This window comes from Schistocerca gregaria, chromosome 4 (genome assembly GCF_023897955.1).
Source record: "Schistocerca gregaria isolate iqSchGreg1 chromosome 4, iqSchGreg1.2, whole genome shotgun sequence".
Classification (NCBI taxonomy): domain Eukaryota; kingdom Metazoa; phylum Arthropoda; class Insecta; order Orthoptera; family Acrididae; genus Schistocerca; species Schistocerca gregaria.
Window position 1 is genome coordinate 438,778,716 of NC_064923.1, and position 71,420 is coordinate 438,850,135.

The following is a 71,420-nucleotide window of genomic DNA, read 5'->3' on the forward strand; positions in this document are numbered from 1 at the left end:
CTATCAGAACCTACCCAGAGGTGGCTAAAGTGCAGTCGATGCTAGGCAGGACCAGGTGTCCCCCAGTATCGCATCAATGTGCAGGGTGCAGCCGGCCGGGCCTGCAAAGGGTAGAAGTTGCCGCAAGGATGCAGAGAAGGGCCAAACGTCGGAGTCAAGGCGCAGTTGTCGGCAGCAGACACCCCTTCACTTCCGTACCAGCCGATGGGTCTATCAGCAGACCCAGTCATAAGGAGAATTAGTCCACAACACGTTTTATTGTGACGAACAGAAGACATCTTGTGTTATAAAATCACTGTTTTTAGCTTATCTCCTTGTATGTAAACTGCAGAGAATGATTCAACTACAACCGGTGGTAATTTTTGGCCAACGTTGGTGTCTGAAGTCACTGCTACCAAGAATCGCGGACAATGGAGGGATTTCAAATGACGTAGGAGACGTGGCTCGGCGGTTGAGAGCGGCAGAAGTACAGGGAGTGACGCTCCGTGCTAACGGCAAATAAGCTTTGTTAGAGCACACTCTGTGCCAGTAACTTCATAAAAGATAAAGTTTCAAGTGCATATATTTCCGCTGGTGATTAATTGTGCAGATTTAGACGTGAACAGTTCATGGAGGGAGTTAATAGTGTGGCAATACTCCGGTGTGTGGAGGTAGTAACTGTTAAAACACTACACAGTTCCCTTACTGTTGTTGAAGATGACCCATTAGTCACGACTCGCAATCGGTGAGATTTGTTGACTTGCAAGAAAACAAATTAGGTATTTACAGCTTGCCTGACTATCCTGGCAAGATGTGATAAGTCCCGCGTGGCAAAGAGCATGGACGACATCTTCCCAACCCAAATTAGTTGTGCCGTGACATTAACAAAACATAAAATCTCACGAGAGTGAAGCTTAGCCTGTGTCTTCATAGCATTTGTAACGTCAGACTCGCATTTGAGCAAGCTCTGTGAATTCTGACAGTGCCATCTTTGAATGTGTTTCGATATAAGGACGAGACGACTGTACAACCACTTCATATGAGGACACTAAGCCTCCACAATGAAGTTCAGTTCTACCAGAAATAGATTCCCTTTATTGTTAACATAGTGCCACATACCCATGTAAACTGCCGCTTACTACACTACTGGCCATTAAAATTGCTACACCAAGAAGATGACGTGCTACAGACGCGAAATTTAACAGACAGGAAGAAGATGCTGTGATATGCAAATGATTAGCTTTTCAGAGCATTCACACAAGGTTGGCGTCGGTGGCACCACTTACAACGTGCTGACATGAGGAAAGTTTCCAAACGATTTCTCGTACACCAACAGCAGTTGCCTGGTGAAACGTTGTTGTGATGCCTCGTGAATGAAGGAGAAATGCGTACTATCACGTTTCAGACTTTGATAAAGGTCGGATTGTAGCCTATCGCGGTTGTGGTTTATCGAATCGCGACATTGCTGGTCGCGTTGGTCGAGATCCGATGACTGTTAGCAGAATATGGAATCGGTGGGTTCAGGAGGGTAATACGGAACGCCGTGCAGGATCCCAACGTCCTTGTATCACCAGCTGTCGAGATGATAGACATCTTATCCGCATGGCTGTAACGGATCGTGCAGCCACGTCTAGATCCCTGAGTCAACAGATGGGGACGTTTGCAAGACAACAACCATCTGCACGAACAGTTCGACGACGTTTGCAGCAGCAGGGACTATCAACTCGGAGATCATGGCTGCGGGTACCCTTGACGCTGCATCACAGACAGGAGCGCCTGCGGTGGTGTTCAAAAATGGTTCAAATGGCTCTGAGCACTATGGGACTTAACATCTGTGGTCATCAGTACCCTAGAACTTAGAACTACTTAAACGTAACTAACATAAGAACATCACACACATCCATGCCTGAGGCAGGATTCGAATCTGCAACCGTAGTGGTCTCGCGGTTCCAGACTGTAGCGCCTAGAACCGCTCGGCCACTCCGGCCGGCTCCAATAACGTAAACCATAGATCCAAAGAAAAGCTGCGCGTTTTGTCACAGGGTTATTTGGTAAGCGTGATAGCGTTACGGAGATGTTTAGCAAACTCAAGTGGCAGAGTCTGCAAGAGAGGCGCTCTGCATCGCGGTGTAGCTTGCTGTCCAGGTTTCGAGAGGGTGCGTTTCTGCATGAGTTATCAGATATATTACTTGCTCCTACTTATACCTCCCGAGGAGATCACGAATGTAAAATTAGAGAGATTAGAGCGCGCACGGAGGCTTTCCGGCAGTAGTTCTTCCCGCAAACTATACGCGACTGGTAGAGGAAAGTGGCACGTATAGTGCCCTGCGCACACGCACCGTTGGGTGGCTTGTTGAGTATAAATGTAGATGTACAATACGAAATACAAAAAATCTATGTAATAATACTGTTACAAATAGTTCATCCGCACACAATTCTCAGTGTACACTGACAACAGACGAAGACAAATGTCGGAATGTATCACAGACAGAAACTCGAATCAACACAAGAAAAACGTATCTGATTATGACGATATTGAGGATCACTTACGCATAAATAGATTAGAAAATAGGGAAACTTTCCGGACGACTCTGCGTCTGTTGTACGCCTCAATCACCTGGAAGGGGAAAAAATATGTTTCTCGACAACGGAGCAGACAAGCAGAATGACACTAAAGCATGCACACCAAGAGTTGAAAGTTAAAACATAGATAAAGTTGATAATGATTTCGTGAGGGTGTATGAGCGAGTTTATTCCAATCCTAAACAGACAACACCTAAGTCCTATGCCTTCAATAAATACTCAACACTGTTCAGATCTTAGAAGTAAATTGCAGTAGGAGCACTTTGGATGTAGTAGCAGTAGTACATGGTAGTCTTCTGAACGAAGTACAAGCAAATATAACCTGGCTCCAAGAGCCGTATATGCACGGCGGGAAACTTCTGGGCCTTCCCACACACTTCATAAGAATTACTGAGACCCAAAATGCGAAGGCTGCGATTTCAATAGCGAATTTAAATTACACAGTCACAAAGATAACGTAGCTTTGTTCTGAACATCTAGCCACAGACGAAATTTTGCATAGACGACAGTCTTGAGAAAAATGGCTCTGAGCACTATGAGACTTAAATTCTGAGGTCATCAGTCCCCTAGAACTTAGAACTACTTAAACCTAACCTGAGGACATCACACACATCGATGTCCTAGGCAGAATTCGAACCTGCGGCCGTTGCGGTCGCGTGGTTCCAGACTGTAGCGCCCAGAACCGCTCGGCCACTCCGGCCGGCAGGACAACAGTCTTGAACTATCAGCTTCTCGCATGAACAGCATTCCCATGACACAGATCCTTTAGTTGCTCAAATAAGAGTTATAGCACAATTTTCTAGGGACAATAGACTACTCATATTGCACGGTCGACGGTATTTGATGCAGACAGAATAGACAATACGGAACAAGTAGTATTTGACACAGTAGGTAAATGCACCCTCTTTGTTCGAAACAGAGTAGGACGAACACGTACATACAGTAACAATGTAGGAGGAACCAGCAATATTGACATCTCACTAGCAAATGCGTAGTCCATAATATACGTCAACAGATGTGAAGTAGCAGAAAATGCCTCACATCGTTACCAAATGTCGTACTCTACCATACACATACGTAAACACGGATGTAAGAACTCCACACAAATAAAAATAACGACTTCTTCCAGACAAGGCTGATGGCAAAAATTATGGGACTTGGTTGAAGAATTTGCCCTCCACACAGTGAAAGGCAGCACGGACTACAAAGCACACAATCAGACGAACCTGCTTCAAAAAGCACAACAACTAGTTACCCCAACGACTAACAGTACAACGAAACACAAACTCTCCTGGTCCGCTAACAAAACTAAGGAAGGACGATAGAGACAAAAGAAAGAAAAAACATTACCAAAAATAAAAAAACAGCAAAAAAGAGGGAAGTAAGACTCAAACAATACCGCTCTACAAAGCAAAAGTATAAAAACGAACTACACGAGACCAAATAGGATCACTGGAACCATTTTGTCAAAACACAGCTGCGAAACAACACATGGGGGGGGGGGGGGGGACCAGTCACATGTCAAACAAATAAGGGAAAGACGCCTATAGTAGTGTTAACTCTAGGACACAGGCGGCTCTTGTACCAGGGGCTGGAGATGTTCAGCAGGGAACCTGATGACGAAAAGACGAATGACCAGCAACATTACACAGCCACGAAGACAAATAGATGGCACCTAAATCATTGGCCCGGTTACTGTCCCAGAAATATAACACGTTGGAAAATTTGGAAGTTCGTGGTAAGGTCGTATGGGACCAAACTGCTGAGGTAATCGGTCTCTAAGCTTACACACACTATTTAATCTAACTTAAACTAACTAACACTAAGGACGACACACACACACCCTTGCCCGAGGGAGGACTACCTCCAAAGGGAGGGGGGGGGGGGGGGTGGGGTGAGAGAGCCGCGCGGACCGTGCGAGACGCCTGCGACCGGGCGGCTGCGGCTAATCCGTGCGGCAATATTTCACGTTAATGGCATTAACAGGACAGAGCGCAGTGTCCCTAGTTAGAATTTACTAAAAATCTACAGAACGATTTTTTTATCTGTGTCATAAAATGAAAGTTCTGTAGGAAACAAAACAAGTCATATGAAACGAATGATAAAAGGTAATCAGCGACACTGACTAATAATTGCATATGATTGTGTGATCTCTGATTCAGACTACAAAACTAATTAATAATTATTATTCTTTCCTTATTTTATCCCGTGAGACTGACTCAAGCTCTCTTAAGATTACCGCTGGCTTAGACGGATGTGATTTTAATAGCTTTTGTTAAAATACAGGTCTGTCAACAATACCTGCACAAATTATTTACTTAATACAGTGCTATATTTGTTAATTATGAAAAACTTATTTTACTTGTGATATAGTGCCCTCACCAGAGGTATGTAAGATAGTTTTAAGTAGCTGGAGTCCCCTATTGTTGGCCGCCATTGCTATCGGCCTAATTAATTTTTGTCAATTAAGATTCTGCAAGAGTGCTGAGTTATGAAAAAGGTCATTCGATTTTTATTCAAGGTTAAAGGTAAATGTTTAATAAAAAAGTTTCTTACCTTTTTTTACATAAAAGCAGTGAAATGAAATGATCGTATGGCATTGTTGGCCGGGAGGCCCCATTTGGGGGAGTTCGGCCGCCGTGTTGCAAGTCCTCTTTAGTTGACGCCACTTCGGCGACTTGCGAGTCAATGATGATGAAGGGCACACAACAGCTAGTCCCCTGCCGGGAATCGCACCCGGGCCCTCTGCGTGATTCGCGGTAACGCTACCGCTACGCTACGGAGGCTGACAGTGGTCGTACAGGCCTTATGTTGCCGAGTACGTTCGGCTCACTGTAAACGCCATCACAGCGACCACGGGAAATTAATTAAAAACACAGGCTGGTTGTAAAGTCGGTATTAGCTACAGTGTAATCACCTTTACGTTCAAATGAATCCATTTCCGAGAGAAATCCCAGAAAACTTCGTTAATTCATGCTCTACTGAAACTTATTGCTGTAATGTGTATAGAAGTAATTTACGCAAATCTTTTACGTTTTTGCTCACAAATATTTAAAAATATTGATATAGCATCAGAGTGTTGTTGGCGTCATAATTGAGTTTGAATATTAATCTGGTTTTCTAGAAATAATATCAGTTCTAAAGCAAGGAGTACCGATAATAACTCTATCATTTGTATCTGAAGCATATGTAAAAATAATTGAAGTCACAACACAATACTCTACGCAAACACGATACGACACGAGGTTTGTGTATGAGGTTCAACAGTGCTATTTGTTATTACAATTACTTCTTCCACTTGTCTGTCTGCGCCGTAAGCTGGAGAGGAGAATCAGAATGGTGACCTCGAGCCTCGTCTCCACCAAAGGCACTTGTTATCTATGTTGTGCATTCGTGTTTGTATAGCTACTTCTACTGAATATGTATGTTGGTGTACAATATTACAAAATCCACATATTTTACACTTTGCATCTTAAATAGCTACACAATTACGTATTTGAAAATACCGATCCATAAAACTATTTTGCACAAAGAGGAAAATTCGGTGTTTTATTTCTTATTACTAACTTTTTTCTTAGTTCCATGTGTGTATTACCAGCAGTATTGTTGTAACCGTTAGATCTTCTACTATGCAGTATATGTGTATGCACTTATATGTATTGGTAATACTGGTATGCTCATGTCGTCATCTGTTTCCATAACAGCGTTTGAATATCTGTTGTCCCATGTATCATTTTGTAGTGTAGGATTTGTGTCCAGTCTTGATCTTGTATATGGTCGTTGCCGCCTATAAGTCTTGTGCAGCGACCTTGTTATTTCACCAGCGATGCGATAAGGCATACTCTATTTATCTGGATCTCTTAAGGCGTGCCGTGTGTCTTTGATTTCTGTCATCGGTGTCAGTGCGCCTCATTTTAGTGTTGTGTATTCGGTGGATTCATATTCGTATGTATCACTTTGGCTAAGGCCATTATCAGTCAGGAACTGTTCCATACCGCGACTTGGGCCAACATGTCTGAGCCTCAATCGTCCCTGGATATTCGGGAAGAAGATGAAGAACCAACGACCCTTGTCAGATGTTCCCTGTTCTTTTTGCCACTTCTCAATCTTCCAAGAATTTAGTTGTAATTTTTCTGTAATATGTTCCTTTGTTATGTCATGTACCTTGTCCAGTCTTCCACGTTTGAACCACTATGCAACCGGTCTGTGTCTAAAGGTTATGACAGTGGGGTACGTTGCAACTACAACGCTCTTTCACCCATCTTTATTCCTTTGGAATGACATTATATATACACGGTACATAGGTGAGATGTACTTCGCCAGTACCCCCACCGCAGTGGTAGTTTACATTGGAAGAAGCACCTAACACATACAAGGTTGGTCCATTGATAGTGACCGGGCCAAATATCACACGAAACCAGCATCAAACGAAAAAACTACAAAGAACGAAACTCGTCTAGCTTGAAGAAGGAAACCAGATGGCGCTATGGTTAGCCAGCTAGATGACGCTGCCGTAGGCCAGACCGATATCAACTACGTTTTTTTTAAAAAAATAGGAACCCCCTTTCTTATTACATATTCGTGTAGTACGTAAAGAAATATGTATGTTTTAGTTGGACCACTTTTTTCGCTTTGTGATAGATGGCTCTGTAATAGTCACAAACGTATAAATACGTGGTATCACGTCACATTCCTCCAATGCGGACGGTATTTGCTAAGTGAACAGCACCCGTGTTAAAATGGACCGTTTACCGATTGCGGAAAAGGTGGATATCGTGTTGATGTATGGCTGTTGTGATCAAAGTGCCCAACGGGCGTGTGCTTGGTATGCTGCTCGGTATCCTGGACGACATCATCCAAGTGTACGGACCGTTCGCCGGATAGTTAGGTTATTTACGGAAACAGGAAGTGTTCAGCCTCATGTGAAACGTCAACCACGACCTGCAACAAATGATGATGCCCAAGCTGCTGTCACGGCTAATCCGCACATCAGTAGCAGACAAATTGCGGGAGGATCGGGAATCTCAAAAACGTCCGTGTTAAGAATGTTACATCAACATCGATTGCACCCATACCATATTTCTATGCACCAGGAATTGCATGGTGACGACTTTGAGCGTCGTGTACAATTCTGCCACTGGGCACAAGAGAAATTACGGGACGATGACAGATTTTTTGCACGCTTTCTATTTAGCGTCGAAGCGTCATTCAGCAACAGGGTAATGTAAACCGGCATAATATGCACTATTGGGCAACGGAAGATCCACGATGACTGCGACAAGTGGAACATCAGCGACCTAGGCGGGTTAATGTATGGTGCGGCATTATGGGAGGAAGGATAATTGGCCCCCATTTTATCGATGGCAATCTAAATGGTGCAATGTATGCTGATTTCCTATATAATATTCTACCGATGTTACTACAAGATGTTTCACTGCATGACAGAATGGCGATATACTTCTAACATGATGGATGTCCGGCATATAGCTCGCGTGCAGTTGAAGCGGTATTGAATAGCATAATATTATTTTCATGACAGGTGGATCCGTCGTCGAAGCACGTTCACTGGATCTGACGCCCCCGGATTTCTTTCAGTGGGGAAAGTTAGAGGATATTTGCTATAGTGATCCACCGACAACCCCTGACAACATGCGCCAGCGCATTGTCAACGCGCGTGCGAACATTATGGAAGGCGAAATACTCGTTGTTGAGAGGAATGTCGTTACAAGTACTGTATTGCCAAATGCATTGACATTGACGTACATCATTTTGAGCATTTATTGCTTTAATGTGGTATTTACAGGTAATCACGCTGTAACAGCATGCGTAGTTAGAAATGATAGGTTCACAAAGGTACATGTATCACATTGGAACAACCGAAATAAAATGTTCAAACGTACCTATCTTCTGTATTTTAATTTTAAAAAAACCTACCTGTTACCAACTGTTCGGCTAAAATTGTGCGTCATATGTTTGTGACTATTACAGCGCCATCTACCGCAAAGCGAAAAAAGTGGTCCAACTAAAACAGTCATATTTCTTTACGTACTACACGAATATGTAATAATAAATAGGGGTTCGTATTTTAAAAAACGCAGTTGTTATCCGTTTGACGTATGACAGCGCCATCTAGCGGGCCAACCATAGCGCCATCTGGTTTCCCCTTTAAGCTAGACAAGTTTCGTTCTTTGTAGTTTTTTTCGTTTGACGCTTATTTCGTGAGATATTTGGCCCGGCCATGATCAATGGACCACCATGAATATTAAAGAAAACACAGAAATAAAGATTACAGTAACAATGAAAAAAATTAAAAACAAGAATAAACACGGGCATTGCTCGTGGCCGGCAGGGATTTCCGAGCGGTTCTGGGCGGTACAGTCTGGAACCGCGCGGCCGCTACCGTCGCAGGTTCGAATCCTGCCTCGTGCATGGATACGTGTGATGTCCTTAGGTTAGTTAGGTTTACGTAGTTCTAAGTTCTAGGGGACTGATGACCCCAGATGTTAAGTCGCATAGTGCTCAGAGCCATTTGAGCCATTTGATACGTAGCGTATTCTGTCTTCGATCCTTCTCCGTAGACCAGAGAACAGATTAGACCCTGCATTTGCAGGGTAGTGAAGGAATTAATGAGCTCATAATCTCCCATGGAGGGTCCAATAAGATCTTCTGGGTAGGTAAGTCCATGACGGGGGAGTGGCGGTTTTGGGTGGTTTGGTGGGACAAAAGGATATGGAATTTCGTGGTGATGGTATGTACCGTCGCGAAGCGAACTAGCAATCTCCTTCAGTACAGCACTTGCGCTGTACATGTCCGGAAGCGGGAGGATTGGTACTTCTTCCCACTCTTCTTCTTCTTGTGCAGTTGCTTCTGTGTCTTTTTGCTGTATCGCCTACTCTTAGACAGGCTCGTCGGTTTGCGTGGCCACCGTTGCGAACTCCTTCTCTCGTGCAGGAGTCGTCTGGACGGCGGTGTCTTCTCTGGTGGTGGAGTCTTCTTTGGCCGAGCGAAGTTCCTGCCTCAGCACAGCAATCTGACGCCAAGACTCACCTGATTCCGCCAACATGGCCGCCCTCTCAATATGCGAGCAAAGTTTCTTGGATATTGCCTCAAAACCACTTCTAATCAAACTGGACGAGGATGATAGGATTAAGTGTGTAGTAGCCTATCTGACGGCTTGCGAGTAGTAATAACTGTTAAATGGTTCAAATGGCTCTGAGCACTATGGGACTTAACTGCTGAGGTCATCAGTCCTCCAGAACTTAGAACTACTTAAACCTAACTAACCTAAGGACATCACACACATCCATGCCCGAGGCAGGATTCGAACCTGCGACCGTAGCGGTCTCGCGGTTCCAGACTGTAGCTCCTAGAACCGCTCGGCCACACCGGCCGGCAAGAACTGTTAACTGTTAACTGTTAACTCGGGAGCACAACTCGAAAACAAGGCTACTCCACGTAGAAATAATTAAGTGGTGCAGCCATATCAAGTACACGATTGTGGTAAATAAGACATATATTTACTGGTGGAAAGGGCACTACAGAGAAACTCCACGATTAGATTGAACGGCACTAGTTTACAGAGAAAGATTTGAAGGCGGACATGGCTTCTTGTACAGCGTCCTTTAGACGCCTGGGGACGACGTCTTCTGTACAAGAGACCACCTCTTCATGTGGGTGGCCATTTGCTTCTGATTCGTCTTCTTGTCCGGTTCGTGCCAATTCCTGTTGTACGCGCAGGAACGGTCGTTCGCCGCGTGTGACGCAGGTACAAGGACTATCCTTCTCCTTCTTGCAGTCGCGTGTGTCATGTGCTTGCGCACACTTCGAACACGCGACTGCGCCGCTGCAATGCTTGGCGTCGTGGCCAAGCTCTAGACAGTGAAAGCACTGTGCTACAGACTTCTTCTTCCTGTTGCCGGACGTTCCTGCTAGAGTGAGCAGAAAATCCGCTAGGGCTGCAGCTTTGCGCCCCCTTCCGTGTCACGACATCTCGAGCAGCAACAGCGACAGCAGCAATCCGTACCTACATCTACATCTACATCTACATGGTTACTCTGCAATTCACATTTAAGTGCTTGGCAGAGGGTTCATAGAACCACAATCATACTATCTCTCTACCACTCCACTCCCGAATAGCGCGCGGGAAAAACGAACACCTACACCTTTCTGTTTCGGGTTCTGATTCATCTTATTTTATTTTGATGATCATTCCTACCTATGTAGATTGGGCTCAACAAAATATTTTCGCATTCGGAAGAAAAAGTTGGTGACTGAAATTTCGTAAATAGATCTCGCCGCGACGAAAAACGTCTTTGGTTTATTGACTTCCATCCGAACTCGCGTATCATATCTGCCACACTCTCTCCCCTGTTACGTGGTAATACAAAATGAGCTGCCCTTTTCCCTACCATTTCGATGTCCTCCGTAAATCCCACCTGGTAAGGATCCCACACCGCGCAGCAGTATTCTAACAGAAGACGAACGAGTGTAGTGTAAGCTGTCTCTTTAGTGGACTTGTTGCATCTTCTAAGTGTCCTGCCAATGAAACGCAACCTTTGGCTCGCCTTCCCTACAATATTATCTGTGTGGTCTTTCCAACTAAAGTTGTTCGTAATTTTAACACCAACGTACTTAGTTGAATTGACAGTCTTGAGAATTGTACTATTTTTCGAGTACTCGGATTCCAACGGATTTCTTTTGCAACTCATGTGGATCACCTCACACTTTTCGTTATTTAGCGTCAACTGCCACCTGCCACACCTTACAGCAGTCTTTTCTAAATCGCTATGCAACTGATACTGGTCTTCGGATGACCTTACTAGACGGTAAATTACAGCATCATCTGCGAACAACCTAAGAGAACTGCTCAGATTGTCACTCAGGTCATTTATATAGATCAGGAACAGCAGAGGTCTTAAGACGCTTCCCTGGGGAATACCTAATATCACTTCAGTTTTACTCGATGATTTGCCGTCTATTACTACGAACAGCGGCATTTCTGACAGGAAATCACGAATCCAGTCGCACAACCGAGACGATACCCCATAGGCCCGCAGCTTCATTAGAAGTCGCTTATGAAGAACGGTGTCAAAAGCTTTCCGGAAATCTGTTAGCGTCTCGGCTCTGACTGAGCGCGCTCGTGTGCTGCGCCTTGGAGGGCAAGGCGTTTATGTGGGCGCAGACGGCGTTGATGTTGTCGCACCCAGATAGGAGTTGGCTGGTGCCGGCGATCCACTGGTGCTGCCCTGGACGGTGGCAGTCTCGGAGAGGGCCACACCATCGAGGGTGAGCCGCCCACACGTCCCCAACCAGCGCCGACGTCGTGTACAGCGTATGCTCAGTACATCTGTCCACCACAGTCTTGATAGTCTGTCTAATATATTACATGCCAGAACTGCAAGCAATACGATATACACCTGCCTTATGCAAACCAAGATCATCCTACACGAAACCTAGAAGGATCCTAATCTTAGAAGGTTGACAAAAACCACATTTCAATCATATTTCCGCAAAATACGACGAATTCAGTTCGGAATTTTTCCTGCGTAAGGCTAAAGGCTTTGGAGCCACTTAGGTGGTATCATTACTGCACAGCTGGCCGACAGCGCAACGCATGTCTAATCTGTCTTTCACTATAATGATCCTGACGAAAGGTGACTTAGAGATGGGCTAACTTAGCTGACAAGCTCTAATGGTGCGAGATTTACGAAGTAAGAGTGTTCCTGGAGCCGCTGTGTAGCAATTCTGGACGACTGAGTGTCGCATTGCCCTGTGGAATTGCTCAAGTCCGTCGGAAACACAATGTACACGAATGGATGGAGGGGATCAGGTAGGATGCTTACGCACTTGTTCCCTGACAGAGACGTATCTAGCCGTATCAATAGTCCCATATCACTCCAACAGCACGCGCCCCACATTATTACCAGCCCCCACCAGCTTCAAGAGCCCCCTGCTCACATGCAGGGTCCGTGGATTCATGAGGTTGTCTCCGTCCATCCCCTCGTACAATCTGAATCTGGACTCGTCCGACCAGGCAACATGTTCCCACTCAAGAGCAGTCCAATATCGATGTTGACGGGTCCAGGCTAGGTGTAAGACTTTGTGTAGTGCAGTCAAGCCGGCCGCGGTGGACTCGCGGTTCTAGGCGCGCAGTCCGGAACCGTGCGACTGCTACGGTCGCAGGTTCGAATCCTGCCTCGGGCATGGGTGTAGTTCTAAGTTCTAGGGGACTGATAACCACAGCAGTTGAGTCCCATAGTGCTCAGAGCCATTTTTTTGTAGTGCAGTCATCAGGGATATACGAGAGGGTCTTCGGCTTCGAAAGCCCATATCGATGATGTTTCGTTGTATTGTTTGCAAGATTGCCCTTCTTGATGCCGCAGCACTGAAATCTTCAGCAGTCTGCGGAAGGATTGAACTTTTATCACGTTGAATGATTGTCTTCAGTCGTCGTTGGTCTTGTTCTTGCAGGAGCTTTTTCCGGCCGCTACGATGTCGGAGATTTTCTGTTTTAAGGATGCCTGATATTCAAGGAGCACCCGTGAAATGGTACTTCGGGAAAATATCCACTTCAGCGCTACCTCGGTGATGCTGTGTACCCGTCATGTGCCGACTATATCACCACGTTCAGTTAAAGCTTGATAACCTGCCATCATAGCAGTAGTAACCGATCTAACAACTGCGCCAGACACATGTTGTCTTATATAGGCGTTGAGAACTGCAACGCCATATTCTACCTGCTTATATATCTCTGTATTTGAATATGCACGCCTATACCAGTTTCTTTAGCGCTTCGGTGTATTATAGGTCGGAGTGAGCACTACATTTAGAAGTCGCAGGATTTCTTAGGTCGATTAGAGGAAATGATCCTGATATTTTAATAAGTTTGGATATGGTCTCTCTGTTCACTACTGTTCCTCTGTCTGATACGGTACTGTTGTTTGTGGTTAGGTTTGGTGCTGAATTAACGAACATATTTCGACATTTGTTGACTTCCACTTACTTTTTATTCAATGACTAGTACTGCGAGCAGACAGATGGAGTTGCAATGGAAGCCCATTGTCAACAATTATTGCCAGTTTGTTTATGGAAGATTTCTAGGAATATGTCAGCGGCTTTCAAAACTACGTGTTTTTCCAGATATGTAGACGATACTTTGTTGTTTGGTCTCATGGCAGTGTGAATTTGATCGACGTTTTCGATCCCCTTTATTCAGTCCAACGGAATATTCGTTTCACTATGGAGGTGGAAAAAATGGCTTTCTTCCCTTTCTTTATGACGTGTTGGCCAGGACGAAGTTGGATGGTATGTTGCGACGTGCCGTTTGTAGGAAGCCTATCACACTGGTCGTATGTGCACACAGATAGTTGTCACTATCCGGCTAAACGAGAGAGGGATCCAGAGTTTGTCAGCTGAGTTACCCCATTTACAAGTCACCTTTTGTCAGGATAATTATAGTGGAAGACAGATTAGACATGAGTTGTGCTGTCGACCAACTGTGCACCGAGTGAGAGGTGCCAACACCGAGGTTTCAGGAAAGTCTACGGACATTTGGCCTTAGGCAGGGAGTATATTGCGGAAAAATGATGAGAAGTGTGTTTTTCGAGTACTATCTAAGATCAGAGTCCTTTTAGGTTCCGGTCTCGCGGTTCTAGGCGCGCAATCCGGAACCGTGCGACTGCTACGATCGCAGGTTCGAATCCTGCCTCGGTCATTGATGTGTGTGATGTCCTTAGGTTAGTTAGGTTTAAGTAGTTCTACGTTCTAGGGGACTGATGACCACAGCAGTTGAGTCCCATAGTGCTCAGAGCCATTTGAACCATTTTTTTAGGTTCCGAAAATGATGATCTCGATGTGGGTAGTGCTAGTGTATATCGTATTCGTTGTAGTAATGGCATGTCAGATGTTGTTGAAGTTGCGGTTTTCAGTCCTGAGACTGGTTTGATGCAGCTCTCCATGCTACTCTATCCTGTGCAAGCTTCTTCATCTCCCAGTACCTGCTGCAACCTACAACCTTCTGAATCTGCTTAGTGTATTCATCTCTTGGTCTCCCTCTACGATTTTTACCCTCCACGCTGCCCTCCAATACCAAATTGGTGATCCCTTGATGCCTCAGAACATGTCCTACCAACCGATCTCTTCTTCTGGTCAAGTTATGCCACAAACTTCTCCTCTCCCCAGTCCTATTCGATACTTCCTCATTAGTTATGTGATCTAGCCATCTAATCATCAGCATTCTTCTGTAGCACCACATTTCGAAAGCTTCTATTCTCTTCTTGTCCAAACTATTTATCATCCATGTTTCACTTCCATACATGCCTACACTCAGTGCAAATACTTTCAGAAATGACTTCCTGACACTTAAGTCAATACTCGATGTTAACAAATTTCTCTTCTTCAGAAACGCTTTCCTTGCCATTGCCAGTCTACTTTTTATATCCTCTCTACTTCGACTATCATCAGTTATTTTGCCCCACAAATAGCAAAACTCCTTTACTACTTTAAGTGTCTCATTTCCTAATCTAATTCCCTCAGCATCACCCGACTTAATTCGACTACATTCCATTATCCTCGTTTTGCTTTTGGTGATGTTCATCTTATATCTTCCTTTCAAGACACTGTCCGTTCCATTCAACTGCTCTTCCAAGTGCTTTGCTGTCTCTGACAGAATTACAGTGTCGTTCTAGGGGACTGATGACCACAGCAGTTGAGTTCCATAGTGTTCAGAGCCATTTGAACCATTTTTTTAGGTTCCGAAAATGATGATCTCGATTTGGGTAGTGGGAGTGTATGTCATATTCGTTGTAGTAATGGCATGTCAGATGTTGTTGTTGTTGCGGTCTTCAGTCCTGAGACTGGTTTGATGTAGCTCTCAATGCTACTCTATCCTGTGCTAGCTTCTTCATCTCCCAGTACCTACTGCAACCTACATCCTTTTGAATCTGCTTAGTGTATTCATCTCTTGGTCTCCCTCTACGATATTTACCCTCCACGCTGCCCTCCAATACCAAATTGGTGATCCCTTGATGCCTCAGAATATGTCCTACCAACCGATCTCTTCTTCTGGTCAAGTTGTGCCACAAACTTCTCTTCTCCCCAATCCTATTCGATACTTCCTCATTAGTTATGTGATCTAGCCATCTAATCATCAGCATTCTTCTGTAGCACCACATTTCGAAAGCTTCTATTCTCTTCTTGTCCAAACTATTTATCGTCCATGTTCACTTCCATACATGTCTACACTCCATACAAATACTTTCAGAAATGACTTCCTGACACTTAAGTCAATACTCGATGTTAACAAATATCTCTTCTTCAGAAACGCTTTCCTTGCCATTGCCAGTCTACTTTTATATCCTCTGTACTTCGACCATCATCAGTTATTTTGCTCCCCAAATAGCAAAACTCCTTTACTACTTTAAGTGTCTTATTTCCTAATCTAATTCCCTCAGTATCACCCGACTTAATTCGACTACATTCCATTATCCTCGTTTCGCTTTTTTTATGTTCATATTATATACTCCTCTCAAGACACTGTCCATTCCATTCAACTGCTTTTCCAAGTCCCGTTCTGTCTCTGACAGAATTACGTCATCGGCGAACCTCAAAGTTTTTATTTTTTCTCCGTGGATTTTAAGACTTACTCCGAATTTTTCTCTTTGTCAGATATTGGTCAAATTATGAGGACTGTAGAGGACCGATGCACTGAGCATAAGAGTAGCACACACATACAACAGCCGAGAATATCTGCCATTGCAGTACATTGTCTTGGTGCCGGTCATCGTAAGGAACATAACAACATGAAGATTCTGAGATGCAGTTCCAGCTACTGTCATGGTGGTATTAAGGAAACTCTGCGTGAAATCCTCGTCTGTCACTTGTCAAAAACAGAGGAACGGAGATGATGCTACCCTGCCCATTGATTAGTAATTTCATTGTCGCTAACCTCTGATTTTTGTCTTGTGATGGCGCTTGTGTTTACACGATGTGTGTGTGTGTGTGTGTGTGTTATTTTTACAAAGTTCTCTGACAACTGAGGTTCAAAATTCCCTTTGCCAACTCTTACTTGCTTCAGTTTTGCCTTGAAATTGGCGGTACCTGGTCCCATCAGAATATCAGTGGTTATCGACGTCGTATCTTGGGTGCTTCCCATAAGTTGTTTGAACATTGTATGCGCCAGGAGAAAGTAAGGTCTCACAAGGGAATGCTGTTTCTTTTAGTCGTTTCCACCTACTTTTGGAAATTCACTGTGATATCACATGTCGATACTAACCCACGAGCGTCTTAAAGTTGGTAACAGAGTTAGAAGTTTCCATCATATACCGATTGCAGACGTGGGGTCTGGGGAACAAATTGGTGCAAGCCCACTGAACCACACCTCGAGCAGTTTCGTACAACGAGCGCCCTCTTCAGCCACGATACAGGACGGTAAGTAAACATTCAAGAATGGGAGTTTCACTCTGCAGCGGAGTGTGCGCTGATATGAAACTTCCTAGCACATTAAAACTGTGTGCCGGACCGAGACTCGAACTCGGGACCTTTGTGTTTCGCGGGCAAGTTCTCTACCATCTGAGCTACTCAAGCACGACTCACGCCCTTTCCTCACAACTTTGGAAAGTAGGAGACGTGGTACTGGTGGAAGTAAAGCTGTGAGAACGGGGCCTGAATCGTGCTGGGTAGCTCAGATGGTAGAGCACTTTCCCGCGAAAGGCAAAGGTCCCGGGTTCGAGTCTCGGTCCACCACACAGTTTTAATCTGCCAGGAAGTTTCAAGTAAATATTCTGTTTAATGTGATAACTTGTTCGGTAACCGTTTCTGCTCTTGTCTAAATTTTCTATGACTGCTGTTGCAACATCGATCTGTAGCCCACCTATCCGTACTATCCTTTTTGATTTTTTTCCTTAGTGGAGCGGTTTTCCCTATCTGCCTTGCTTCAACCTAATAAATCCACGAATCGTGTTGGATTTATTGTTGACAATAAATGGGTCAATTCGTACATTAGCATGTTTACCGGACTGTAACATTAATGGTGAAGCCACAAGCCTATACAAGTGACCAAGCCCTTTCACAAAAAGCGGAACAACAATCTGCGTTAAATGTAACTTACAATGTACATAAGTCCTTACCATTTTCAAGGGTCCTAGTTTTCCGCGCACTTCATGCACAGAACGTTAGCTGTGAATTTGGGAATTAATATATACTGCCTCATGAAAAGTATCCGCACATCCCTAAGTAATGTGTAATTGTCTACTAGATGTCACAGGAGGCATACCCGCCGGTATGAAAGGAGGCGAGGAGTATAGCGTTATCAGTAGGGAAGCAGTAACTGCATATATGTCTGTCAGAACTTGGAATGAGGTCTGGTCACTGGACAACACCTGAGTAGCAAATCCATCAGAGACACTTTAACCCTCCTAAAGCTGTCCAATTCGGTTGCCAGTGACGTGTTGTGATGTGGAAACTTGAAGGAATAGCTGCAGTTAAACCAAGACCAGACATAACTCGTACTGACCGACAGAGAGTGTTGCGAGGCGTGGCTATTAAAAATCGCATGAAATCAGTGAAAGGAATGGCTCTTGAGTTCCATAGTGCAACTAGTTGTCCAGATAGCACAATTAATGTACGTCTTAAGTTAAATAGAGCGGTGTACATTAGTCTGGCAGCACCTCATAAGCCACGAATTTCTGTCGTCAATGCTAAGCGATGCTTGAGGTGGCGTAAGGATGTAAGGATGTGGATAAATTGAAATCAGTGATTTGGAGTGACGAATCACGCAATACTCTGTGGCAATCCGACAGGTGGGTTTGGGTATGGCGGATGCCTTGCGAACGTTAGCTGTGTAATGCCAACATTAAAATGCGGAATGTTTTGTTTTGCGGGAGTGTTCTTCTTGATTAGGGAGTGGGCGGGCCCCTTATAGCGTCTGAGCAAAAGCTAAATGAGGAAGGCTATGAAATCGTTTTGCGACATTATGTACTGCGTTGCAGCACACACAGAAAGGTGTAACGTCACCGGTTTTTCTAGTTGGTAGGCGATAGATTAGTACTGATAGGGCCTGCCTAAAAATCGGCGATAGTCGGTAGAGCGATGATACTGTTATTAGGTAAAGTCGACGTTACAAAAAACAGTGCTGAACTGAACTTTCGACTTGTGCGTGATATTTACTTCACCAATTGTGACCAATATTACTCTACCCGTCGTAATGAACTCGTTTATATTAGATGGTTTAACAGTTGCTATTAAAATATTAATAATAAATTAAATTCAGTTCCACCGACATCAACTTCCCCATAGTTTGGTTGTAATGTCAAATCTCTAATAAGTTGTAACATTGCGATTGCTTCCTAACGTCAAAGAGTTTCTATATATGCGCCGAGCGCTTCAGTCAAATATTATCACAGCTATGTCAACACAATTATGTAATTTTGAATCACAAATGCGTAAATTGGCACGAAGGGGTGGTTTATTTCGCAATAACAGTCACAAGGCCGTCAGGAAGAAGCTTTCCCAGGTGGTGGTGGTGGTGGCGGGGGGGGGGGGGGGGGGGGGATTTTATAAATTATCTGCTTTAAAACTATTGCCAAGTTCCAGAGTCCATTTGCAATTACAAATGAAGTTAATAGTCTATCACTGTTCAATGCCTAACTAGAGTTGAGTTCGAGTTATCTAATTAAAAATTCATTTCAGTCTAACATAAGGTAGTCCTCTATCTGAAATCCAAACGATGTTATAGTTGAAGTCAATGTTTCGTTTCACTGCGTCATAGTAGATTACAATTATCAAATGGCTGTTCAAGTGGCTCTGAGCACTATGGGACTTAACATCTATGGTCATCAGTCCGCTAGAACTTAGAAATACTTAAACCTAACTAACCTAAGGACACCGCACAACACTCAGTCATCACGAGGCAGAGAAAATCCCTGACCCAGCCGGGAATCGAACCCGGGAACCCGGGCGCGGGAAGCCAGAACGCTACCGCACGACCACGAGCTGCGGTCTACAATTATCTATCCTCGAAAAACAATCTAACCGCCTCTACATATACAAGAATTCAAACAAGTCTGACCAGCTTCGGCTAGCTCTCGTTACGTAGTGACAATAGATCAAATTTTCCTTAGCCTTTACTGACGATCCTCAAACAGTACTCACACGAAGTATTCTTTGAGATCGTTGGTTCTACTTTGCTAATTTCAATTATATTTATTTTGCGATTTACTATGATTGTGAGTTTGAGTTTACTAGGATTCTATCTTTCTTTTGTTAGTTGATAAGTATAAGGTTCTTGTTTCAGTTACTGGTTATTATCAAAATAATAGACATAAATGGAACTTCGGTTACTTGTTCACTTTTCATGGTATTTGGAACTTATTTTGGGGAAATTTTTGGGCTTATTGGTTCCTATTTTTTTCTCTTTTCAATTTTCGCCCGAGGAAGTGGCATTACAAAGGGGACGATGACTGATGGTATTAGCATGACGGTGCACCCTGTTGTGAAGCAGCATTTGTGAGGTAATGATATATGGACAATGAAATGGACAGGTCTCCGCAGGATCCTAACATGACCTCTATGGAACAGCTTCGCAGTTGATTAGAACGCTGACGTCGCTCCAGGTCCCAGCGACTGGTTTGGGCCCTCGAGGAAGGTTGGTCTGTCATCGCTACACAGAGATTCAGACTTCTCACTGAAAGCGTTACCAACAGAATTCAAGACGACATAAAGGTTAAGGATAGGCACAACACACTTTAACTGCTCTAAATGTTGTCCGATTGCTTTTGATCATATAGTTGTGGGCAAATATAAACTCTTATATCAAGTAGTAATTCAATGTGGGGTACAATGGTAAACCTCCTGAGTCATTTCTTTTCTCCTACATTTAAAGGTGTTTTTCTACCGTGCAAACACTTTTAGAAAAACTGTGTATTCAGAGAGAGAATTGCAGCGCTGTATGAGACCCGCTGAAAGCGTTCCTTTCACGGAAAACCCTTTTTCAATGGACGGTCCACGGTGACTTTATTAAGTAATCTCGGCGCTCAGGACGAGGACATTGTCTCTGCGGCTGCCGTATAACAGCCCTTATTCAGCCAGAGCTAGGGGGCCACCGGGGAGAAATGAGAATCAAACGACCTCTCAGATGCTACCGTGGCTCCATGAATAACAGGGACCCCCGCGTCAGATCACGCAGGGAACCAGCAAGGAGAGGGAGAGGGAGAGAGAGAGAGAGAGAGAGAGAGAGAGAGAGAGAGAGAAGGAGACAGGTCTGTGTGCCCTTATTATTTCTCACAATATTAACTCTGGCAGCCGGCGTGCGGTGCACTTCGCGTGGTCTTCCGAAATTAACTTCTGTATCCGCGACGGCAGAAATAAAATGTTTAATTTTAAACCCTCTTTGCAGAATCGTCTTAAGCTGTTTGCATTTCACATTAGAGCCGAGAGAGTTTCCTTGTAAAAGGGGAACAGATACAAAAGATACGGAATACTCCGTGCTCTCCGGAGCTCACCGCTTCCCGTTTTTGTTTAAAAGCTTCCGCGTATTATTTAAAACGAAGTGGGCTCTCACGCCTGAGAGGATATCTGCAGGCGGAACAATCTAACTGTCGGCTTTCTCGTGTGATTACTGCGCTCTCTAACGGCCGGGATGGTTTTCTCTATTACTTTGTGAAGCTTCGTTGTTTCAGATGTTGATGGAGAGACTTATTCGAAATTTAGTTCGGAATATGAAATGTATGATGTAAATATAAACTTTATTTTCATTCTTCTTCATCTACAGAGCGTTTGCCGGGTTTACGTGTCACTAGCGGAAGCACATATGTTTCCTAGAGTAATGGGTGTTTGTGCACAAATACCATGTAGTACATACATTTTTTTCTTGTAAACGCCTAAAATGAATGTTTTTGTAGATTTGTCTGGTTCTCATGCAGAATACAAAAATGAAGCAACGTTTATTAAGAGAAAGTAGCTACACATTACGATTTTGTCCAGGGAGGGTATTTACGTACTGAAATGTATGAAGTTTCGCAATTCCTTAGCATCTTGTTTAACACTAAAGAAAATAACTCTTCAATGCTACTGAACCAAACAGAAAACCTGAAACAGATATACCAGTGTATACCTATCTCTCTTCTTTGGATAACACAGAAGCAGTTAGCGAAAATAACTGTACCCGTGATATTGTATTTTTTTATATTTTTATCAGGTCTCACGTAAGTGTAACACAGAGGTATGAAAGAGTATACAGCTATCTTTAAAATATGTGGGAGACTAAGGATTCAGACTCAGGTCCTATTCAGCACATCACACTTCAACACTCCTGGCTTCAGCAGTCAAACGACTGGAGCAGACATGACTGCCTTGGGTGAGTATAGAGTTACCTTTTATTTGTGGTGTCATATTGGTTCTGGTCAAGAAACCAGGAAAACTTTCTAGGCTTACTATTCTCCTATGTATGAAGGGGGCAGCGGCTCGAAAAGTTTCTTGCCCGACAAATAAGAAATGACAGAAATTTTATAATACCCTTTTAATACAAGTTTCTTGTGTATACTTACACACTTGCGGATACGCTCAGATAACTTCTGGAAACCATTCGAATAAAGGGTCTTCGATTTCGAGCACAACCAAGCGGTCACAGCATCAATAACTGCATCATCATTGTCAAATCGTCGTCCTTTGAAGTATTTTTTAGTTTTTGGAAAATAAAAACGTCTGATGGGGTCAAATCTGTAGAATATGGTGGATGACGTGACAATTCGAACCTGCAGTCACGCAGAGATTCCATTTTTGAGAGGGCTTTGTGAGCCGGTACGGTGTGCTGATGCCAAAGAACTCCGCTCGCCATTTTTCCGCGCCTTTTTTCTTTATCTCTTCTGTCAAACAGCGCAGGAGGGTTACGCCCTTATGAAAGTAATCCACCATAATTACTCCTTCTGCATCTCGAAAGACCGATGCCACCACCTTACCGACTGATTTTTGCACCTGGATTTTTCTTTGGGCTAGGGGATGAAGGATGCTTCCATTGTCGTTACTGTTGTTTTGTCTCAGGTTCAAAATGGTGATGCAACGTTTAGTCCGTTTTCACATATCTTGCAAGAAAGCCGTCTTCATCGGCTTCAAATTGGCGGACAATTTCTTTACAGCACAGCATACCCTCCCGTCTCTGATCTGCATTGAAGTCTTTCGGGACGCATCGAGGTGAAATTCCTGCATTCCCAAAATATCCACAGCAACGTCGTGAGCACATCCATGGGAGATTCAAAATGTGGTTGCAATGTGCTTCAACGTTGTTGACGGCCCTGCAAAATCGTATTGTGAATTGCAGTCACTGTTTCATCAGTGACAACGGTGATAGGCCTTCTGCTCCTTGACGCATCTTCCACACTTATTCTTCAACGTTTGAAATCGGACACCCAGTTTTTCGCTGTTGCATAATACGGAACACTGTCCTTAAGTGTATTCCGCATGTCCTGCTCCATTTCCTTAGGCGTCATTCCATTCATATTCAGTCGCAGCACGTTTCTCGATTCTCTCGATACTTGCCATTTTTCTTACACTACGGTATACAACGCAACCTAGCGGCAAAACTAACGAGGCCGGAGCCGGGGGATTTGACTAGCATACCCAAAAGGGTCAACATGAAAGTAGGTGGTGTACTTTCTGCAAGACATTACGGTAACTATCTCAACTAGAAATTTTTCGACCTTCCCTTGTACATAACTAACAAGAAGTTTTGTTCAGGAATATCATATACGAAGTGAATCATTACACACCTGGAAAAATGTTTTCATAAATGGAAGTAAGTCCTTCATTGCAGAGAGCTTTGAACAACATTTTTGTGCATGTTTTTGCAAACAACACTAACAATCGCTATTCGTTGGATCATTCATACCATTCAGGAGTCCCACACATTCTCTGGGATGAGCAATCAGATCATGAGGTTCTGGCAGTTCTCTGTTATCTCATTGATCATACTCATTTTACTCTACTTAAGTTATGCAGGTAAGTCACGAGAGTAAGAGAAATAACGACAGTGGAATATATCAATGACAGTTGCGCTACTTGATATTCATTATTGAAAACTGCCTCTTAATTCAATCCTTTGATCGGTAGAGATTTAAATTTTAATTGAACTCTACCACGAAAATTCGCTTAGGCGCTCAACGTCCGGGAATTACCATTGTAGCACGATTTGTTGATGAGGGCCCAATAAAATGCAAGTACACGAGGCCGGAGCAGAGTGTCAGAAAGATTTGCGTTGTCTGGGCAGGAACATAAGATGAGAAAGAGCAATACTTAAGGCCCAGATTTGGGCAACATGAGATTAGACCTGTCTCAACCCCTGAAACCTGGGAGAAGAAAAATTGTCCATCCAGAAAATACCGTTTTAAGAAGTTCACGTGATGGTAAAATTACTTCAACCATTGTTACGAAAATATTGCCGCTGGAGCTACCACTGTAGGAAAAGACATAAAAAATTTAATGACTTGTCTGACGCCATAGTTGGCAGAAAAAGAGAGTAAGTTAAGGTTGACATAGGCAGGAGCTGTCACAGAAGGCACTTCCACGTAGGTGATGACGTAAGCTTTTTAATCCTTCATCTTACGTTGCCATAGTCAAAATATGAACATAGTATTATAGACGGTCACTTTACTTGGCATTGTTAAGTTATAATTCTGATTGTCACAATATCTAGGGATTAAAACGTTGGTAGTGCAAATTAACAGTTTACATTGCATCGTAAGTCATTTAGACGTTATTTATGTAGAGATAACACATATTTCAAATACACCTACACATTTAGTAAAACACTTATCAGAACCAAAATACATTAACAGAGGGGTTCCGCAAGGTAGCATATAGGACCAATACTATTCCTGATGTACATCAATGACTTTCCCAGTAGTGTTACTCATGGTGAAAAAATTCTCTTCACTGATGACAGCAATATTACAGTCACTGCGGAAACAAGAGAACTCCTTGCAGAGAAAGCAACTGAAGCTGTCAAGGAAGTTTACGACTATTCCAGAAGCAATAAAGTGGCATTGAACATAAAGAAAACTAATGCAGTGAATTTCAGTTTGAAGAGGGAAAAATGACAATGTTAAATTAATTGTAGATAGCACCTCTATAGACAGTGTAACAAATGCAAAACTTCTAGGAATAAATATTTCTCAGTGGAAGTGGTGTGAACACTCAAAGGTACTTGCAAACAGAATTTTATCAGCATGTTATGCCCTTAGAATACCACCATCAGTGTGTAACATGCAGTGTCTTTTAGTTACATACTATTCGTATGTACAGTAAATTCTTAGCTAAGCCACTCCATTTTGGGAGAAAAATGCACACAATTTTCAAACTCCAGAGAAGAGCCATTAGAATCATAACCAAAAATGTTAGTCTAGCTCATTGTAAAGATCTGTTTGAAACACTGGGGATTTTAAGTGCTCCGTGTGAATACATTTACCAATCAGTTGTACACATCAATAATAACATTGGTAATTACTGCACAAACATATCTGTCATTGACCATGGAACAAGAGCTAGACTCAACTTACATTTGCCAAGAAGAAATAAACTTAGAACTCAAAACAGAATTTTCCACCAAGGAATAAAACTGTAAAATAAATTACCAAAGGATATTAAAAGAAATTCCTAAAAAAATCACTTACTTAAAAAGGCAGCTAAAAAGTATCGGTTATGGAATACATTTTATGCATTAAAGGATTACTTAGATAAAACAGAGTAGGAGTTTGATAAAAAATATACAAATAAATAATAATACTAATTACAAAACATCTAAGATTACACATCACACCTTCATACTCTGTTTTGTTCTTCATTTTTCCTTTTATAGAAAAAACGTACCCTACAAGCTATGCATTGCACAATACTAACACTTCTTCCTCTTTCTGAGCTCAACATATCAGTTTTTAAGGATAGCAACTGGGACGTTGTGGTACAGAAAATGATCCTGAGATCACCAGTGCGTGTGTGTTTGTATGTGTAGTGAGTGAAGTGTTATGAAACAATATGTGTACAGTGTGTGCAGTGACTGATAGTGAGATACGAGTGAACAGTGTGGCATTACATTATTTAATAAGTTATTTGCAGATAAAGTATTGTATAGCAGGAGTAAATCTAATGATTGTCTCTAACTAGAAATCTGTAAAACTATGTGTATACGAATAACTAGCTTATTTTAAATTGGTCTAAGCTTAGAAAATACTTTGACATGTCGTATTTCCTTGTAAAAAGAGATCTAGAGATGAATAAAGCTGCTACTACTACTACCACTACTACTGCTATCTTGTTGTGAGCTGATCCTGGAGCCCACGAGAAACACGTTGACGGTGGCATGTCATGGTCTGGGGATACGTGATACTCTAAATACGCCATTATAATGCTAATTTTAGTAATCGTGTAACACAGACGAATCGTATTCAGGACGCTGAGCAAACAGCGAGGAAAGTCTCAATGGGTTTGGTGCCGGATCCTAAAATCAACTTGACTCGATATTTCGGCGATCCAACTGTTCGCCATCTTCAGGAAATGTTGCTTCTGGTAATGAGTCCCCCTGCGAACTGACGCCAGGTTGCAAATCGACGTCCTATATAGGCCACCGTTCAGTACACGGCGCATTCGTCGCCCATCACGGTTTCTGCCTTCCAAAATAGGGAGGTGGCGCCGCCCTTAGTGAAACACTGCTGGCAACGATATATCGCAATCAAGGCCGCACCGAAGAACTTTCAGTTTTGATGCGAGATAATACAGGATTCCATGTTTTGCTTAGAGGAAACCCATTGTCTCTGTTGATTAAATTATGAGCCAACCTAATTTCAATCGCCTCTTTATAGACACTGTTTCAAAAACTGGAAATGTTGGCAACCACAACAGTTTCCTCAACTTTCATTTTATGTCCCTCATTTAGGCAGTGTTCTGCTACCGCTGATTTTTCCGGCTCTTGTAGCCTCGTGTGACGGCGATCTTCCACACACCTGTCAGGCACTGTACGAGTAGAACGGCCAATATAAGCTTTCCCACATTGACATGGAATTTTGTACACCCCGGGCTTCCTAAGTCCCATATCATCCTTAACAGAGCCGAGCAGAGCCCTAATCCTAGAAGGTGGACGGAACACACTCTTAATGTTAAAATTCCTTAAAATTCGTCCAGTCTTAAATGATAAGCCTCCAGCACAAGGAAGAAAGGCCACAGATTTATGTTCCTCTTCGTACACCTCCGGAGATGGTCCAAACTCCATAGCCCGACGAATATGTTTCTCGGTGTGTCCATTTTCCTTAAAAACAGTCATCAAATGCTCAAGTTCTTGGGTTAAGCTGTCTGCGTCGTAAATGGCATATGCTCTCCGTACCAAAGTCCTAAGGACACCACTACGTTGGTGTGGTGGATGACAACTCTTAGGGTACAGATAACAATCTGTGTGTTTCGGCTTTCGGCGAACACTGTGTCCCAAAGTTCCATCTGGTTTTTTATAAACCATTACGTCTAAAAATGGAAGCATCCCATCATTTTCAATGTCCATAGTAAATTTGATATGGGGATGAAGGCAGTTCAAGTGGTCCAAAAATCTGTTAAGAGCATCACGTCCAAGCGGCCAGACGAAGAAGGTATCGTCCACGTATCTCCAGAAGCACGTTGGTTGCAAAGCGGAAGTCCTCAGTGCCATGACCTCGAAGCCCTCCATAAATAAATTGGCAACTATGGGTGACAAAGGACTAACAATAGCCACTCCGTCATTCTGTTCAAATATGTTACCGTTAAATAAAAAATGCTTGGAGGTCAGCACATGACGACAAAGCTTCACCAGCTCTTCATCCAGGATTTCACTGATCAAACTAAGGGACTCTTCCAGAAGAACTCGTGTAAATAGGGATACCACATCGAAACTCACTAACAGATCTGAAGGACTCAACTTCAAACATCCCAATCGTCGAATAAAATCTACCGAACTGGATATATGTTGTTCACACCTGCCAACAAACGGCCTGAGAGCAGATGATAAACACTTAGCCAGGTTGTAAGTGGGTGCTCCCAACTTACTAACAAAAGGGCGTAGAAGAACCCCTTCCTTATGCAACTTAGGCAGACCTTACAACCTAGGCGGAACGGCAGCACCAGGATGAAGTTTCTTACGTAAATCATCTGATAACGAACTTTTTTTTCAACAGCGGAAGTGTCTTACGTTTGATCCTTTCCGTGGGGTCATTAAATAGTCTTCCGTACGCCGGGTCGTTGAGAAGTAAATCCATTTTTATACATAATTATCCCGTGTCATTACAACCGTGGTATTCCCCTTGTAAGCTGGTAAAACTACTATTTCGTCATCATTCTTAAGGGAACGAATGGCTGCTCTCTTTGCGGAAGAGATGTTATCCCGCGGTGGTCGATGCCTGACGTAATGTGTTCGACACTTCTTGCCTTATTTCCTCTGCTTGATTCTCGGGTAGGCTATGTACTGCTTGTTCTACAGAGCATATGAACTCAGTGATAGGAAGTCTCTTGGGAGTGGGCGAAAAAATTTAAACCTTTCTCCAATACCGATACTGTGGGCCCATCCAACGCCTTGTTAGAGAGATTAATCACAGTACGCCGACGTTTATCCACTTCTGATGCTGTAGAACGAGAAAGAAGCCGTTCAAATTTCGAGAACTGCCTGGTAACGGCGCTCCTATGTGTCCAATCTGATAGCGCCCACGTGGGATCATCAACCCACTGCCAAACATCTCTAGAAAACAGCGATGACAAGCTCAAATGTAAGTAAAATAAATCTTTGGAAACAATACCCAGCTGTCTACGGGTAAAACGAATGCGTTCTCTTAAAAGTGCTGGGCTTGCACGTTCCTTAATCCTATTAGCTCTCTTACTATTAATAAAATGAATAAATCTGGCTAAATTAGGAATAACACCATCGTCATGGCATCTCAGCAAGAATGGGAGTGTACTCAACAGCTTTCCCTTCTTCCTCCGAAGATTATCTAACTTTACAAGTACAAGTTTCACCATCTCCTCCCCGTAGAGGTACTTGATATGATTACGTAGGCTTCCCTGGCGTAAAAAGTCTTGAAAGTCTCTTCGGGTTTGCTGCCGGATCCTAAAACCAATTTGACTCGATATTTCAGCGATCCATCTATTCGTCATCTTCAGGAAATGCTGCTTCAGCTGATGATTTCCGCTTAGTGTTTCACTAAGGGCGGCGCCCCCTTCCTGTTTTGGAAGGCAGAAACCGTGATGGGCGGCGCATGCGCCGTGTACTGAACGGTGGCCTATATAGGACGTCGATTTGCAACCTGGCGTCAGATCTCAGCGGGACTCATCAGCAGAAGGAGCATTTCCTGAAGATGGCGAACAGTTGGATCGCCTAAATATCGAGTCAAGTTGATTTTAGGATGCGGCAGCAAACGCGAAGAGACTTTCAAGACTTATTACGCCGGGAAAGCCTACGTAATCGAAAGAGCGAGGAAGTCGTTTCAACAAGACCAGCTTGCGCGTAATCTTGTTGTCTACGTCGAATTAGTAAAATATGACTAACGAATGAAGTGTAGTACGGAATTCACCCTTTTCTTCAGCTGATGTGGCCTTCAGTAGACCTCACATATTTAATTTTTTGTTCCTCAAGATAACGTTCCCCAAATTTTTCATATAGAAATTTATGGATACGTTGGTAGTATCTTGGCCATCAAAGGAACAAATTACTGTCATCCTTGGGCATATAAAACAGAAACAGAGCGCAATGTAGGTGACATTTCAAATGGTTCTGATAATCTGAAAGCGTTTTGTGACACAATCCTGAAGGAATATTGGTCTTCAAAAATCCAGAGGCAGTTATTAGTCGATTTCGCGAGTGAACATGGGTACCAACGAGATCGCGCAACAGTGAAGGTTCTTTGAAAGTACTGTCCGACGTGTATTAAATACAGTGTGTTCGAAAATTCGGTGACGAAACTTTAGGAATGGATTCCTCATACAACAAGAAAAAAGGCTATGTCAACATGAGTCCGGAAACGCATAGTTACCAAGTTGTTCGTGCATCTTAGTGTTATGCAGTGCGCAGTGCCTAATTATGTAGATATGCATGATGACGTTACAAGCTTTCAGAGACGATGGAGAAGGGTAAATGTGTAAATCTTAGGCAAGTGACCCTGGTCCTGAAAGCACCGACAAGGAAGCTATAACAAATCATTCTGATACTTCTGACAGAGAACCTTTTCCAAAGCAAGGTCTTCGCTTCGCGTATTTTGAGAGGTACTTCTCTGTACTAAACAAGGAAAAAAACTCGTCCAGGAAACATGGACTGTAAAGTGCATACCTTGTTCGTCTTCTAACAACCCTACCACAACAAAGGTCAAAATTTAATAATGATTGTGGTGTTGCTCACGCTGCTAAATACTGCATTTTTCGGGCAACAACAAAGTTATTATGTGATAGGTGTCATTAGGGCACAATTAATAAAGTCATTTCATGTAATAATCAATAAACTAGGCACTCATATTTTCCTGTTTCCCACGCTGGTCTCGTAAAATCATGGCTCAATCGTCGAAAATCTAGGTGGTGCTGATTCCAAGCTCGGATGCAAAGAGGCCTAGGTTTTATTCTGCGATATTCAAAAGTTTTGTAGATTCGCTTCACAAACCATTCTCGAAGATTACACTTTTGCAGGACAATGGTGATGTAAAAAAGTAATCAGCACTCCTAATTTAAGTTACACTTCTTTTTTATTACTTTTGCTGCAATATCACATAACACACAAAACATCACTTCACAATACAAAACATACTTGAAAACATCTTCCTCACTGTTAAAGTTCACATTTAATAAGCTGACTACAATATGTGTCTTTCCAATATGACGTCCCAGAAACTTCCTGGCAGATTAAAACTGTGTGCCCGACCGAGACTCGAACTCGGGACCTTTGCCTTTCGCGGGCAAGTGCTCTACCAACTGAGCTACCGAAGCACGACTCACGTCCGGTACTCACAGCTTTACTTCTGCCAGTATCCGTCTCCTACCTTCCAAACTTTACAGAAGCTCTTCTGCGAAACTTGCAGAACTAGCACTCCTGAAAGAGTGCTAGTTCTGCAAGTTTCGCAGAAGAGCTTCTGTAAAGTTTGGAAGGTAGGAGACGGATACTGGCAGAAGTAAAGCTGTGAGTACCGGACGTGAGTCGTGCTTCGGTAGCTCAGTTGGTAGAGCACTTGCCCGCGAAAGGCAAAGGTCCCGAGTTCGAGTCTCGGTCGGGCACACAGTTTTAATCTGCCAGGAAGTTTCATATCAGCGCACACTCCGCTGCAGAGTGAAAATCTCATTCTGGAAACATCCCCCAGGCTGTGGCTAAGCCATGTCTCCGCAATATCCTTTCTTTCAGGAGTGCTAGTTCTGCAAGTTTCGCAGAAGAGCTTCTGTAAAGTTTGGAAGGTAGGAGACGGATACTGGCAGAAGTAAAGCTGTGAGTACCGGACGTGAGTCGTGCTTCGGTAGCTCAGTTGGTAGAGCACTTGCCCGCGAAAGGCAAAGGTCCCGAGTTCGAGTCTCGGTCGGGCACACAGTTTTAATCTGCCAGGAAGTTTCATATCAGCGCACACTCCGCTGCAGAGTGAAAATCTCATTCTGGAAACATCCCCCAGGCTGTGGCTAAGCCATGTCTCCGCTATATCCTTTCTTTCAGGAGTGCTAGTTCTGCAAGTTTCGCAGAAGAGCTTCTGTAAAGTTTGGAAGGTAGGAGACGGATACTGGCAGAAGTAAAGCTGTGAGTACCGGACGTGAGTCGTGCTTCGGTAGCTCAGTTGGTAGAGCACTTGCCCGCGAAAGGCAAAGGTCCCGAGTTCGAGTCTCGGTCGGGCACACAGTTTTAATCTGCCAGGAAGTTTCATATCAGCGCACACTCCGCTGCAGAGTGAAAATCTCATTCTTGAAACATCCCCCAGGCTGTGGCTAAGCCATGTCTCCGCAATATCCTTTCTTTCAGGAGTGCTAGTTCTGCAAGTTTCGCAGAAGAGCTTCTGTAAAGTTTGGAAGGTAGGAGACGGATACTGGCAGAAGTAAAGCTGTGAGTACCGGACGTGAGTCGTGCTTCGGTAGCTCAGTTGGTAGAGCACTTGCCCGCGAAAGGCAAAGGTCCCGAGTTCGAGTCTCGGTCGGGCACACAGTTTTAATCTGCCAGGAAGTTTCATATCAGCGCACACTCCGCTGCAGAGTGAAAATCTCATTCTGGAAACATCCCCCAGGCTGTGGCTAAGCCATGTCTCCGCAATATCCTTTCTTTCAGGAGTGCTAGTTCTGCAAGTTTCGCAGAAGAGCTTCTGTAAAGTTTGGAAGGTAGGAGACGGATACTGGCAGAAGTAAAGCTGTGAGTACCGGACGTGAGTCGTGCTTCGGTAGCTCAGTTGGTAGAGCACTTGCCCGCGAAAGGCAAAGGTCCCGAGTTCGAGTCTCGGTCGGGCACACAGTTTTAATCTGCCAGGAAGTTTCATATCAGCGCACACTCCGCTGCAGAGTGAAAATCTCATTCTGGAAACATCCCCCAGGCTGTGGCTAAGCCATGTCTCCGCAATATCCTTTCTTTCAGGAGTGCTAGTTCTGCAAGTTTCGCAGAAGAGCTTCTGTAAAGTTTGGAAGGTAGGAGACGGATACTGGCAGAAGTAAAGCTGTGAGTACCGGACGTGAGTCGTGCTTCGGTAGCTCAGTTGGTAGAGCACTTGCCCGCGAAAGGCAAAGGTCCCGAGTTCGAGTCTCGGTCGGGCACACAGTTTTAATCTGCCAGGAAGTTTCATATCAGCGCACACTCCGCTGCAGAGTGAAAATCTCATTCTGGAAACATCCCCCAGGCTGTGGCTAAGCCATGTCTCCGCAATATCCTTTCTTTCAGGAGTGCTAGTTCTGCAAGTTTCGCAGAAGAGCTTCTGTAAAGTTTGGAAGGTAGGAGACGGATACTGGCAGAAGTAAAGCTGTGAGTACCGGACGTGAGTCGTGCTTCGGTAGCTCAGTTGGTAGAGCACTTGCCCGCGAAAGGCAAAGGTCCCGAGTTCGAGTCTCGGTCGGGCACACAGTTTTAATCTGCCAGGAAGTTTCATATCAGCGCACACTCCGCTGCAGAGTGAAAATCTCATTCTGGAAACATCCCCCAGGCTGTGGCTAAGCCATGTCTCCGCTATATCCTTTCTTTCAGGAGTGCTAGTTCTGCAAGTTTCGCAGAAGAGCTTCTGTAAAGTTTGGAAGGTAGGAGACGGATACTGGCAGAAGTAAAGCTGTGAGTACCGGACGTGAGTCGTGCTTCGGTAGCTCAGTTGGTAGAGCACTTGCCCGCGAAAGGCAAAGGTCCCGAGTTCGAGTCTCGGTCGGGCACACAGTTTTAATCTGCCAGGAAGTTTCATATCAGCGCACACTCCGCTGCAGAGTGAAAATCTCATTCTTGAAACATCCCCCAGGCTGTGGCTAAGCCATGTCTCCGCAATATCCTTTCTTTCAGGAGTGCTAGTTCTGCAAGTTTCGCAGAAGAGCTTCTGTAAAGTTTGGAAGGTAGGAGACGGATACTGGCAGAAGTAAAGCTGTGAGTACCGGACGTGAGTCGTGCTTCGGTAGCTCAGTTGGTAGAGCACTTGCCCGCGAAAGGCAAAGGTCCCGAGTTCGAGTCTCGGTCGGGCACACAGTTTTAATCTGCCAGGAAGTTTCATATCAGCGCACACTCCGCTGCAGAGTGAAAATCTCATTCTGGAAACATCCCCCAGGCTGTGGCTAAGCCATGTCTCCGCAATATCCTTTCTTTCAGGAGTGCTAGTTCTGCAAGTTTCGCAGAAGAGCTTCTGTAAAGTTTGGAAGGTAGGAGACGGATACTGGCAGAAGTAAAGCTGTGAGTACCGGACGTGAGTCGTGCTTCGGTAGCTCAGTTGGTAGAGCACTTGCCCGCGAAAGGCAAAGGTCCCGAGTTCGAGTCTCGGTCGGGCACACAGTTTTAATCTGCCAGGAAGTTTCATATCAGCGCACACTCCGCTGCAGAGTGAAAATCTCATTCTGGAAACATCCCCCAGGCTGTGGCTAAGCCATGTCTCCGCAATATCCTTTCTTTCAGGAGTGCTAGTTCTGCAAGTTTCGCAGAAGAGCTTCTGTAAAGTTTGGAAGGTAGGAGACGGATACTGGCAGAAGTAAAGCTGTGAGTACCGGACGTGAGTCGTGCTTCGGTAGCTCAGTTGGTAGAGCACTTGCCCGCGAAAGGCAAAGGTCCCGAGTTCGAGTCTCGGTCGGGCACACAGTTTTAATCTGCCAGGAAGTTTCATATCAGCGCACACTCCGCTGCAGAGTGAAAATCTCATTCTGGAAACATCCCCCAGGCTGTGGCTAAGCCATGTCTCCGCTATATCCTTTCTTTCAGGAGTGCTAGTTCTGCAAGTTTCGCAGAAGAGCTTCTGTAAAGTTTGGAAGGTAGGAGACGGATACTGGCAGAAGTAAAGCTGTGAGTACCGGACGTGAGTCGTGCTTCGGTAGCTCAGTTGGTAGAGCACTTGCCCGCGAAAGGCAAAGGTCCCGAGTTCGAGTCTCGGTCGGGCACACAGTTTTAATCTGCCAGGAAGTTTCATATCAGCGCACACTCCGCTGCAGAGTGAAAATCTCATTCTTGAAACATCCCCCAGGCTGTGGCTAAGCCATGTCTCCGCAATATCCTTTCTTTCAGGAGTGCTAGTTCTGCAAGTTTCGCAGAAGAGCTTCTGTAAAGTTTGGAAGGTAGGAGACGGATACTGGCAGAAGTAAAGCTGTGAGTACCGGACGTGAGTCGTGCTTCGGTAGCTCAGTTGGTAGAGCACTTGCCCGCGAAAGGCAAAGGTCCCGAGTTCGAGTCTCGGTCGGGCACACAGTTTTAATCTGCCAGGAAGTTTCATATCAGCGCACACTCCGCTGCAGAGTGAAAATCTCATTCTGGAAACATCCCCCAGGCTGTGGCTAAGCCATGTCTCCGCAATATCCTTTCTTTCAGGAGTGCTAGTTCTGCAAGTTTCGCAGAAGAGCTTCTGTAAAGTTTGGAAGGTAGGAGACGGATACTGGCAGAAGTAAAGCTGTGAGTACCGGACGTGAGTCGTGCTTCGGTAGCTCAGTTGGTAGAGCACTTGCCCGCGAAAGGCAAAGGTCCCGAGTTCGAGTCTCGGTCGGGCACACAGTTTTAATCTGCCAGGAAGTTTCATATCAGCGCACACTCCGCTGCAGAGTGAAAATCTCATTCTGGAAACATCCCCCAGGCTGTGGCTAAGCCATGTCTCCGCTATATCCTTTCTTTCAGGAGTGCTAGTTCTGCAAGTTTCGCAGAAGAGCTTCTGTAAAGTTTGGAAGGTAGGAGACGGATACTGGCAGAAGTAAAGCTGTGAGTACCGGACGTGAGTCGTGCTTCGGTAGCTCAGTTGGTAGAGCACTTGCCCGCGAAAGGCAAAGGTCCCGAGTTCGAGTCTCGGTCGGGCACACAGTTTTAATCTGCCAGGAAGTTTCATATCAGCGCACACTCCGCTGCAGAGTGAAAATCTCATTCTGGAAACATCCCCCAGGCTGTGGCTAAGCCATGTCTCCGCAATATCCTTTCTTTCAGGAGTGCTAGTTCTGCAAGTTTCGCAGAAGAGCTTCTGTAAAGTTTGGAAGGTAGGAGACGGATACTGGCAGAAGTAAAGCTGTGAGTACCGGACGTGAGTCGTGCTTCGGTAGCTCAGTTGGTAGAGCACTTGCCCGCGAAAGGCAAAGGTCCCGAGTTCGAGTCTCGGTCGGGCACACAGTTTTAATCTGCCAGGAAGTTTCATATCAGCGCACACTCCGCTGCAGAGTGAAAATCTCATTCTGGAAACATCCCCCAGGCTGTGGCTAAGCCATGTCTCCCCATATCCTTTCTTTCAGGAGTGCTAGTTCTGCAAGTTTCGCAGAAGAGCTTCTGTAAAGTTTGGAAGGTAGGAGACGGATACTGGCAGAAGTAAAGCTGTGAGTACCGGACGTGAGTCGTGCTTCGGTAGCTCAGTTGGTAGAGCACTTGCCCGCGAAAGGCAAAGGTCCCGAGTTCGAGTCTCGGTCGGGCACACAGTTTTAATCTGCCAGGAAGTTTCATATCAGCGCACACTCCGCTGCAGAGTGAAAATCTCATTCTGGATGACGTCCCAGACTTGACTTTTTCAAGCTACGACTCTCTAACTAACTAACAATCGCTTACGCGCCCAAAGATCAGAGTTACAAGTATGATAAAGATCATAGCGACAAAAGAAAGAATACACATAAGAATAATATCATTGCAATACAAACATATCGATGTCTCAAATTACCTCTATATTAATGAAATCAAATCTGAATGTTGTCTCAGAAATATGTCAACTACTTTACAACTAGAGGTTGAGTTGAGGTGCCGTAATGGTTATGTAATTCAAGTACCATTACAATCTTTGCAAACGGTGTAACGCATCTCTTTTACTGAACAAGTGGTCATATTTTGTAAGGTGTGAATTTTAGAACAATGATTACTAGACAATTTTTTCTTGTCTTGTTCCATACTACCCCCTCCTAAAATATGGAAAAGAAAGAGCTTGCGGCAGAAGAGATCCACTGTCGGGGGCGTCAGAAGTATTTTCGCTTATAACTTTCGACTCGTCTATTTTCGTACCAGGCTCACTTGGCTCAAATTCATACATTTATATTTTTCTAACATCCCTAAAACTTTGTTACGTTACCATGGGATCATCCTGGGTATCTACATCTACCTAAATTGTAAATGTGCACAGTATAACAGTAACATTCTCAAATAACTCTATAGCTATGCATCTCTGGGCCCATGTTGCGATAGCCTTTTTTTCGTCTTGGTTCATGATGAGTGGTTCATGGTGTGGGTTCCTGTAGTCATGTCCTAGTTAATGAACCACGGGCAACGTATGAGTGGCCAAGTAAGTGGCCTCAACAGTCGGGATACCAGTTACTTTGGAATAAGACTGGGCATCTCGGACATACTCTGAGTCGTGGTCATCTTTGTGCTCATACGGCAAAGACTACCAAATCCACCGGTTAGTCCCTCAGCCGTTAGGGGTAAATCCCAATGGGACTCGGTGAAAGTAAGGCTAGCAACCTGCTTCCCCGGTACTTTAAATATGATGCTGGCAACAATTAGAGCAAAATGCCTCGGACCTTTGGAGGTGACGGAGTCCCACCTCTGACAAACCAGGGACTCCTAAGATACGACTTGGCAAACCAATGGTAATGAGATGGGGAGTTATTAATATCAATGGGGGCTACTGTGGGAAGAAGGTAGAGCTGGCAGCGGCTGCAAGTAAGATGGGGCTGGACGTTTTAGCTGTTAGTGACATTCGGATAAGGGTGAGAAAGAACAGGAAGTGGGAGAATAGAAGGTCTACCTGTCAGGAGTCAAAGCAGGAATAGCACAATGGGGTGTAGGGCTTTACATCAGGAAAGAAATGGAACCCAGCGTAGTTGTAATAAGGTATGCAAAGGGGTGAGAAGGGTGAGAAAGAAGAGGAAGTGGGAGAATAGAAGGTCTACCTGTCAGGAGTCAAAGCAGGAATAGAACAATGGGGTGTACGGCTTTACATCAGGAAAGAAATGGAACCCAGCGTAGTTGTAATAAGGTATGCAAACGAACGACAGATGTGGATAGATTTGACAGTGGCTAGCAAGAAAATTAGGATTGTGACAGTATATTCGCATTGTGAAGGGACAGATCAAGATAAGATGGATAATTTTTATGAGGCACTCAGTGATGTAGTTGTTAGAGTAAAGGACAAGGACAGTGTTCTGCTCTTGGGTGATTTAATGCCAGGATTGGAAATCGAACAGAATGGTATGAAAAGGTTATGGGTAAATTTGGAGAGGATATGGAGGCCAACAGGAATGGGAAACAACTCTGTGCCAGTATGGGCTCAGTAATACCAAACTCCTTTTTTAAACATAAGAACATTCACCGGTATACTTGGGAAAGCAGGGGAACCAGATCTGTCATTGACTATATAATAACAGATGAGGAATTCAGGAAGGCTGTGAGGGACACACATGTATTCAAGGGATTCTTTGAGGACACTGATAATTATTTAATCTGCAGTGAAATTGGGATTGTGAGGCCGAAAGTGCAGGAGGTCAGCTCCATATGTAGGAGGATAAGAGTGGAGAAACTTCAGGATAAGGAAATCAGGCACAAGTACATGACAGCGATCTCAGAAAGGTACCAGTTAGTTGAATGTAGTCAATTAGTCATTGGAAAAGGAATGGACAAGGTACAGGGACACAGTACTAGAAGTGGCTAAAGAATGTCTTGGAACAGTAGTGTGTAAAAGTAGGATGAAGCAAACAGCTTGGTGGAATGACACAGTCAAGGTAGCCTGTAAAAGGAAAAAGAAGGCCTATCAAAAATGACTATATACTAGAACTCAGGTATACAGAGAAAGTTATGTTGAAGAAAGAAACAAAGCCAAACAGATAATTGCAGCATCCAAGAAGAAATCTTGGGAAGACTTTGGAAACTGGTTGGAGACTATGGGTCAAGCTGCTGGAAAACCATTCTGAAGTGTAATTAGCAGTCTTCGAAAAGGAGGTAAGAAGGAAATGACAAGTATTTTGGACAGGTCAGGAAAACTGCTGGTGAATCCTGTGGATGCCTTGGGCTGATGGAGGGAATATTTTGAAGAGTTGCTCAACGTAGGTGAAAATGCGATCGGTAATATTTCAGATTTCGAGGTAGAATGGGATCGGAATGATGATGGAAATAGAATCACATTTGAGGAAGTGGACAAAATGGTCAATAGATTGCATTGCAATAAAGCTGCTTGTGTGGATGAAATTAAGTCAGAACTCATCAAATACAGTGGAATGTCAGGTATTAAATGGCTACACAGGATAATTGAAATGGCTTGGGAGTCGGGACATGTTCCATCAGATTGGAAGAAAGCAGTAATCACACCTATCTTTAAACATGGAAACAGAAAAGACTGTAACAACTATAGAGGTATATCTCTTTAATCAGCGTTGTGGGTAAAATCTTCTCAGGTATTGTTAAAAGGAAAGTGCGAGTATTAGTTGAGGACCAATTGGATGAAAATCAGTGTGGGTTTAGGTCTCTTAGAGATTGTCAGGACCAGATCTTTAGCTTACGGCAAATAATGGAGAAGTGTTATGAGTGGAACAGGGAATTGTATCTATGCTTTATAGATCTAGAAAAGGCATATGACCGGGATCCTAGGAGGAAGTTATTGTCTGTTCTACGAGATTGTGGAATAGGAGGCAAACTTTTGCAAGCAATTAAAGGTCTTTACATGGATAGTCAGGCATCAGTCAGAGTTGACAGTAAATTGAGTTCATGGTTCAGAGTAGTTTCAGGGGTAAGACAAGGCTGCAACCTGTCTCCACTGTTGTTAATATTATTTATGGATCACATGTTGAAAACAAGAGACTGGTTGGGTGAGATTAAAATATGTGAACACAAAATAAGCAGTCTTGCATATGCGGATGACGTAGTTGTGATGGCAGATTTGATTGAAACTTTGCAAAGTAATATTTCAGAGCTAGATCAGAAATGTAAGGACTATGGTATGAAGATTAGTATCTCCAAAACGAAAGTAATGTCAGTGGGAATGAAATATAAACGGATTGAGTGCCAAATAGGAGGAACATAGTTAGAACAGGTGGACAGTTTCAAGTACTTAGGATGCATATTCTCACAGGATGGCAACATAGTGAAAGAACTGGAAGCGAGGTGCAGCAAAGCTAATGTAGTGAGCGCTCAGCTACGATCTACTCTCTTCTGCAAGAAGGAAGTCAGTACCAAGACTAAGTTATCTGTGCACCGTTCAATCTTTCGACCAACTTTGTTGTATGGGAGCGAAAGCTGGGTGGATTCAGGTTACCTTATCAACAAGGTTGAGGTTACAGATATGAAAGTAGCTAGGATGATTGCAGGTACTAGTAGATGGGAACAATGGCAGGAGGGTGTCCACAATGAGGAAACCAAAGAAAAACTGGGAATGAACTCTATATGTGTAGCAGTCAGGGCGAACAGGCTTAGATGGTGGGGTCATGTTACACGCATGGGAGAAGCAAGGTTACCCAAGAGGCTCATGGGTTCAGCAGTAGAGGGTAGGAGGAGTCTGGCAGACCAAGGAGAAGGTACCTGGATTAGGTTAAGAATGGTTGTGAAGTAATAGGTTTAACAACAGAAGAGGCACCAATGTTAGCACTGAATAGGGGATCATGGAGGAATTTTATAAGGGGGGGCTATGCTCCAGACTGAACGCTGAAAGGCATAATCAGTCTTAAATGATGATGATGATGATAATGGTACATGATGAATGTATTCCAGAAGTTTTGCCGTCAAATTTTGAAACATCATTTATACCGACGTGCGAATGACTACAAATCTGTTTGCTTCTAGTATTGTGCAGATATTGTTACTCTATATTCATTGGAGGTTGATTGCAGAGCCGTAAGACAGTTGCGAGGATTAGATTTTAGGGTGGAAGGTTGACAGTGCCAAAATTTCGAGAGTAACAACACATAACCATTGCAAGGCGGAGATGGGCTGCTGAACCTTACTCAGTTGTCGTGGCAGGCAACATTCGCATCGAGTGCAGCGTAATGGAAGCCATTGTTGGGACAGAGTATGGCAATCAGCCTAGTCCATATGAACCATTAAACTAAATAGAGACTCAACACAGAATCAGACAGATGCAACGAGATCTGAAGTCCCAGTACTTACAGCAGATATGGCAGGGGAAAGCACCAATTTGTGAGGCAACAAAGAGCAGAATTGTGACACCACAGTTGAGCCAGATGGCATGAGGCAGTAGCACCTGAGGACAGGCAGTTCTCAGGCTGACAAGGTGGCCCAGGTGATTATGCATTCTAGTGGTCCTGGCCAGGAGTGTGATACAGCTGACATTAACAAGTGAGGATGGGTGACGTGAACGATTAGCTTTCTGTGCCACACGACCTGTTATAGGAGTCGTATAACTCAGACATGTTTTTTTTTCGCAACTTTTGAGTGGATGATACATGTTGCCTTGTTGCCTTGAAAGGTCATTTAATGAACAAGAACATAATAAAGCGGGAACAGAACATAATAACGAATCATTTAGTGCAAAAGTATGGGTATTTTAGGCTACAAAATAGAGATTAGAATGGAGAAAAGTTGGGAAAGCTTCCGAAGTACACATTAAGAAACAAGGGAAAGCAGAACAATTTGAGAATTATTATCTACGATGGAAAGCGACACTGTCAATGAATTTGTATTCGACAGTGATCAGTAATTCTGTATATGAACTGTCTCTCAGACTCCATGTTCACACAGACATGACAAGCATCAGCAAACGTAGGATCGTCCCCTATCCCTGGTAACTTCAAGAATGTTGGTTGGACGGGGCTTTAAGAGTGGTGACTACTGGAGGCACACATGGCAGATTAATGCTACAAGAGAACAAGATGCGATTCACATAGACCAAGACACCTACTTTGGAGTACCACCGAAGATCTGGTCACTTTTTAACAATAAATAGAACCAGCACAGTAACACATGCTCACTTGGTCCACAAGTGGAAGAAAATACCATGACCAAGTTGTCACTGCGATAGTGAAAAGCGAAATGGTCAACATGTAATTCAGTTCTCAAAGCATTTCCTGGCAAACCAGCAGAGTTCATAGTCATGATGGAGGCATCGATAGACTATATTCATGGCCTTCATATTAGTTTGTAGTTTTACACAGTTTTAATGTTATTTTTTCAATGTAGCCATACACAAAAAAATATAAACATACACTGCTGTTAGACACACAGTCTGAGTGGTGGTGTGAAGCACAATGCATATACAACCTGCAGATTCATGACAGGATGCTTCAGAAGTTTCGATATTTTCTTTCCTGGAGACTAAACCTGAAAATTCTCTGGTTAATTCCTAGTTTGTCCAAAAAACGTAACTGCAGCTTTTTTACAGGAAAGGGAACCATTGACAGTTAAGGACAATTTTAGTCACATTCTAGGCTAAGAGCAGAAGAAATAGAGTCCAGGCTACTCATAAAGAGTAGCTTGGAGATTTTTGAAATTTCCAAGAGTATTTTGAAGCCTTTCCAAACAAAATGGACATTTTAGATATGCTCGTGACAAGTGTCACGATTTTTAGAGCAACAGGGATGTTGTCAAAAGCAGTTATGCAATTTCATGGTGTTGAATTGTATTGAATGTTTTAGTCATTCCACAGATGAGTGTCAATTTGATTGTACGTGTTCATTTTTCAAATATTTCATGCTGTAACTTGAATTTCGGTATGTGTCATTCAAAATTTTTCCACAAAGCGCAAGAAACTTTTTGTCTACCTGCAGTTTTAAATGATACATATCAAAATCCAACATAACAATAAGTTTTTGAAAAATCAACACTTACCGTCTTACTGACATTCAGATTCAGAATGATTAAAATTGTGTATTCCAATGCAACAAGCTGAAATCACATGGGCAACATGACTTCTCTCTGGAAATTGTATCACTGAAGAATGGTGAGAACAGAATATTATGATTTAGTTAGTATGGGCTCAGAAGTAAAAGAAAAGCCAATAGTGTAGGAGGCTTGCTGATCATTAGGCAACTTTGCAGTAACTGAGCATGCTCAAGGTCTCGAGAACAATGTTTCTTTCCCTTTTCTTTCTTTTCTTAAAAATTGAGGGTGAAGTTGTTGTAAGTAGAGTGGTGATAAAATATTAAGTGATGAAGTGCATATTAGAGGAAAACGAAATTGGATGGAGATACTAAGTGGTCATAAGGTGGTTGCAATGTGTAAGTAGATAGGAACACCTATAGTGATATATTGGATTCAATGCTGCTTGATGTAGTACGATGACAGTAATGGCACAATGACCTTTAGTGGGAACACTGTTGAAAAGTGTGATAAGGCTTCACTTTACAACAACTAAGCAAAAAAGTTCAGATAACTGTCTGAATGGTATGTGGCATTGTTACAAGTAGTTTTTTCAAGTGACAGGTCATCAGTAACAAACACTGTATAAATATGGGCTTATCTACGATAGCAAGTCAAGAGACTAATCCATCAGGAGGTTTAAAAGGTATGTATATCCAAGTGTAATCTTAGAGCTATAAAGCAAACAGACTCAGGAGCTATAGCTACAAGAAATATGAGTAGCCTGCAGTTTAATCTTAGGTCTACAATTGCTTTAGAGTTTTGTGCAATTAAATGGACTCAGTAGCAATGAGGGGGAGAGTTGAATATTAAATAGATAAGGTATGTGTAAACAGTTCGCCTCAGTACCTGAGTGGTCAGTGCAGACGGCTGCCATGCAGGGAACCCGAGTTTGATTCCCCATAATGCCAGGTATTTTTCCTTGGCGGGAGAACTGATACCGCGTGCCCTTCCACACTGCCCTTGATGGCGTCATTGGCAGTTGGTAGGGGCCAAATTCGACCATATAGAGCCAGAGCTTGGAGGTCAAAACTAAAATGGAAGGAAAAAATCGAGATAGTGGAATATTCGTAATGGTGAAATGTTCTTTTATGAATCACTGAAAGACTAAGCTTAAACGAGTTTATTTTTATAATCATCTTTGTGCTATAAGATTGGAAACAAAAGAAAAAGGGTTCCAAATTTAACACAATTCCGACAGAATTGCGATGAAGTTATGGCAAAGCAGCCCTAGCAAGTAGAGCGTGCCTAGTCTGCAAAAAACCATTGTTAGTAGGTGGGCACCCTTGCACATTCAAATTCTGAGGCATTTTAACCTAGCCACAGTGAAGAAAGGGAAACGTTTCTGATCTCGTCTGCAACGATAAGGGAGGCGACACCGACACACTATTGCATTGGGAACGGTAACCATAGTCTATCACATATCTTCCAACGGATACTGCTGCAGGTATCACAGATGGAGCGCCAAGAGTCCCTCCACAACCCTATCTAAAAACGCGGCCATAACTGCAGTACTAAGTGGATATACCTGTCAGTATAGGCTCATCGTTTTTCGTCGACGCGTCCACACTTTAACATCTGACCTCCCGCCCAGGGGAAAAAAGCACTGACGGTTTGCTCTTGCCACTGTCATGCACTTGGATGTACTTAAACTTAACTCAGTCCGAACAGGCCTCAGAATACCCAACACTACATATGTGAAATTTAATGGTGTGTTTCAAGTGATCGAAGCAGTAAAAAGTGGTAATTCAAAATGGAAGGTGTAAAAGAAGAGTGTCCTAAAGAAGGGTGTAATATTAGCAATTTTTGAATTGCGATTTATTTGCCCTTGTGTACATGATTCTTGCAGATTATTTGTGTTATTTTTGAGTGTTTAATTTACTACAATATGAGTAAATTATTTTGATATTGACAAAGACAGCCGGCCTCTGTGGCCGAGCGGCTCTAGGCGCTTCAGTCCGGAACCGCGCTACTGCTACGGTCACAGGTTCGAACCCATCCTCGGGCATGGATGTGTGTGATGTCCTTAGGTTAGTTAAGTTTAAGTAGTTCTAAGTCTAGGGGACTGATGACTTGAGATGTTAAATCCCATAGTGCTTTAGAGCCATTTGAACCATTTGGACAAAGACATCAAGAACGAAAGACACCCTAGGATTGAGATGAAAAATGCAAAGGTGGCAGATGTAGAGACAAAAGTGGAAGGATGGATCCGAGATGAAGTTGGACGCTGTTCCAGAAAATTATGTTCCAGATATTCGTTTTCAGAATTCGTGGAGTTTGAAAACCAATGGAGGAGGGGTAGGCATGACAGTGCTGTGCTACCTCGTTCAACTCACTCGTTTCACACTACTTAAGTTATGTCATTGTCATTAAATAAAGAGAAGGAATGAGTGTGCGACATATCATTACAGTGTGCTCTATTTCATTTGAGTGTGAGTAGTGCATCGTAATGCAATCTTTGGATTGATCAGGATTTAAATTTTGATTCAGCGCTACCATCAGAATTCTATGGGGCCCTCGACTGCCGAATAAGACCATTGTAGTACGGTGGGCCGCTGAGGGCCTAGTGAAATGAAAATCACCCAAGAAGGGCCGCAGCAGAGAATCAGATGGGACAGTAGGGTTTTGGCGGAAGGATGCGACGTGAAAGATCGAAAAGTAAGACGCAGATTACGGGGGTAGACATCCCTTAGCAATAAGCGGTTAGACTCGTCTCAAGTTTTGAAGCCATGGAGAAGAAAAGTAGTCCATAGAAAATATATGCTTTTTAGGAGTTTCGGTGATCGTAAAATTGTTTCAAGCAGTTTTACAAAAGAAATGCCACAATATTAATATTAGGTTATTCGCTTGTCTGACGTTGAATCCGGCACTAATTAATTGGGGTCGCTTGACAAATGGCTCTGAGCACTATGGGACCTAAGATCTGAGATCATCAGTCTCCTAGAACTCATAACTACTTAAACCTAACTAACCTAAGGACATTACTCACATCCATGCCCAAGACAGGACTCGAACCTGCGACCGTAGCAGTCGTGCGTTTCCGGACTGAAGCGCCTAGAACCGATCGGCCACGGCGGCTGGCGGTCTCTTGACCGACGCCCAAGACAACAGTTAACTTCGATATGATGATTTGCTTGTTTACTTGCTTACGAAATTATAATACACAGGGTTTCGTCAAAACTATGGAAACACCGCAAGAAATTCATGATTGAACATAAATGCATATGTCACGCAAACGTGCAGGTTGTGCTGCTGTGTCTGACCAGGGATGGCACCTGTTGAATGTCCTCTATACGTCACATCTGTCATTCGTGGCCAGATCTGTATTCTGTGTAGTTATGAATACATTATGTCGGAGGTTAAGTGAATTTTAACAAGTGCAGATTGTTGGTGCTCCTTTGGTGGGTGCTTCTTGAACAAAGGTAGACTAAGTGTTTGGTGCTTCCAGGCGTACAATCGAATATTTACATCGCGCACTTCTCCCCCCCCCCCCCCCTCCTATGAATCGTGTACCTTGCCGTTCATGAGATGGCATGCATGCCTCAGCGATACAGACAGCCATACCCTAGCACATCGGATGGGTATTTGTTAAGACGCCAGACAAATGTAAGGTTTTTGAAGAAGGGCAGCAGCCTTTTCATTACTTGCAGGTGCAACAGTCTTACCTGGCTTTGTAACATCAATCAAAACGGCTTTGCTGTGCTTGTATAGCGAACGATTGAAAGAAAGGGGAAACTACAGCCCTAATGTTCTCGACGGCGTGCTGCTCTACTGTATAATTAAATGATGATGGCATCTCCTTAGGTAAAATATTCCGAAGGTAAAACAGTTCCCCATTCGTATTTGTGGCCGGGAACTACTCAGGAGGATGTCGTCATCGGAGAAACAGAAGTGGCGTTTTACGTATCGGAGCGTCGAATGTACAATCCCTCTAAAAAGGAAAGTGAATAGGTTTAAGTTAGTTCTAGTGGGAAATAGTGAAGTTCGGTGGCAGCAGGAACAGAACTTTCTGGTCAGGTGAATTCAGGCTTATAAATACAAAATCAAACAGGGGTAATGCTCGAAAAGATTCAATAATGAATAAAAATATAGGAATGCGGGTAAGCCACAACGAACAGCATAGTGAAAGTGTTATCGTAGCCAAGATAGCCGCGAAGCCCACACCCATCACAGCACCACAAGTTTATTTGTCATATAGCTCTGAAAATGTTGTAGAAATTGATCAAATGCATGATGAGATAAAATAAGTTATTCAGGTAGTTAAGGGAGAAGAAAATTTCATTGTGATGGGAGACTGGAATCACGCACTAGGAAAAAGAAGAAAATGGAAAATTATAGGTTACTATGGATGGGGGGAAAGGAATAAAAGACGAAATCGCCTGCAACAATTTCGCACAGAGCATAATATAATCATTTCTGACGCGTGGCTTAAAAATCATGAAAAAAGATTGTATTCGTGGAAGACACCTGGGCACCCCGGAGGGTTTTAGAATGATTATATAATGTTAGACAGAGGTTTAGGACACAGATTTTAAATTGTAAAACATTTCCGGGGCAGATGTGCACTCCGACCACCATTTACTGTTTATGAACTGTAGATTAAAAGTAAAGATATTGCAGAAAGTTTGGAAATTAAGGAGATGGGGCTTAGATAAGTAGAAGGAACCGATACTTGTTGCAAATTTCAGAGGCAGCATTGGACAACGACTAACTAGAACAGGGGAAGTGAATATAGTAGAGGACGAAGGTATTTCAGAGGCAGCATTGGACAACGACTAACTAGAACAGGGGAAACGAATATAGTAGAGGACGAAGGTATGAAGTAGTGAAGGCAGCAAAGAATCAAATATGTAAAAAGACAAAGCTTTCCTTCAATAACTGAAGAGATACTAAATTTAATTGCTGAAGAGAGAAAACATCAAAATGCAGCAAATCAAATAAGCGAATGGGATAAGAATATCTAAAAAATGAGATTCACATAAAGTGCAAAACGACTAAGCAGTTATGTCTTCAGAAAAGACTTCCTCACACTTAAGTCTACATTCGATGTGAACAAATTCATTTCCTTCAAAAACGCTTTTGTTGCCGTTACCACTCTAAATGGATATCCTCTCTACAGCTGCTATCACTTTTAACTTTACTGCCAAATAGGAAAACTCATCCGCTACTTTAAGTCTCGTTTCCTAATGTAATTCCGCCAGCACCACCTGATTTAATTCAAATACATTGCGTCATCCTTGTTTTGCTTTTGTTGATGTTCATCTCATGCCCACCTTTCAAGACACTATCCATTATATTCAACTGCTCTCCCAAATCCTTTTTTGTCTTCTTCTTCTTTTGCTGGTGTCTTATACCACAGTTGGGCAGGCTCAGAATGGTTAGGGTCGGATTTGACAAGGTAACTTTTAAGGGGTGGCCAGGTCCCTTCTCGCAGTGCTGCCAAATGGTTCAAGTCATACCTCGCTAACAGGAAATAAAGCATGTCAGTGCAAGGGACTAGTGAATGAAGTCATCAGTCATCATCAGAATGGGAATAAATTACATGTGGTGTCCCACAAGCATCCATCTTAGGGCCATTGCTTTTTCTTTTGTACATTAATGATCTCTCATCAGTTACACTGCCGGAAGCAGAGTTCATTTGTTTGCAGATGACACAAGTATTTCAATAAATAGTATGTCAAATGTAATTCTAGAAGGATCTGCTAATGATATTTTCATGGATAATAATAAATGGTTTAAACCAACTCACTGAGATTAAAATTCGAAAAGATTCTCTATATGCAATTCAGAACCTGGAAGAGGTACCCACCCAGCATATGCGTAAAGTACGAAGAAGAGTAGATAGAAGATGTGGACAGTCTTAAATTCCTGGGATTACAACTTGATAATAAATTCAATTGCGAGAAGCTCGCCACAGAACTGCGGAAAGGCCTTAACAAATCTGTAATTGCAATTCAAGTGTTAGCTGACATAGGCGACATAAAAATGAAAAAGCTTGCATACTTTCCCTACTTTCATTCCATAATGTCATATGGTATAATATTTTAGGGTAATCCTTCAAGTCAAACAAAAGTTTTCAGAGTCCAAAAGCGTGTAATACGTATTATTTGTGGAATAAATTCACGGACATCCTGTAGAAACCTCTTCAAAGAAGTGGGTATATTAACTTCTGCCTCTCAGTACATTTACTCCTTAATGAAATTTGTCCTAAATAATATATCTGTTTTTCCAACAAGCAGCTCAGTTCATACCAGGAAAAAAAAAAGATTTGCACAAGGACTTAAAATCACTTACTTTAGTTCAAAAAGGGTCCACTACTCAGTAACACTCACCTTCAATAATTTGCCACCAAACATAAAAAATTTAGTTACAAATAAAGATCAGTTTAAAAGGAGCCTGAAAGACTTACTAGTGGCCAACTCCTTCTACTCCATTGACGAATTTTTTAATGGAAACAAATGATGTACATATTCATACTATTAGTGAAACGTGTGTGAATGATCAGGACTGTCTTTAAGGACTGTGAGAAAGTTTCAGCTCTTGACCAACACTGTATCAATAACTGTGTGCATTTGATATCTTCGTTATTGTCATTAGGAAAAATTTTATCAAATCATTATTGGCCACTGCCCAAAACAATCTGTAAAATTTTTTGTGGGGAGAATGGGGGCTATGCTAGTAGGCTGTTTAGGTAACGCCACGTAGCGCTCTGTATGAAAATCACTGACTGTGCTGTGTGAAGGCTGTGGTTGGTTTGAATTGTTGGAGTAATATTCCCCATTGTAGTGTTGGGCTGTTTGCTGTTAATAGCGCGTAGCTTTGCGCAGTTGGAGGTGAGCCGCCAACAGTGGTGGATGTGCGGAGAGAAATGGTGGAATTTTGAGAGTGGATGATCTGGACGTGCGTCCATCAGAAACAGTAAATTTGTAAGACTTAATGTCATGAACTTCTATGTATATTATGACTTTTGAACACTTTTAATGTAAATACATTGTTTGTTCTCTATCAAAATCTTTCATTTGTTAACTATGCCTATCAGTAGTTAGTGCCTTCAGTAGTTTGAATCTTTTATTGAGCTGGCAGTATTGGCGCTCACTGTATTGCAGTAGTTTGAGTAACGAAGATTTTTGTGAGGTAATTGATTTGTGAAAGGTATAAGTTATTGTTAGTCAGGGCCATTATTTGTAGGGATTATTGAATGTCAGATTGCGTTGCGCTAAAAGTATTGTGTGTCACGTTAGTGAAAGTCTCAGTACGTTCAGTTTTGCTCAGCTATTTGAAAATAAAATAATGTAAGAGGTTTATCTGCATAGTAATTCAATAAGTTTTCTAAGGAGACGTTTGCCGGCCGCGGTGGTCTAGCTGTTCTAGGCGCTTAGTCCGGAGCCGCGCGACTGCTAAGGTCACAGGTTCGAATCCTGCCTCGGGTTTAAGTAGTTCTAAGTTCTGGGGGACTGACGACCATAGATGTTAAGTCCCATAGTGCTCAGAGGTATTTGAACCATTAAGGGGACGTTTCATTAGTATTGTTATTTCAGCTTTTCTTAAAAAAATATTGACATGTTCCACATCCACGAAGATCTTCTCAGCACGGATCTATGGAACAAAAAAACTAATCTAATCTAGCAACTTACTGTGGCAACATGAATTTCTTCGAATAGTTGTTTGCATAATAGGCAGAACCGCATTCCCATAAACCTGCTTGTATTGTCGTTTACAATAGCTGCCGTCTGTTTACACCTCAACAACGAACACCCTCAGTAAGTACTGTCCTTGCAGACCGTCTCATCGAACGGTAATGAGCGCGTGCGGTAACAATAATAGACTGGGCCCGACACCGGTTGCACGCCACGCGCGCCGCCGCCTCCGCTGCCGCCTCCGCCGCCGCCGCCGCCGCCCCCAGGCGTCGAGACACGTCGGGAGCGCGGGTCTGAGGCCAGCAGGGCGTGAGGAGGCGGGGGGCCGTAAACGCCGGTTTTACGGCGCCGCCCCCATAAAGCGCACTTACTTTACTGCCGGACGCAGATAGCCGACGGCCGCGGATAAACACTTGTCGTAACTCGGACGTGCCGGCGCGGCGCGCCCTTCCGTATCGCATCGTCCCTGCGTCGCGCCTCTCGGTAGTCCGGCGCTCGTCATGACGGCGATAAGGAGACCCCGTCCCTAATCCCCGAAGCCGCCAGTCCGCAACTCTCCAGTTACGCCGCCGGCGCGACGTGCATCGGCCCCTGAATAAGACAATTCCGTGCCCTACTGGAGCCGTCGCTGAACGGTGCCAGCTTAAGACCCTAACGCAACGCCGCAGACCGACTCCTAATGTCATGGCGCACCGTCCTGGAGCACCAAATGTGGCGGCACGTCACATAAATATTGACATTTTTATCGGTTGTAAACAGTGACCAATATTGTGAAGTGTTAAGGGTGAACTAAAAATTACACCCTCCTGGCCATTAAAATTGCTACACCAAGAAGAAATGCAGATGATTAGCGGATATTCATTGGGCAAATATATTATACTAGAACTGACATGTGATTACATTTTCACGCAATTTGGGTGCACAGATCCTGAGAAATCAGTACCCAGAAAACCACCTCTGGCCGTAATAACGGCCTTGATACGCCTTGGCATTGAGTCAAACAGAGCTTGGATGGCGTGTACAGGTATAGCTGCCCATACAGCTTCAACACGATATCACAGGTCATCAAGAGTAGTGACTAGCGTATTGTGACGAGCTAGTTGCTCGGCCACCATTGACCAGACGTTTTCAGTTGGTGAGAGATCTAGAGAATGTGCTGGCCAGTGCAGCAGTCGAACATTTTCTGTATCCAGAAAGGCGCGTACAACATGCGGCCATGCATTATCCTGTTGAAATGTAGGGTTTCGCAGCGATTGAATGAAGGGTAGATCCACGGGTAGTAACACATCTCAAATGTGACGTCCACTGTTCAAAGTGCCGCCAGTGCGAACAAGAAGTGTCCGAGACGTGTAACCAATGGCACCCCAAACCATCACGCCGAGTGATACGCCAGTATGGCGATGACGAATACACGCTTCCAATGGGCGTTCACCGCGATGTCGCCAACCACGTTTGCGACTATCATGATGCTGTAAATGGAACCTGGATTCATCCGAAAAAAAATGACGTTTTGCATTCATGCACCCAAGTTCGTCGTTGAGTACACCATCATAGGCGCTCCTGTCTGTGATGCAGCGTCAAGGGTAACCGCATTTATGGTCTCCGAGCTGATTGTCCATGGGTCGTCGAACTGTTGGTGCAGTTGGTTGTTGTCTTGCAAACGTCCCCAATTGTTGACTCAGAGATCGAGAAGTGGCTGCAAGATCCGTTACAGCCAGGGGATAAGATGCCTGTCATCACGATTGCTAGTGATACAAGGCCGTTGGGATCCAGCATGGCGTTCCGTATTTCCCTCCTCAACCCACAGATTCCATATTCTGCAAACAGTCATTGGATCTCGACCAACGCGAGCAGCAATGTCGCGATACGATAAATCGCAATCGCGATAAGCTACAATCCGACAAGTCGGAAACGTGATGGTACGCATTTCTCCTTCTTACACGAGGCATCACATCAACTTTTCACCAGGCAACGCCGTCAACTGCTGTTTGTATATGAGAAATTGGTTGAGGACTCTCCTCATGTCAGCACGTCGTAGGTGTCGCCACCGGCTAATCATTTGCATATCACAGCATCTTCTTACTGTCGGTTAAATTTCGCGTCTTTAGCATGTCATCTTTGTGGTGTAGCAACTTCAATAGCCAGTAGTGTATTTGTAAACACTTCACGTATTTCATTAACATAATTAGTATAAATGATACAGTTAATGTTCTTGAAACAACTGATATGCAGCGATAATTTAAAAGTAGCATCTTTATTTTAAGCATGCCTATGAAAATAAAAAAAAAAGGATCGCTAAGAGATGCGAGTGTCCGCCCGAAGAGGAAGGACGTCCTAACCGCCGTCTGCTTCACGTCTGCTGTGCAGCGAGCTACCTTAATTTAAGTGTTAACAGTTTTTTTCTTACTTGTCACTTCTTCTTCAGTGTGTTTTTGCTTTTAGGAAGTTTTAATTGTCGGGTGCTACTAATAGTGTTCCATATATTTCGTGTTTGTTTTGAATACAGTCAGAGAGAGTCCCTTTAGTCAACCATAGTGCCAGTAGTGCTAGTGTTTTTCAATACAGGTCAGAGACAGGTAGTGCCATTTTCATTGTTTTATACAAGAAGTGGCTAGCAATCACAGTTTAGTCAATAATCAGCCGACCCTAGTAAATTAACAGTCTAGCTAAAAGTTGATTAAGTCTCTTAAGTAAATTGATTCCTTAGGATGGATAGGATGTGTGACTGCTGTGTACGGACGCAGGAGGAGCTGGCCACTCTTCGCGAACAGCTGAGCGTGTTGATGGCCGCGGTCAGCCGTCTTCAGGCTGCTGCCTCGGAGTGTAGCGGCAGTGGGAAGTCTGGTGCGTCGCAGGGTACACCCCAGGTGTTACATGCTTCACGCACTGTCCCTGCTGTCGAGACATCTTCGCGGGTACCGGGCGCGGTTGGGCCACCCTCTCCCCAAGGGGAGTGGCGGGTTCAGCGGCGTTCACGGCGCACGAGGCGGAGGGTAAATGTTTAGGCTGGCCGTGTGGCATCGCCCGCTCTGCCTGTGAGTGGACATGTGGCTGCTCTTTCAGCAAAGTCCGAGCAGGCACACGGGGGGAGGGGTTTATTAGTTATTGGGAGCTCCAACGTTAGGCGGGTTATGGAGCCCCTTAGGGAAATAGCGCAAAGGTCGGGGAAGAAGGCCAGTGTTTGTCTGCATCCGAGACGTGGAGGAGGCCCTACCGGCGACGATAGAAAGCACTGGGTGCACCTAACTGCAAATTGTTGCTCATGTCGACACCAATGACTCCTGGCGTCTGGGTTCAGAGGTCATCCTCAGTTCGTACAGGCGGTTGGCGGAATTGATGAAGGCGGAAAGCCTCGCTCGCGGGGTGGAATCAGAGTATCCTTCCCAGAACCGATCGCGGTCTTCTGGTTTGGAGCCGAGTGGAAGGCTGAAACCAGAGGCTCAGACCTGCGGAGAGTTGGGGTGCAATTTTCTCAACCTCCGCTATCGGGTGGAGAAATGCCAGGTCCCCCTGAATAGGTCAGGCATGCACTACACGCCGGAAGCGGCTACAAGGGTAGCGGATTACGTGTGGAGTGCACATGGGGGTTTTTTAGGTTAGAGAATTCCCTCTCTAGGCCCGACAAGACACCTCCTGAGACGCGGCAAGGTAGGAGTACGCAAAATGCAACAGGGAATAACAATATTAATGTGCTAATAGTAAACTGCAGGAGCGTCTATAGAAAGTTTCCAGAACTGCTCTCATTAATAAACGGTCACAACGCCCATATAGTACTAGGGACAGAGAGTTGGCTGAAACCAGACGTAAACAGTAATGAAATCCTAAACTCAGATTGGAATGTATACCGCAGAGACAGGCTGGACAGTGAAAGGGGAGGCGTGTTTATAGCGATAAGAAGTGCAATAGTATCGAAGGAAATTGACGGAGATCCGAAATGTGAAATGATTTGGGTGAAGGTCATGGTTAAAGCAAGCTCAGACATGGTAATTGGATGTCTCTATAGGCCCCCGGGCTCAGCAGCTGTTGTGGCTGAGCACCTGAAGAATAATTTGGAAAACATTTCGAGTAGATTTCCCCACCATGTTATAGTTATGGGTGGAGATTTTAATTTGCCGGATATAGACTGGGAGACTCAAACGTTCATAACGGGTGGCAGGGACAAAGAATCAAGTGAAATTTTTTTAAGTTCTTTATCTGAAATGTACCTTGAGCAGTTAAACAGATAACCGACTCGTGGCGATAACATATTAGACCTTCTGGTGACAAACAGACCCGAACTATTTGAAACAGTTAATACAGAACAGGGAATCAGCGATCATAAAGCGGTTACTGCGTCGATGATTTCAACCGTAAATAGAAATATTAAAAAACGTAGGAAGATTTTTCTGTTTAGCAAAAGTGACAAAAAGCAGATTACAGAGCAGATTACAGAGTACCTGACGGCTCAACGCTAAAGTTTTGTCTCAAGTGCTGTAAGTAGGCTGTTTAGGTTTTTCTATTGGTAACGCCGCCGCCACGTAGCGTTGCGCAGTTGGTGAGCCGCTACCAGTGGTGGACGTGGGGAGAGAGATGGCGGAGTTTTAAAATTTGTAAGAATTGGTATCATGAACTGCTATATATATTATGACTTGTGAGGTAAATACATTGTTTGTTCTGTATTAAAGTGTTTCATTTGCTAACTATGCCTATCAGTAGTTAGTGCCTACAGTAGTTTGAATCTTTTATTTAGCTGGCAGTAGTGGCGCTCGCTGTATTGCAGTAGCTTGAGTAACGAAGATTTTTGGGAGGTAAGTGATTTGTGAAACGTATAGGTTAATGTTAGTCAGGACCATTCTTTTGTAGGGATTTTTGGAAGTCAGATTGCGTTGCGCTAAAAAATATTGTGTTTCAGTTTAAGCACAGTCGTGTATAAATTTTTCAAAGGGGACGTTTCAGTACAGATAGTGTTGAGGATCAGTGGACAAAGTTCGAAACCATCGTACCATTTGCGTTAAATGAGTATGTGCCAAGCGAGATCGTAAAAGGTGAAAAAGAGCCACCGTGGTACAACAACCGAGTTCGAAAACTGCAGTGGAAGCAAAGGGAACTTCACAGCAAACATAAACATAGCCAAAGCATTACAGACAAAGAAAAATTACGCGAAGCGAAATGTAGTGTGAGGAGGGCTATGCGAGAGGCGTTCAATGAATTCGAAAGTAAAGTTCTATGTACTGACTTGGCAGAAAATCCTAAGAAATTTTGGTCTTATGTCAAAACAGTTGGTGGATCAAAACAAAATGTCCAGACACTCTGTGACCAAAATGGTACTGAAACAGAGGATGACAGACTAAAGGCCGAAATACTAAATGTCTTCTTCCAAAGCTGTTTCACAGAGGAAGAATGCACTGTAGTTCCTTCTCTAGATTGTCGCACAGATGACAAAATGGTAGATATAGAAATAGACGACAGAGGGATGGAGAAACAATTAAAATCGCTCGAAAGGGGAAAGGCCGCTGGACCTGATGGGATACCAGTTCGATTTTACACAGAGTACTCGAAGGAAATTGCCCCCCTTCTTGCAGCGGTGTACCGTAGGTCTCTAGAAGAGCGAAGCGTTCCAAAGGATTGGAAAAGGGCACAGGTCATCCCCGTTTTCAAGAAGGGACGTCGAACATATGTGCAGAACTATAGACCTATATCTCTAATGTCGATCAGTAGTAGAATTTTGGAACACGTATTATGTTCGAGTATAATGACTTTTCTGGAGACTAGAAATCTACTCTGTGGGAATCAGCATGGGTTTCGAAAAAGACGGTCGTGTGAAACCCAGCTGGCTCTATTCGTCCACGAGACTCAGAGGGCCATAGACACGGGTTCCCAGGTAGATGTCGTGTTTCTTGACTTCCGCAAGGCCTTCGATACAGTTCCCCACAGGCGTTCAATGAACAAGGTAAGAAAATATGGACTATCAGACCAATTGTGTGATTGGATTGAGGAGTTCCTAGATATCAGAACGCAGCATGTCATTCTCAATGGAGAGAAGTCTTCCGAAGTAAGAGTGATTTGAGGTGTGCCGCAGGAGAGTGTCATAGGACCGTTGTTATTCACAATATACATAAATGACCTTGTGGATGACATCGGTAGTTCACTGAGGCTTTTTTTGCAAATGATGCTGTGGTTTATCGAGAGGTTGTAACAATGGAAAATTGTACTGAAATGCAGGAGGATCTGCAGCGAATTGACGCATGGTGCAGGGAATGGCAATTGAATCTCAAGGTAGACAAGTGTAATGTGCTGCGAATACATAGAAAGATAGATCCCTTATCATTTAGCTACAAAATAGCAGGTCAGCAACTGGAAGCAGTTAATTCTATAAATTATCTGGGAGTACGCATTAGGAGTGATTTAAAATGGAATGATCACATAAAGTTGATCATCGGTAAAGCAGATGCCAGACTGAGATTCATTGGAAGAATCCTAAGGAACTGCAATCCGAAAAAAAGAAAGTAGGTTACAGTACGCTTGTTCGCCCACTGTTCGAATACTGCTCAGCAGTGTGGGATCCGTACCAGATAGGGTTGATAGAAGAGATAGAGAAGATCCAACGGAGAGCAGCGCGCTTCGTTACGGGATCATTTAGTAATCGCGAAAGCGTTACGGAGATGATAGATAAACTCCAGTGGAAGACTCTGCAGGAGAGACGCTCAGTAGCTCGGTGCGGGCTTTTGTTAAAGTTTCGAGAACATACCTTCACCGAAGAGTCAAGCAGTATATTGCTCCCTCCTAAGTATATCTCGTGAAGAGCCCATGAGGATAAAATCAGAGAGATTAGAGCCCACACAGAAGCATACCGACAGTCCTTCTTTCCACGAGCAATGCGAGACTGGAATAGAGGGGAGAACCGATAGAGGTACTCAGGGTACCCTCCGCCACACACCGTAAGGTGGCTTGCGGAGTATGGATGTAGATGTAGATGTAGATGGTATTCACACTGTTTTGTTTCGCGATACGGAAGGCAGCCATTGTGCAACTACACATATCTTATGTAAGTTATTCGGCATTCTGCTAAAATAAACTAATTATTGTTATCACAAAATGAATTTCTTTGTAATAGTCACCACAAATGGTCGCAGCAGCTAATTATTTTTAATTAGCATTTTTTTCAGTAATTTTCACTACCTGAAGCTCACCTTCCGATGCAGCCTCTGGTCGGCCATTACGGTCCGAAGTATTAATTTATTTTTCAAAGTGTTAACAGTAACTATAAATGCGTGAGATTTTGTTGTAAGAACCTTTCTAAATTGCAACAGTTAATTAATTTACGATCAAGTTCATTTTTTAAATTATACTGATTCCATGAATTCAGTAAGTTTTATCTTGGCCACTTCACGGCAACAATCGAAATTCTCTCGAGCCTTGCTTTGCAATCAATAAATAGAAATTAACAAAATTACATTCAATTCGGATGACGGCAACTATATTTTAGTCATCACGTTCAAAATCTAAAGTTGGTCCATGAATAGCAGCGACCCTTCAAAAACCCGTTTCATGTTTACAAATGCACGTAAGTAAAAGTGATAAGAAAAGATAATATCCCTGAGAGAAAGAATCATGCTCTATCAAAAGAAAAATTCACTTGATGAATGGCCTGTAAAGCAACATACAATTGCGGACAAAATTTGCTATACGAAAAAGTAATTAATGTACAGTAACGAAACTTTGGAAAAACATTTGTCTAGGTGAGATATTTAGCACTGCAAAATCACAGGTTAAAGTAAACACGAGATCAGGCATTGCAAATGTGAAACGGTAGTATAGCCACCAAAACGTTGAGTAGGAGCATGGAAAACATGCATGTGTTGTGTCAGTTAGAGGGATGGAGTTCCTTTCCTGTTGTGCTTGGCCTGTCAATACAGGGGCGGTTAATGATGATTGTGGATGAGGCAGGAGCAGTCATCCGGTGAATTCCCGGGCTACAACAGTGGTATGTGGGCGAGCGCGCCGCGCGGACTAGCCGCCCGGTTAAAGGCGCCATGTCACTGATTGCGCGGTCTCTCCTGTCGGAGGATCGAGTCCTCCCTCGGGCATGGGTGTTTGTGTTCTTAGCATAAGTTAGTGTAATTAGTGTGTAAGTCTAGGGAACGATGCCCTCAGCAGTTTGGTCCCATAGGAATTCACACAAATTTGAACGTTTGAACATTTGCGGGCGAGCGTTATCCTATTGGAAAACACCCACGTAAATGCCTTTCATGAAAAACAACACAACAGGTCGAATCACGATATTACAAATTTGCAGACGGGGTGCTTGGGATAGCCACGAGAGAGCTCCTGATGCCACACGAAATCACACCCCAGACCGTAACTCTACGAGTAGGTCCTTGTGTCACGCAGACAGTTTGGTTGCAGGCTTTCAAGTGTCCCCCATCCCCCCCCCCCCCTTCTAGTAAATACACGGCCTACATTGGCTCCCAGGTAGAACCAGCTTTCATTAGAAAACACAACAGACCTCTACCCACCCTCTAATTTCATCTCGCTTGACACCACTGACGTCGCAAATGGTGGTGGCTTGGGATCAATGGAATGCACGCTACAGAAATTCTGGCCCGGAGCTACAACATTTCGTGGTGTCCCTGTGGTAACAACTGCTGCTCAAATTGCTGCTATAGATACAGTACGTTGAACCAGAGCTACATGGCGAACACGATGGCCTTCCCTCTACGTGGTGCCATCCGGAGCCGGTCTTCTTGCTACCGTACATTCTCGTGAACACCGCTTCCAGCATTCATGTAAAGAGGCTACATTCTTGCCAAGTCTGTCTGGAGTACTGAGAAGGAACATCCAGCTTAGCTCTTTTACATGACCTCGTTCAAATTCAGTGAGATGTTGATAATAACCTCTTTGTCACCTTAAAGGCATTCTTGAGTAACATCAGCTCATCGCGTCCAATTTCAAACGTAATTTACCCTAACGACTTTTACAGAGTGTAATTAAATCAGAACCTGTTTTGCATTTTCATAGTGGTGCTACTGGCGCTAACCCATACTCGACTTAATCTTTCAGATATAGAAACAGACCTAACATCTTTCGTTTATGTAGCGCATCTCTTTGGTTTCCGTCGGTGTATTATCGCCACATCTGAAATACGCTAGTTGTACATTAACAAGTCTTTAAGGCAAACAATGATATTCCCATAAGAATTGTTTTTGACTTTCATATCATTTGTCGACCAGGAAAAAAACGTTTGATAAAGTAAGATATTCGAAATTCCTGAGACAAATAGGGGGAAAGCTATGCACAAGAACCAAGGCAGAACAATAAGACTGGAAGACTAAGAACGAAGTATTCAGATTAAGAAGGGTTGTAAGATAGGGATGTAGTCTTTCAACCCAACTGTTCAGTCAGTACATGGAAGAAGCAATGAATGAAATAAAAGAGAGGTCGGATGAAAATTCAGGGTGAAAGGATATCAATGATAAGATTCACTGATGGCTTTGCTGTCCCGAGTGAAAGTGAAGAAGAATTAAAGGATCTGTTGAATGGATTGAACATCCTTATGAGTACGGAATAAGGACTGAAGGTAAATCGAAGAAAGACGGAAATAATGAGAAGCAGCAGAAGTGACAACAGTGAGAAAGTTAACATTAGAACTGGGGATCACGAAGTAGGTTAAATTAAGGATTTTTGCCACCTACGTTGCAAAATGACTCATGATGGGCGAAAAAACTAAAAGGACTCTTGTTTTTATGCGTGTTGCGAGACCGGATGAAAGATACCTAGTGAACAGTAACCGCGCCCAGTAAAGACTTATTGTCCATTATTTGTGCAGGTCGCAGTTGTAATAAATTCACAAGTCAGCAGTTTTTAGCAAGATGCCGTTTTCCGTCGTAAGGGTCCAGTTCTTGCAATGATTTAGCCGTCGTTCATGCGCGAATAAACTAGACAGGAGACAGGAAGACGGTTCTGGCCGTTAGAAGATTCCAGTGTCTGGCAGCCAATCCACAAGAACAAAGAAACATATCGAAAGAAAGAATACAAAAAAGGGGGCCTTGCCTTGTTTGAGAGTAATCAAAAGGAACTGTGCCTCAATTTCAATCCCAGCCGCTGCTCTAATTCTGAATAAAACCACCAGCAATGGCGGACAAAGATTGCCAGTACAAGGAATCATCCTTGATGGGAACGCTCTTCTGAAAGCGACCAAACAACAGGAGAGTTCAGGGAAAATTCATGAAGAATGTCCCCAAAATGTACAAGAACTTTTGATTATCAAGAGAAGAAGGATGCAGAAGGCAATGAAAAACCCTGCATTGAAGATGCACTGTGTGCTTCCACAGGATATGTGGTCTGTAATTGATAAAATGTCATGACAATCTCTCCATTGGGATTGCCAGTAGCGAGGTGATCGTGACAAAATTATTGAATAATCAACGAAAGAGTAACATACACTATGTGATAAAAAGCAACCGGACACCCCGAAAAACATACGTTTTTCATTTTAGATGCATTGTGCTACCATCTGTTGTCAACTACTCCATATCAGTGACCTCTGTATTCATTAGACATCGTGAGAGAGCAGACTGGGGCTCTCCATGGAACTCATGGACTTCGAACGTGGTCAGGTGATTGGGGGTCACTTGTGTCATATGCCTGTACGCGAGATTTTCACACTGATAAACATCCCTAGGTCCACTGTTTCCGATTTGATAAGTGCAAACGTGAAGGGACACGTACAGTACAAAAGCGTACAGGCAGACCTCGTCTGTTGACTGACAGAGACCGCCGACTATTGAAGAGGGTCATAATGTGTAATAGGCAGACATCTATCCAGACCAATACACATGAATTCCAGTGTGCATCAGGATCCACTGCAGGCACTATGACATTCAGGCGGGAAGTGAGGAAACTTGGAATTCACGCCGGTAAATGCCAAACGACTCCTCGCTTTGTGTAAGAAGCGTAAACATTGGACGATTGAACAGTGGAAAAACACCGTGTGGAGTGACGAATCACGGTACACAATGTGGCGATCCGATGGCAGGGTGTGGGTATGGCGAACGCCCAGTGAACATCATCTGCCAGCGTGTGTAGTACTAACGGTAAAATACGGAGGCGGTGGTGTTATGGTGTGGATGTCTTTTTCATGGAGGGGACTTGTACCCCTTATTGTTTTGCGCGGCGCTATCGCAGCACAGGCCTACATTGATATTTTAAAAACCTTCTTGCTTCCCACTGCCGTAGAGCAATTCGGGAATGGCGATTGCATCTTTCAACGCTATCGAGCACCTGTTGATAATGCACGGCCTGTGGCAAAGTGGTTACACGACAATAACATCCTTGTAATGGACTGGCCTGCAGAGAGTCATCAAGGCTAATGGTGGGCCAACACTACATTGAATTCCAGCATTACCGATGGAAGGCGCCACGACCTTATAAGTCATTTTCAGCCGGGTGTTCGGATACTTTTGATCACATAGTGAACATCGAATCAGAGCGTGGAATGACTGAAGTTTTTGCGTTTTACGGAATCCATCATACATAAAGAGGGAAAATGAAAAGCCTCAGTGTACATATAGTGGAGTCAGTGAAGAGAGAAAGGTTAGGATTCCTGGTCAGACAAATACATGGCAATATCAACAATAGCGGAGAATATATAACACGAGTAGAATTCACTTTAAATGTGAAACCGGACATAGAGTAAGTTACTGGCAAGAGTTCAATGATAGGGTCGTTCTCATATGAGTCGACAACAAATCAACGCCAAAAATAATATGGCTCAAATGGCTCTGAGCACTATGAGACTTAACTTCTGAGGTCATCAGTCCGCTAAAACTTTGAACTACTTAAACCTAACTAACCTAAGGACAGTACACACATCCAAGCCCGAGGCAGGACTCGAACCTGCGAGCGTAGCGGTCGCGCGGTTCCAGACTGTAGCGCCTAGAACCACTTGGCCACCCTGGCTAGCCAAAAATAATAGTTTTGGTATATACTCTAATGCCACAGGTGGAAGATAAAGATATATAAAAAGTATATTACAGTACTGGACGGGTGATACAGTATATAAAAAGAGACGACAATCAAATAATCATAGGGGAATGGAAAGCTGTAGTAGGGGAACGAATGGAGTGAAATGTTACAGGAGAATATGGGCTTGATAGTAGGAATCAGAAAGGAGAAAGACTAACTGAATTCTGCAATAAATTACTGATAATAACAGCAAATGCATCACAATTAGACAGATATTCCGAAATAAGAAATTGTATTGTAAAGCGTACACAGGGTTAGATATACACTCCTGGAAACTGAAATAAGAACACCGTGAATTCATTGTCCCAGGAAGGGGAAACTTTATTGACACATTCCTGGGGTCAGATACATCACATGATCACACTGACAGAACCACAGGCACATAGACACAGGCAACAGAGCATGCACAATGTCGGCACTAGTACAGTGTATATCCACCTTTCGCAGCAATGCAGGCTGCTATTCTCCCATGGAGACGATCGTAGAGATGCTGGATGTAGTCCTGTGGAACGGCTTGCCATGCCATTTCCACCTGGCGCCTCAGTTGGACCAGCATTCGTGCTGGACGTGCAGACCGCGTGAGACGACGCTTCATCCAGTCCCAAACATGCTCAATGGGGAACAGATCCGGAGATCTTGCTGGCCAGGGTAGTTGACTTACACCTTCTAGAGCACGTTGGGTGGCACGGGATACATGCGGATGTGCATTGTCCTGTTGGAACAGCAAGTTTCCTTACCGGTCTAGGAATGGTAGAACGATGGGTTCGATGACGGTTTGGATGTACCGTGCACTATTCAGTGTCCCCTCGACGATCACCAGAGGTGTACGGCCAGTGTAGGAGATCGCTCCCCCCACCATGATGCCGGGTGTTGGCCCTGTGTGCCTCGGTCGTATACAGTCCTGATTGGGGCGCTCACCTTCATGGCGCCAAACACGCATACGACCATCATTGGCACCAAGGCAGAAGCGACTCTCATCGCTGAAGACGACACGTCTCCATTTGTCCCTCCATTCACGCCTGTCGCGACACCACTGGAGGCGGGCTGCACGATGTTGGGGCGTGAGCGGAAGACGGCCTAACGGTGTGCGGGACCGTAGCCCAGCTTCATGGACACGGTTGCGAATGGTCCTCGCCGATACCACAGGAGCAACAGTGTCCCTAATTTGCTGGGAAGTGGCGGTGCGGTCCCCTACGGCACTGCGTAGGATCCTACGGTCTTGGCGTGCATCCGTGCGTCGCTGCGGTCCGGTCCCAGGTCGACGGGCACGTGAACCTTCCGCCGACCACTGGCGACAACATCGATGTACTGTGGAGACCTCACGCCCCACGTGTTGAGCAATTCGGCGGTACGTCCACCCGGCCTCCCGCATGCCCACTATACGCCCTCGCTCAAAGTCCGTCAGCTGCACATACGGTTCACGTCCACGCTGTCGCGGCATGCTACCAGTGTTAAAGACTGCGATGGAGCTCCGTATGCCACGGCAAACTGGCTGACACTGACGGCGGCGGTGCACGAATGTTGCGCAGCTAGCGCCATTCGACGGCCAACACCGCGGTTCCTGGTGTGTCCGCTGTGCCGTGCGTGTGATCATTGCTTGTACAGCCCTCTCGCAGTGTCCGGAGCAAGTATGGTGGGTCTGACACACTGGTGTCAATGTGTTCTTTTTTCCATTTCCAGGAGTGTAGATTCAGATCTCAATTTAGTAATGGTGACGAGTAGACTGAAGTTTTAGAGACTTGTCAGGTAGAATCAGTGTGGAAATATTTATGGATTTGAGATGTACGTTGCTTAGAAATCAAATAAATAGGAAGGTTAGGGAAGCTGGAAAATGCAAACAAATCGTAAAAGAAATGTTCATCAGAAGGACTGATTCAGCATACAGAAAAGTGAAAATAGCCTTCGCTGACATTAGAAGCAAGCACGCCAAAGTAATAGTGCGATGAGATTACCGCTGTCAAGCGATGAGGTGAGAGCTGACAGATGGAAAGAGTAAACTGGGACCGTTGAAGTGGGGGAACTGTCTGACGATCTGGTTAAGGGAGAAATGGAAGTATATGTGAAAGAGCCAGGAGATCAAGTATTTGAGTCAGAATTTAATAAAGGTATTGAAGATTTCAGATTAAATCCTCGTAAAACTGGAGGGACAGATAAAATTCGTTCTGAATTTGTGAAATGAAGGAGGAGGGAGGGGGGCGGAGGAAGTGACTATTAAGTTTATGTATAGAACCTATAAATCTGGAGATATACTCTCAGACTCGGGACAATGTCGTTCGCAATTCCGAACATACGAAGGGCAGGCATGTGCGAGAAGTATCACACAGTCAGTTTATTGGCACATGGTGGTGGTGAGTTCCTATGGGAGCAAACTGCTGAACTCATCGGTCTCTAGGCTTCTGTCCGGTTTATTGCCTGAAGAAGCAATGACGTAAATAAAGGGTTCAAGAGTGAGATTAGCATTTAGTGTGTGACGATATCCATGTGAAGACGAAATCAATGATAAGACTCGATGATGAGATTACCATTCTCAGTGAAAGTAAATAACAATCACAGGACGAGTTGAATAGTACGAAGAGCCTAATGAGTATATAATATGGAATGGAAGTAAACCGAAGAAAGACTCAAGTGATGAGGGGTAACAGAAATGAGATTAGCGATAAACTTAACATCAAAATGGGTACTACGAAGCAGACAAAGTGAACGTTAGAAACGAGGACATAAAAAACAGATTAGCAGAGACAAAGAGGGCAATCCTGCCCAAGAACAGTCAGCTAGTATCAATTATCGACAGTGATCCGAGGCAGACATTTCGGAGAGTGCATGACTGGAGAATAGCATTGTATGGTAATGAATCTTTGACTAAGGGAAACTCGTAGAAGACGAGAATCGAAATTTCTGAGACGTTTGTTATAGAATGCTGCTGAAACTTAGGCGGACTGATAAGATAAGGTCTGAGGAGACTGTCCGCGGAATCGACGAATAAAGAAAATTATGGAAAATACGATGGAGAAGAAGAGACAATAGACAGGACAGGCGTTAAGACATCAGGGAATAATTTTCCAGGTATAATAGGGAGCCGTAGAAGGTAAAATTGTAGGGAAAGCAGAGACTGGGAAACATCCAACATATAATTGATGACAAAGGCTGTAAGTATTGCTCTGAAATGAATAAGTTGGCATAAGAAAGGAATTGGTGGCGGGTCGAATCAGACTAGTAAGGAGAATGATGACTCAAAAATAAGTTTTCTGTTGTCACGATGCGTTTCCTTTGCTGATGCTCTCCAGACTAGTTGGTTCTACCATTTGGCGCCTTGTTGAGACAGTTTAACGGAGTACTGCGCACATCACAAGGTCGACAAGATATTGTCGTTTAGTAGGAGAAACATTTGCCGACCACCCGGAAGCACGATTTCGACTCATAATTACGACTGTATCTAGACCTTAGATACCTCGATGCCGCCGCTCACGTAATCTGCCTCGTTCAGCTGTCATGTTCCATCATTAAAGAGTTTCTCTCTCGCTCGCCACCACTTATGAGTTTTATTTACTTGTACTTCTCCTCTGATTACTTACATCTGTATATACATGAGCATTCAGTATTTCACACTTAAGTTTCTAGCAGAGAGTCCACTGAACTACTTTTACACTGTTTCTCTCCCGTTCCACTCTCGAAGAGCGTGCGCGAAAAATAATCACTTAAGTATTTCCGTACGAGCTCTGATTTCTCTTATTCTGTTACGATGATCATTTCTAGCCACGTAGGTGGTGTCAATAGAATATTTTTGCAATCGGAGGAGGAAGCCGGTGATACAGATTTACAGAAGAGATTTAGCCCCTATGAAAAACGCCTGTTTCTTTTTTATTGTCACTGTAATTCGGGTATCATATCTGTGGCACTCTCCCCTATTTTGCGAGATGCGTTGCACTGTAAGTTTGGATTTTCTCCGTCAATCCTATCCGGCAAGCAGCAATGCTCTAGCATAGGACGGAAAAGCGTAATGAAGGCGTTCTCTTTAGTGGATGTGATGGATCTTCTACGTGTTGTGTATCTAAAATGCGGTCTTCGGTTCGCCTTCCGCACAACATTCATAATGTGGTCATTCTAATTTAAGTTGTTGGTAATTGTTATCTCTAGATATTTTGTTGAATTGACAGTCTCTCGGTATGTATGAGTTACCACGTAGCCGCAGTTCAAGTTTTTATTGACCGACCAACAGTTGAATACGATCTGATTGTACTATTTTGTATCCATTCATTTTTGCTACCTGTTTCAGTGTCTTTTTCACCTTGTACAATCGTGTAAATTTCACTATTAACGTATGTGTCAATATTAATCAAAATATACATATTTCATACATATTGCTACCCACTTCTAATTATGTAGGGTTCTGCTACCACTTTTCGTGCTTTATCTGTCGTCTGGGCCCACTTCTTCATCTTGATTGTGAGAACAGGGTCGAATGACGTATGTAGTGAGAGATGAATTCGATGCTTTATGCACGATGAAGGCAGAAACTAGGGTAGTGGTTGTTCGTATACTAGCCAAAATGCTGGTAGCGTGTTTTAAACACTAGACATTAGACTGTAAGCGTCGATAGTTCAGTGGTCAACGCGGTGGAATGCCATACAAGGGGCGCGGGGCTCGATTCCCGGCAGGGTCGGAGATTTTTCTCCGCTCGGGGATTGAGTGTTGTGTTGCCGTTATCATCATTTCATCCGAATCGACATGCAAGTCGCCGAAGTGGCATAAACTACAGATTTGCACCAGCCGACGCTCAAACACGTTCCATTTCCACAGCTGACTGGTTCTCCGCAGGTACCTTCTCACGCCACGATGAAGAAATATAAATTCTTCCTTTCGTCTCTTACATTTTTTTGCAAGAAAAGCTTCTCAGACCACAGCAAATATATGAATAAATACAGTCAGTGTTCCCAGAATGAGATTTTCACTCTGCAGAGAAAGGTAAAGGTCCCGAGTTCGTGTCTCGGTCAGGCACACAGTTTTAATCTGCCAGGAAGTTTCATATCAGCGCACACTCCGCTGCAGAGTGAAAATCTCATTCTGGAAACATCCCACAGGCTGTGGCTAAGCCATGTCTCCACAATATCCTTTCTTTCATGAGTGCTAGTTCTCCAAGGTTCGCAAAAGAGCTTCTGTTAACGTTGGAAGGTAGGAGACGAGATACTGGCAGAAGTAAAGCTGCGAGGACGGGGCGTGAGTTGCGCTTGGGTAGCTCAGTTGGTAGAGCACTTTCCCGCGAAAGGGAAAGGTCCCGAGTTCGAGTCTCGGCCCGGCACACAATTTTAATCTGCCAGGAAGTTTCACAGTTAGTGTTGTCAGAGAAACTAAAGAAAAACAGAGAAAATATACACAGATCAGCCTAAACGTTATGAGCAATGCCGCAATGTGACGTTGCATACTCATGGTTGCGTTGCGAGCATGTTACGTATGTAAGCCGAGCAAACATGGACGGGGGATCGCCCGAGCGACGATACAGGCTGCAAATGGGGAAATGTATTGAGAAAAGTGAATGTGACAGAAGGGAGATCATTGTAATGCAATGTATTGTATGTTAACCGGGGGCCTAGAAACGACGGAGGGGCTCCGTCACGGTCGCAGTCACAGTGGTCCACAACCCCACAACAACTACCACAGTCCACTCCACTCATCCGCCACCCACACCGAATCACACTTTCAGGGTTATTGTACCCCCGGTGCATTCCCCACCCCCCTCAGGGAACGTCTCACCAGACGAGTGTAACCCCTATATTTGCACGGTGGTTGAGTAATAGTGGAGTACGCGCACGTGGAGAACTTGTTTGCGCAGCCATGGCCGACATAGTGAAGCTGAGGCGGAATAAGGGGAACCAGCCTGCATTCGCGGAGACAGAAGGAAAACCACCTAAGAGCCGTTCACAAACTGGCCGTCTCACCAGACCTCGACTTAGGTCCGCCGGGCGGATTCGTGCCGGGAACCAGGCGCTCCTTCTAAATCCGGAAAGCCGTGCGTTAGACAGCACTGCTAACAGGGCTGTCAAGTGTTGTTCATTACTGCGCAGGCTTTGTGAACGAGTATCTTGAAAGTGGCTAAGCTGGTCGAATGTGCACGTGATTCTGCCGTGAGAATTTACGGAAAGAAGTGGGAAGACAGTGAAACGACCACTACGCGCTAAGCAGTTGGACATCCATCACTCTTAAATGAAGGTGGGGTTCTGAGGCTTGTCTGCTCTGTAAAGTAGGACAGATTGTGATCTGGGACGTGCGACCGAACAATTTTTTCGGAGCCAACCGTTCATCGTACATTGTTGAAAATTGAGTTCCGCAGTAGACCACCCCTACGTGTCCACATGTTGACCCAAAGCTATCGTCAGTTATGATTGCAGTGGGGATTGGACTATCGGAATTTCACCATCGATCAATGGAAAAGTGTTGGCTCTTGGGATGATTCACATTGTTGCTACATTACGACGGTGGTCGCCTCCACAAACGCCGTCATTTAGGTAAAGGGCGATTCGAAACGTGCAGAGTACTAGTGAGCGTAATACCGTGGTATGGGAGACATTTTTCTGGTCTTCCATGTGACTGTGGTAGTAATCGAGGACACGTTGAAAGCTAAGAACCACCTGCATACCTTCTTGCTTGATGTCTTAACCGACAGCGACATCATCTTCCAGCAGTATAATTGTCCGTCTCCAAGCCAGAACCGCTCTACAGTGATTTGAGGAACTTTATTGTGAATTCACACTCATACCTGGGGGATGAAAGTCGCATGATGCAAAGCCCATGGGACCCACTTGGGTGTCTAGCGGGCGCCATCACCACGTACGCAAATAAGTGGCCCGTTATTTATGTGAATCACATGAACTAAGTATAGACATCTAATGCCACATACCTTCACAAACCTACCAACAAACTGGTGGATACATGATGCGCGGAATCAGTGATGTACAGGGTGATCAAAAAGTCAGTATAAATTTGAAAACTTAATAAACCACGGAATAATGTAGATAGAGAGCTAAAAATTGGCACACATGCTTGGAATGGCATGGGGTTTTATTAGAAACAAAAAATAAAGTTCACAAAATCTCCGACCGATGGCGCTGGACAGCAAAAGTCAGTGACAGCGCATGGCAATCGTGTATAGAAGGAGCTGTAACAAGAGAGAGTATCAGATGCGCCAGCAGTCGCAGCATGTTGACATGATCTGAAAACGCGCTTTTCGTCAAACTGTGTTATCAGAATGGGGAATGTGCTAGTTCAACGTTACGATCCTATCGCCATAGGAAGGGGATTCGAACGGGTAACGGTCCGTTGACAAATGCAACTGTGGCGAGAATGATTTCGAAGTTCGAAGTCACGGGCTGTTTAGACGATAGACTCCATAGTGGCCGACCGAACACAAGGCATAATCCTGCTGATAAAGTTCAGGAACAAATGGAGACTGTAGCGGGTTCGTCTATGCACGGGGAAGTCAGCGCTCGTGCAGTCGCATGTCGCAGCGGCAGTCCATACACTACTGTTTGGTTGGCACTTAGGAGTACTCTCCGGTGCTATCCGTACAAAATCCATCGGCATCATGAACTGGTACCTGGCGATTCAGTTAAGTGGAGGGCATTTGCGGTGTGGGCGTTTCAAAAGATGGCGGAAGATGACGATTGGTTGAGTAACGTGTTGTGGATCGACGAAGCTCATTTCACGTTCCGAGGGTCTGTCAATGCCCACAACTGCAGAGCTTGGGCTACCGAAAATCCTATAGCTGTCGTAGAAACTTCACTGCACGACGCGAAAGTCACAGTATGGGTGGGATTTACCACATCTACCGTTATCGGGCCTTTTTTCTTCGAGTAACTGCTACCGTGACGGGTGAGAGGTACGCCGATATGTTACAGAATCACATCATCCCCAGCCTGGCTGATAAACACCTTCTGGAACATACGATTTTTATGCAGGATGGTGCTCACCCCTTATTGCTAGAGGCGTCAAAGATCTCTTGCGCGCGTCGTTTGGTGATGATTCGTGTGATCAGCCATCACTTTCGTCATGCTTGGCCTCCCACGTCCCCAGACCTCAGTCCGTGCGATTATTGGCTTTGGGGTTACCTGAAGTCGCAAGTGTATCGTGATCGACCGACATCTCTAGGGATGCTGAAAGACAACATCCGACGTCAATGCCTCACCATAACTCCGGACATGCTTTACAGTGCTGTTCACAACATAATTCCTCGACAACAGCTATTGTTGAGGAATGATGGTGGACGTATTGAGCATTTCCTGTTAAGAACATCATCTTCGCTTTGTCTTGCTTTGTTATGATAAGGGGTGGCCGAGCGGTTCTAGGCGCTACAGTCTAGAACCGCGCGACCGCTACTGTCGCAGGTTCGAATCCTGCCTCGGGCATGGATGTGTGTGATGTCCTTAGGTTAGTTAGGTTTAAGTAGTTCTAAGTTGTAGGAGACTGATGGCCTCAGATGTTAAGTCTCATAGTGCTCAGAGCCATTTGAACCATGTTTGCTATGCTAATTATTGATATTCTGATCATATGAAGCTCCAACTGTCGGACACTTTTTGAAATTTGTATTTTTTTGGTTCTTATAAAACCCCATGTCATTCCAAGCATGTGTGTCAATTTGTACTTCTCTATCTACATTATTCCGTGATTTATTCAGTTTTCAAATTTTTACTGACTTTTTGATCGCCCGTTATTTTGGTCTAAATATGAACAAACTGAGCAGGCGGTCGTACGTTCTGGCTCACCGGTGTACATTATGATTTTGCTGTTCACTTTAAATAGAAAACAACATGCATCACGATTCAGCTGTTCACTTTAAGAACTTGCGCAGTCGTTTAACATACCGTGCTTCTCTTTTCACCCACACGGAGTTGTTATGTCCGCGGCCGAGTGGTGCAACAGGCCAGAACTGAAATACGCACATAGTAATAACTAACACTGTCCGAAAAGGCAATAAGGGCCTGACGGGACGGCACCGACCAGCCCGCCGTGTTATTCTCAGATGTAAGGCGTCAGCAGATGCACGGCGGGGGTCAGTTTTCGTAATCGGTGCTGCTATTTCTAATCAAGAAGCTCCTCACTCCTCAATTGATATCACAAGAGCTGAGTACACCCCCAACACATTCGGCAGACGAGAAAGATATCCCATCCAAGTGCTAGCCAATTCTGACAGCTCTTAACTTCGGTGATCTGAAGGAACCGGGGATACCGTAGCGGCAAGGCAGTTCCCCACTTCGCAGTAACAACTGTTTATTTTATAAGCACTAAGACTCAGTACAGTTCCTGCGGACGAATATGGACACAACCTAAATGTCAATCCTTGATTGTGATTCAAAGGATCAGAGGTGCCGAGTATTAAGTAGCGATCCGCTCCTATGAGAGTTTCAGCTCGTGGGCAGGCAACACATCGCTCCAGCGAAATAGTGCCCTAGGGAGCGGCTGATGGAGGTCTCACGGCGAGGGTGAGACAACAGCTTCTGATGGTTGGCGCCAGCTGCAGGCCTTGGGGCCGAATCGTCGATAAGAGGGAGTTTGACAGTCGGCCCGGAGAGTAGAGCGTAAGTGTCCGTGGAGGTGACGAGCGGGGACATAAATACCCCTCAGCGGAGGAATACTGACGCGACGTCATATGAACAAGTCGCCATACGTAGGCAGATTGGTGCCTGAGACTGTAGCGCTGTTTACAATGGGGCTTATCGGTGCGGTTCGTGCCCGCTGGTGCTTGAAAGGAAAACAGACCAGCGAAACTTCCGTTCACTGCCGATCTCCCAGAGTAAGGCGCGGTCGTTCGT

General features: G+C 44.1%; 18 non-coding genes across 18 annotated transcripts; 17 read left to right on the forward strand and 1 right to left on the reverse strand.

The window, feature by feature from the left end:
• Positions 1-30,451: 30,451 nt before the first annotated feature.
• Trnas-cga (transfer RNA serine (anticodon CGA)) lies at positions 30,452-30,526 on the reverse strand. The gene has a single exon. It is a non-coding gene; the product is annotated as a tRNA-Ser (tRNA).
• A 210-nt stretch (positions 30,527-30,736) lies between these two features.
• On the forward strand, positions 30,737-30,811 carry Trnas-cga (transfer RNA serine (anticodon CGA)). Its single transcript has one exon. It is a non-coding gene; the product is annotated as a tRNA-Ser (tRNA).
• A 225-nt stretch (positions 30,812-31,036) lies between these two features.
• On the forward strand, positions 31,037-31,111 carry Trnas-cga (transfer RNA serine (anticodon CGA)). The gene has a single exon. It is a non-coding gene; the product is annotated as a tRNA-Ser (tRNA).
• Positions 31,112-31,336: 225 nt separating this feature from the next.
• Positions 31,337-31,411, forward strand: Trnas-cga (transfer RNA serine (anticodon CGA)). The gene has a single exon. It is a non-coding gene; the product is annotated as a tRNA-Ser (tRNA).
• A 225-nt stretch (positions 31,412-31,636) lies between these two features.
• Trnas-cga (transfer RNA serine (anticodon CGA)) lies at positions 31,637-31,711 on the forward strand. Its single transcript has one exon. It is a non-coding gene; the product is annotated as a tRNA-Ser (tRNA).
• Positions 31,712-31,936: 225 nt separating this feature from the next.
• Trnas-cga (transfer RNA serine (anticodon CGA)) lies at positions 31,937-32,011 on the forward strand. The gene has a single exon. It is a non-coding gene; the product is annotated as a tRNA-Ser (tRNA).
• Positions 32,012-32,236: 225 nt separating this feature from the next.
• On the forward strand, positions 32,237-32,311 carry Trnas-cga (transfer RNA serine (anticodon CGA)). The gene has a single exon. It is a non-coding gene; the product is annotated as a tRNA-Ser (tRNA).
• Positions 32,312-32,536: 225 nt separating this feature from the next.
• Positions 32,537-32,611, forward strand: Trnas-cga (transfer RNA serine (anticodon CGA)). Its single transcript has one exon. It is a non-coding gene; the product is annotated as a tRNA-Ser (tRNA).
• A 225-nt stretch (positions 32,612-32,836) lies between these two features.
• On the forward strand, positions 32,837-32,911 carry Trnas-cga (transfer RNA serine (anticodon CGA)). Its single transcript has one exon. It is a non-coding gene; the product is annotated as a tRNA-Ser (tRNA).
• A 225-nt stretch (positions 32,912-33,136) lies between these two features.
• Positions 33,137-33,211, forward strand: Trnas-cga (transfer RNA serine (anticodon CGA)). The gene has a single exon. It is a non-coding gene; the product is annotated as a tRNA-Ser (tRNA).
• A 225-nt stretch (positions 33,212-33,436) lies between these two features.
• Trnas-cga (transfer RNA serine (anticodon CGA)) lies at positions 33,437-33,511 on the forward strand. The gene has a single exon. It is a non-coding gene; the product is annotated as a tRNA-Ser (tRNA).
• Positions 33,512-33,736: 225 nt separating this feature from the next.
• Trnas-cga (transfer RNA serine (anticodon CGA)) lies at positions 33,737-33,811 on the forward strand. The gene has a single exon. It is a non-coding gene; the product is annotated as a tRNA-Ser (tRNA).
• A 225-nt stretch (positions 33,812-34,036) lies between these two features.
• On the forward strand, positions 34,037-34,111 carry Trnas-cga (transfer RNA serine (anticodon CGA)). Its single transcript has one exon. It is a non-coding gene; the product is annotated as a tRNA-Ser (tRNA).
• A 225-nt stretch (positions 34,112-34,336) lies between these two features.
• On the forward strand, positions 34,337-34,411 carry Trnas-cga (transfer RNA serine (anticodon CGA)). Its single transcript has one exon. It is a non-coding gene; the product is annotated as a tRNA-Ser (tRNA).
• A 225-nt stretch (positions 34,412-34,636) lies between these two features.
• Positions 34,637-34,711, forward strand: Trnas-cga (transfer RNA serine (anticodon CGA)). The gene has a single exon. It is a non-coding gene; the product is annotated as a tRNA-Ser (tRNA).
• Positions 34,712-34,936: 225 nt separating this feature from the next.
• Trnas-cga (transfer RNA serine (anticodon CGA)) lies at positions 34,937-35,011 on the forward strand. The gene has a single exon. It is a non-coding gene; the product is annotated as a tRNA-Ser (tRNA).
• Positions 35,012-35,236: 225 nt separating this feature from the next.
• Trnas-cga (transfer RNA serine (anticodon CGA)) lies at positions 35,237-35,311 on the forward strand. Its single transcript has one exon. It is a non-coding gene; the product is annotated as a tRNA-Ser (tRNA).
• A 224-nt stretch (positions 35,312-35,535) lies between these two features.
• On the forward strand, positions 35,536-35,610 carry Trnas-cga (transfer RNA serine (anticodon CGA)). The gene has a single exon. It is a non-coding gene; the product is annotated as a tRNA-Ser (tRNA).
• Positions 35,611-71,420: the final 35,810 nt, after the last annotated feature.